General features: G+C 44.2%; 3 protein-coding genes across 3 annotated transcripts in view; 1 reads left to right on the forward strand and 2 right to left on the reverse strand.

Moving 5' to 3' along the window:
- Positions 1–12210: 12210 nt before the first annotated feature.
- On the reverse strand, positions 12211–44845 carry snx18a (sorting nexin 18a). Its single transcript, XM_063195221.1, has 2 exons — positions 42644–44845; positions 12211–15073 (listed from the first exon to the last, which is right to left on the reverse strand). Exons 1-2 carry the CDS (start codon positions 44133–44135, stop codon positions 14820–14822), a joined length of 1746 nt encoding a protein of 581 aa, XP_063051291.1. The 5' UTR covers positions 44136–44845; the 3' UTR covers positions 12211–14819.
- A 162-nt stretch (positions 44846–45007) lies between these two features.
- hspb3 (heat shock protein, alpha-crystallin-related, b3) lies at positions 45008–46202 on the reverse strand. Its single transcript, XM_063194435.1, has one exon. The coding sequence runs from the start codon at positions 46108–46110 to the stop codon at positions 45652–45654; it is 459 nt and encodes a 152-aa protein (XP_063050505.1). The 5' UTR covers positions 46111–46202; the 3' UTR covers positions 45008–45651.
- A 13938-nt stretch (positions 46203–60140) lies between these two features.
- Positions 60141–72089, forward strand: part of arl15a (ADP-ribosylation factor-like 15a) — a 296066-nt gene continuing 284117 nt past the window's right edge. The window contains exon 1 of the mRNA XM_063193820.1: positions 60141–60259. Coding sequence (XP_063049890.1) covers positions 60206–60259 — 54 coding nt within the window. The 5' untranslated portion in view covers positions 60141–60205. The remainder of the gene's footprint in view (positions 60260–72089) is intronic.

The following is a 72089-nucleotide window of genomic DNA, read 5'->3' on the forward strand; positions in this document are numbered from 1 at the left end:
CTACTACTCACTTATCAGCAGATCGTATCTGAAGGACTAACAAATGCATTCATGAACCCTTATTGTATATTAGCCCGTGGTGCTCCCAGAAAGTCTAAGGGTGCAGAGTCAGCATTTCAGGCACTCCAGGAATGCATTTGAATCAAAGCAATGGACCAGGAGTCAGCTAGCTGTTAGCTGATGATGATCAGAGCTATACATTAAGTCTACTTCTGGTGAGGGCAGTGTGTGTGTGTGTGTGTGTGTGTGTGTGTGTGTGTGTGTGTGTGTGTGTGTGTGTGTGTGTGTGTGTGTGTGTGTGCGTGCGTGCGTGCGTGCGTGTGTGTGTGTCTGCGTGTGCGTGCGTGTGTGTGTGTGTGTGTGTGTGTCTGTCTGTGTGTGCGTGCGTGCACATGCGTGGATGTGGCTATAAGGCTCGTGGGAGGAGGAAACAGTCAACGTTTTTTTTTCAGGCGACACGAAGGCTCCAGTGTGAAGAGTATTCAAACAACAACAAAAAACAGGGGGAGTGCCGCACTATAGGCCTACTGTGGGGGGAGTAGAGTAGAGTAGAGTAGATTAGAGTAGAGTAGAGTAGATTAGAGTGGATATATATAGTAGTATGCATATATTAGTTTAAATGCTTTGTCATTTATTCAACATGGACTATATATGGTATTAAAATGAAACCCCTTAAAATCAAGAGGGCTTCGCGACCCACTGTGGATCTTTGGCGACCCATAGGTTGGGTCCCGACCCATAGGTTGGTAACCACTGCAGTAGAGCACAGTAGAGTAGAGTAGGGTAGAGCACAGTAGAGTAGAGTAGGGTAGAGCAGGGTGGCTGGCAGGTCAGGGGGACCAGAGGACAGGAGAGGCTGCTGCTGCTCGACTCGACTCGCGCCCCACATTCCACACGCCTCTGCCAGGTTCGAGTCACAGGACATGCAGGCCAGGCAGGCCACACACACACACACACACACACACACACACACACACACACACACACACACACACACACACACACACACACACACACACACACACACACACACACACACACACACACACACACACACACACACACACACACACACATACACACACACACACACACACACACACACACACACACACACACACACACACACACGGGTCTGGCTGGCCTATATCCAACACCAGACATGCACAATAGGGAGGAATGTGGAATATGCCTGCTATTGAACTGCTCAGATAAAACACATAATAAGTGTTCGTGCGCACGCACACACACACACACGCACGCACGCACACACACGCACACGCGCACGCACACACACACACACACACACACACACACACACACACACACACACACACACACACACACACACACACACACACACACACACACACACACACACGCACACGCGCACGCACACACACACACACACACACACACACACACACACACACACACACACAAATCCTCAATCATACAAACACTACGATGACATCACCCATAAAAAGAGATAATCAACATTGCATCACACTAAAGTGGATGAACGCTAACCCAAAAAACAGATCAGGATTAAACAAATGACAAACAACACAAGATTAAAGTGGCCATCTCCGCAGCATGCTCATGTGAAGAGAGAGAGAGAGAGAGAGAGAGAGAGAGAGAGAGAGAGAGAGAGAGAGAGAGAGCGAGAGCAAACAGTAGAATGCAAGGGGAGGATATAAAACAGTATAGAGACTGGCAGGAGGCAGGAGAGCTGTTTCTTTTTGAGCACCGCACCAATGTACACCAACACTGAAAGATTACACAGGCTTTGTCCAGGATCACGTAAAGCCTTGAAGCCCATGTTTTGCAGGGCTCTATCTTGTTTGACATGCGTGTGTTTTTGTGGAGTGGCCCGGGCATCCTTTTCTGTCCACAGAACCCTCCAAAGTAAATGCATGACGTCATGCGATCGGGGAATATTTGTTTGGTTAGTGGGTTGGGCCTGCCTTAAGGGATAGAGCCCTGGGTTGAAGTCTAGGCCTACTGTAATGAGGTAGCCTACTGCTGTGTGGTTCCCAAACTTTTGTCTACTGGAACCTCGTTTTGGTCCCAATATTATTTCCGTGACCCGCCCCCATTAAAACTCAAATATTTTTAGTCCCTTAATACTGTATTGCTTAATTTGAATGTCAAAATCACAGGAAAAGTAAATACATTACATTATTAATTAATTATTTTTACTAAATGTTACTAACCATTTTACGGAATGGTTATATTAGCCTCCATGAAAACATACATTCAAGATTGTATGCAAACAGTCCCTTCTCTTCTTGTTCCCCCTGCAATTCCTCGGTGACCATTTGGCAACCACTGAGGTACTGAATGAGAACAGGGTATCATACTTCTGATAGGAAGGATCTCCAGGACTTGGAGGCTGGGAAGGAAGTAGGAGGGTTAAAGCTTATGCAGAGTTGGTTTTCTCTGTCATATTAGAACATAATAGAACATGATAAAATAGAATGGATTAGCATGAGATAGAATAGAATAGAATAGAATAGAATAGAATAGAATAGAATAGAATAGAATAGAATAGAATAGAATAGAATAATGGTAAAGGATGATGCACTGCCACGTACTGCCATGACGTTAGGAACACACTTCCTGGTAACACTTTAGAATAGGGTTTACATGTTAGCTAATACATGCTTAATGACAGTCTGTATAAGTGACGTGGTAGCCCCTTACCCCTCCGTCAGCTTCCCTGGAGGCATATGACAAGTCTGACTGCTGATTTGAAATGACGCAATGAACATACATAAGTATCATCAGCAGTTCCCTTTCTCACTCCTCTCTGTTTCCTATGATGACTCTGCAAAGCCACAATGCTATCATTACTGTCTCTCTGAAAGGTCACTCGGAAAGTGTCTTCATGTCTGAGGCACCGGGTCAGATTCAGTCATAAAGACTCATTCACAATGATATCTTGACAAGTGATGTCTACGGATTTGACACTGAAATCCCCAATTCCTTCCTCAGCCTGACCCTCATTTTGAACTTCACAGTGTTATGTTCTCCAGCTCTGCTGATCTATTATGGTACAAATGGCCAGTGAATTAGAAATGACAAAATGTTGCAAAAGGAGCAAGCAAAATCGATTCAAAATATGTCTTTTAAAGGCATGATAATATATCACGTAATCCAACCAATTCAGATTAAGTTACTAACGCTGAGTATAACTTAAAGGAGTACATTACAAGGCATTTTGAGGCATACTCTCACCGGTAGGGGAGTACCCTACGTTTTACTGTAAAAGTAACCTTCCCAACACTGCAACTATGTGGCATTATTTTTCTTTCCTCCACGATCCTTCTCCTCAGTTTACTGTTATTCCTCTCAGCAATCCTCTGAAAACATTCCGCTTGAAGAACTTTTGGGTGTGGGTGGGGATAATTGTCTGAAAGAAAAACAAGTGTCAGGGACAATAGCTGAGTCTGTGTGTTGTTGTTCCAAGCGGGTAATCTGAGCTTTGATCTGACAGGGGAGTGTCTGTCGTTTTCCACTTGAAAGAAAGACAGACAGAAAGAAAGAAAAATGAAAGAATGCAAGAAAGTATGAAAGGAAGTAAGATAGGGAGGGAGCAAGCAAGGAAAAATTACAGACAGAAAAGTGAAAGAATTTGGTGGCATTCCAATGCTGATGCCTAAACTACTGCTGAAAGTACAATATGTGAACTTAGATACAAAAGAAAGCAACAGAGAGAGAGAGAGAGAGAGAGAGAGAGAGAGAGAGAGAGAGAGAGAGAGAGAGAGAGAGAGAGAGAGAGAGAGAGAGAGGGAGAGAGAGAGAGAGAGAGAGAGAGAGAGAGAGAGAGAGACTGTGTCTGTGTGTCTGTGTGTCTGTGTGTATATGCGTGCATGTGTCTAATACTGGCAAAGACAGGGAGGGAGAGAAAGAGAAAGAAAGAGAGAGACAGGCAGACAGACAGAAACCGACAGACAGAGAGATGTACAGACAATAAAGAGATAAAGATAGAGACATACTGTGTAGACATAGAGATGTATGTAGAATTAACTACAGCAGAGCAAAACTCATTTCCAAAGCTGATTTGCAAGAATGACTCATGAGTGGAATAGGACCCTGGGGAGGTGGAGTGGGAGTGGAGCAGAGTGGTACCAGAGATTCTTTAAGTAGGCCTATATAGAGATATGTCATCGTAATAGGTTGCTATGGGCACCTAACATGACCAGGTTCCAGTCTGCCTAAAGGGGCGTGTCATAATACTCCTAGCATTGAATAGAACAGTCCTTAGGTCTGCCTAGGTCTACCTAAAGGAGGATTTCACCCCCCTCCCCCTTGCAATAATAGAACCCGGAAACAATGGGCCAATGGAACCTCTCTCTCTCTACTCTCTCTGGTGGTAGCGTTCTGGCCCCTGGAGGCTGAGCTGTGATCAGGGGGCCATCAGGGAGCCTCTAATTGGAAACAGAGCCCACTCCACTCCCTCAGGTTCCCTTCCCACCCCCCACCCAGACGCAGCAGGGGTGCTCAGGCATGCCGATGCTCAGCTGAGAAGGGCTGTAGCGAAAGAGGAACCATCTCTCTCTCTCTCTCTCTCTCTCTCTCTCTCTCTCTCTCTCTCTCTCTCTCTCTCTCTCTCTCTCTCTCTCTCTCTCTCTCTCAAACCAAGAAGTACAGTGTGTTCTGCTCTGCTGCCCCACACAAAGTCAAAAGAAAGAAACAGAATATCTTGTCAAATTGAGATTTGTACTCAGATTGTGAATTGATGGAAATGTCTACTTTGTCTTATGCCTAGTAGCTTGCCTCTTCCCATAACGCAGCCTATTCATAAGTAAGTCATTACTATTACATTCCATACACATATGTATTCACATACAGCATAATTAAAGGTAATTATTATTACGTCTGCAAGACATGGGGGTGAACTGTAAGGTTTCACTGTTATAATGTTTAGTAGAGCAGCTTTATTATTTTACAATAAATATATTTCTTTTTTTTTTGATCTCAAGTCTTTTTTATTTTTTTTCAATATTAGGTACATAACAAACATACAACAAAATTCAACCCACCCACCCCCATCGCACCCCAATCCAAAAATAAACAGCAATAATAAAGACAACTGAAATACAAAATGTGAAAATACAATAGTACAAATGGCTTTGTATAAAACGAATCTAAGAGTTGCAACAGGTACATTTAGATATATTAGCCAAAACAATAATAATACATTAAAGGGAAAACAAAAGAAGAAACACAATGAGAAAGAAAAAGAAAAAGAAAAAAAGAAAAGAGGAAGGAGGATATAGAAGAATTTACATTATTGCTACATCATTAGAGTCCATTTTTTCCACTAATGTGAGGACAGGTTGCCAAATATAGCAGAATTTAAGACTGTTACCTTGGATATATATATTTCTTTTTTTAATGGTGAACAGCACTTCTCTACAATAAGACCATGGAAGTTCACAATCAGTTCACTCTGCATGCATTGCATTCCTCATTTCCATTCATTTGGCAGCATTGAGTTTAGTCCTATTGTTTCTGCGACTGGTATGCCACTCTGAATTCTCAATTCACAAGGCCATTTGTTTGGCTGCCCGTCTACACACAGAAACGCGGGAACTTCCTGTGTGCCAAAGAACCAGGCTGGTACTTCCCCCGTCATTAAAATCAAACATTGCCAAGGCAGCATCAGGCAGTCTGGCTCTCGAAAATATTTCCTGAGCGTAAGTTGTTTTGGAGGGTTTAATCAACTGCCTTCAATTACAGGAAATGGCAATCAAACGCTGCACCCGAAAAACAGAGGAGTCTGTAGAGCAGGTCAAGTGGGGACTAGGCCCTCCTGCCAAAAGTCAGTGGTTCAGGATTCCCAGCAAAAACACAGAACAACTCATTAACGTTTTACACATAGTGTTAATTCAACACGTTGAGATTGGGACCAAATACAGAAATGACTATTGCTCAGTCAACTGCATTTTTTTTACTGTGTTCACAGCACACTTGCACCTGAACAGCTATTGCATTTAAATGTGAATTGTAAATGATGTTTCGCTTTTAAATCAAATCAAGTCAAACCAAATTAAAATGAACAGAAGGGTGAATTGTGGTGTTGTGACATGTCATCTTGTGAGGCTGAGCAGTCACTGCCATAACTGTAGGACTCTGGGTCATGAGGCTCATGTTGTGAATTGAACATTTCAGACTTGCACAATTGAAAAGTGTGTGTTTCGTTTTACGATACTTTGCCGTGTTTGCTTCTTCTCCAGGTCCAGGAGGACTTTAGGCATTCCAGCAGTCTGGCCAGGGTGGAGCAGGAATTTGACATAATCTAAGCAGGGATCTTGAGACTCCAATTGAGCTGCTATGAAAGAGCAACACAGCTGAGCTGAACTGAAGAGCTCACTCCTCTCTCTCCTCTCTCTCTCCATGCCAGATGTGATTCCCTCAGAGTCACGGTATACAGTATTCTCATCTTCCATTTCTTGTGGCTGTCACGTTTAAACCCATCTATCTTTCCTCAAATCTTCCAAACTCCCCAGAAGAGAGAGAGAGAGAGAGAGAGAGAGAGAGAGAGAGAGAGAGAGAGAGAGAGAGAGAGAGAGAGAGAGAGAGAGACAGAGACAGAGACAGAGAGAGAGAGAGAGAGGAGGGAGGGAGGTTTCACTGTTTTTTCTCATTTCAGTTTCTATATACTGCTAGTGTCCGGAAACGTAGAGTAAAACAGACGTGGGCCAAAAGAAACAACAGCTCTTGTGAGATCCATTTTCATTAAACTAGCGGGACTCACCCAAAATAGATGTATATGATGATAGTGAGTTCATTTTTTTGCTCTGGCATGAGGGTGGAGTAGACTGACCAGATGACCCTGATTTCCAGAGAAGAGTCGAGAATATATAGAACATATCTGAGTGACATTGAATTATTGACTTTTAAAAGGGAATGTCCCTACTTCCCAATGGACAATTGAAACATACCAACCATGGCACTTTCTATGCAATACATGTATTCTGCACCTCCCCATCCCAAAATAATACAGTGTACAGTATGCTATACCTTATTTTATGCCTAATCTATTTTTTAAATCTTATGTATGGATGGGTCTTGCCATTTTTTGGGAAACTACGACCACCACCACCACCACCACCACTACTACTACTACTACTTCAGCCATTAAGACTCAGAGAGAGGAATTCATATTCAACAATTTAATGTTAACATAGTTGACAATGGAATTGGCATAAGTAGACAGTATTTGGCGTAGGTCCAATCATCAGCCCGGGTCTTGCGCTGTCGGATCCAGTAGAGCCTGCCGTAGCCGTGCAGCAGGAACTGGACCTTTAACCCCCCGGACAGGAAGACTGGACCCAATTGGTGGGGGTGGGGATGGAGGAGGAGAAGAAAGGAGAGTTAGACACGTTGCTATAAAGGAAATGGTAGCCGCTGATTGGCTCTGCGAAATGCACAGGTGACCTGAGTCTTCCTGGCAGAACTAACACAGGCTACATTACTGCTACTACTACTACTACTACTACGTCTTCTAAATGTGCCCCTAATTTTCACATACTAAAGTTCTGGTCACCAAAGGGCTTATGAGGTCCACCTGTAGTCCCTTGGGCATGTCTTCCATGGGAAGTCCCCACTTCTCTGGACATCAGCAAGACATCTTGACAGCATTTCCTGTGCCCTTACTTCCAGACTTAAAAAATATCTGCCAAAGCTATAGTTGCTGATTAGCCTCAGGCTCTCATCATTGACCACTCACTGGTAGCGTTTTAAAAATCACATCCGGTCAGTGCCATGTCTTCTTCTTAACCTTGGCTTATGCAATGAAGTCTTCTGCTGTGACCTTCCCAGGCTCTGCCCTTGCAGTGACGTAACACCTTCGGCTCAGCTACACCCACTTTGTCAGGAAGCAATCACCTTTGACTATCACCGTTCTGGGTAGAGGCGTGTTCAAGGCAGTGACGTGGTTTAAGCAGAGACGTTCTATTGGGACTAAGAAATGTTTGGTTTACTGTAAGCTTTGGCTCAGCCTGTTCTGTCCTCGACCAGTAGAAAACCAAGGGAGGTGGGTCAACCATGCCGTTTGAGAATATTAGTTGTTATGCTCTTGGTCAGACCAAGTCTCAAAGAGATTTGAACGTCATGATAATCAGGCTATACTACCACTACATCTCCTACTATTACGTCTTCTGGAGATGCCCCTTATTTTCACATACTAAAGTTCTGATCACCAAAGGTCTTATGAGGTCCACTTGTAGTCCCTTGGGCATGTCTTCAATGGGAAGTCCCCACTTTTCTGGACATCAGCAAGACATCTGAACAGCATTTCCTGTGCCCTTACTTACAGACAAAAAAAAAAGCTGTAGTTGCTGATTTGCTTGAGGCTTTCTTGTCGTCACCCACTCACTGGCAGCGTTTTAAAAATCACATCCTGTCAGTGCCATGTCTTCTTCTTAACCTTGGGTTATGCCATGAAGTCTTCCGCTGTGACCCGCTATTAGTGTGTAAAGACAAAAAATGGCTGCCAACAGACAGGGCTGAGATGGGGGAGAAATAGGGCCCGGGCACTTTTGGCTTAAAGGGGCCCCCCATAATCAGCGGCACAGAACTGACTCACCAGTGGGCCCTGCACCCCCGTGGGCCCCTATTTTCAGAAATGTAAAACAATAATAATAAAATAAAATCTTTTACATTTCTGAAAATAGGGGCACTTCCTCTGCCTTCCTGCTATCTCTGCCTCTCCTCTCTTCCTCTCCTTTTAAATCCATCTCTAACAATTATGTTTTTTTCTCATTTGTTAAGCACTTTGAGTTGCATCCCTTGTATGATACAGTGCTATACAAATACAATTATTATTATTATTATTATTATTATTATTATTACAAGGGTGCAGGGCCCATCGGGGAATGCCCGGTAAGCCAGATGGCCAGTCCAGCTCTGCGAACAGATGTTCACACTGCAGATGTTCTCATCTCCCCTCAATTCTATTTCTACTTCATCACCTAAAAATAAACAGGAAGCTGGCTTAACAAAAACAGTGCAGTTCCGCAGGGAAGCATTTAAGAGTTATTAGTAGTAGCCTCTCAGACTACACATTACACTGGGATTGATGGCACATACCTTCCCATGAAATTCAGAATGATATGTAGCCTATGAATAGGAAGAGTTGGGATTTCCTTCACTGTGATCTTTAGATAAAGATTACGGCCTGAAATTCCGTCATATGCATTATTATATTAAAATACTGTAAATTAGATGGGGGTTCATTTATATTCAAGAAAATAAAGACTAAATAGAGTTTTTCTGAAGGAACTGTTGCTTTTTTTCTGTGAACAGATGCACCCTGATTACAGCAGAAAGTGCTTAGCCCATAGGAGAGCTATCGGGATCACCCATTTCTGCAGGCGTGAACAGGCAGGCATCGGATCGGATCCTTGGCAGACGGCCTGTGGGGTCCATCTTGCTGAGAGCCAAGGATGCTCCTGTTTACAGAGGGCAGGCCAAGGAGAGAAGCGGACATTGTGCCAGTGTGTGTGTGTGTGTGTGTGTGTGTGTGTGTGTGTGTGTGTGTGTCTGTGTGTGTGTGAGACAGAGACAGAGGGGAGGTGGGTACAGGGAGAGAGAGGAAAGTCGAAGGAAGAGTGAGTGAGGTAGAGAGGGATAGAAAGCAAGAGAGCGAGCGAGAGAAGCAGAGAGCAGAGATAATGATGAGCAGAGAACGAGAGAGAGAGAGAGAGAGAGAGAGAGAGAGAGAGAGAGAGAGAGAGAGAGGAGGGAAGAGGGAAGCGAAGGCAGCCAAGTCTGGGCAGCAGGGCCTCATTCCCACGCTGCTGCCACCACCATCGCCACCCACCGCCATGCTGAAAAGCATCTGTCACCACTCCAGGGCTAATGGGCCTCCTGTTAGCAGCGCTAGTTCTCCTTGCTAGGCTACAATGGGCTACTGCACACGACTCGACTCATCCAAGATACTCAGCCAACCATGCTGCTCTGTAGCTAAAGTGCATTATAATGTAATGTAATATAATTTAATATAATATTATAATGTCCTATAATATCACAAAACATACCTTTCGGCATTGCAATGTTGCTGGAATTCATGCAGCCCCTACTCAATCTTTCAGAATGAAAATTGTCCTATGCACATACTTAAATCAACAAAAGAAAAACAGAAAACAGAAAAAAATTGTGGTTTTGGGATGACCCACCCAGAGTTCATACCTGAATCCCATCAAACATTCTGGGGGATGATATGAAGTGCAGTGTGCACTGGGAATGCCCTGCAGTCTGTCAGATTTGGAATGCTTTTGCAAACAGGGAAAAGATTGCTGCCGACATCAACGTGCCACGCTGATAGACTCTTATCTAAAAAGATTGAGTGTTGTAATAAAAGCCAGTGGTGCTGCAACAACATATTAGTTTAAGGGTGTGCATTTGCAACCATGTTAATCTAAGTTTTTTTACATTTAGCTTTGCGTTTGGTTTTCAATTGCATTGTACAGGTTATAATTTATAGCAAATGTGGAAAAAGGTTGTGGAATTATTTGTCTGACATTTTCTACATCACAAAGACCTGGCATGTGAAGAGGGGTGTGTATACTTTTTATAGCCACTGGGTGTACATACAGTATATAAAATATACTGTATAATATAATATAATATAATATAATATAATATAATATAATATAATATAATATAATATAATATATGTACAAAAATAAGCTACTCTCTCAATTTCAAATCAAATATCAGTACAATTGGCAAGTTAAGCTTTGGAGTTTCAGAATTAAGTTTTGAGCATGAGTGAGCGTGTGGCAGACAGGTCTTTCTCAAATGCTAGGCCAGTGTCCTTCCAAGTGTATCAGCCTAATTAGTTACGCCCAGTGATTGGATACCCTTTATTAGTCATACCCAGTGATTGGATATTCTGTAGAGTTCACCAAAAAGTATCCAATCACTGGGCGTGACTAATTAGGCTGATACACTTGGAAGGACACTGGCCTTGCATTTGAGAAAGACCCACAGACAGTTCATTGAAAGCAGCACTGTAGTCTACTTTTTTGAAGTGGGTATACTGTAATATGTGTATATGTGAGCATTTTTTGAAGTGGGTATACTGTATATATTTACTCTATTCTAAACAATGGATCAATCAATATTAAGTGGGTATACTGAAATGAAATCCCTGAAATGTAGAAGTGGGTATACTCCGTATACCTGCGTTCTACGTAGACTACACCACTGATTGAAAGGATTTCTCTCGCCTATCAAGTCTGGATATATGGGCCATCTGATAGCTACAGTGCTCTGATATGACAAACCCAACACTGAGGAGGTCTGATGGCTGGGAAGACTGCCAAGTAGCACTAAGGGGAGTGGAGCGACGACAGTTAGAGACACTTGATAAGAGCTGGCGGGAACTTACCATGACTGACAATTGCTACGTTTACATGAGGCATTTAATTCGGAATTAACTGACTTCAACTCTGAATAAAGTTGAATTCCTCTTTTAAAACGTCATGTAAACACCTCTTAATTCGTAATTAAAGGAAAGATCAAAGTAAACTGGACGGAACTATTTAAATCTGAATTATTAATTCGGAATTAAAAACATCATGTAAACGTACAAATTGTGACCAGGAGAGTCGACAGAGGGTGACAAACGGTTCTCTTGTCCCAGGTCCAGGGAGAGAGGGGGAGCAGAATTGGGTTCTCTTTACATTGTGTGCAATGGGTTTGGAGCCCTTTCAGACGAATTTGTCCTAGGCCTGGCCAAAGCAGTCAGTGGCCCCGAGTGTGACACAAGGAGGGAAAGCAGCTCAGATGAGACCACTGCAGTGGCGTGATTGCAATATAACCTAGATTAGCACATCCCCACTCCCACAGTTCCTTGCACTTCCAATACTATGTACTCAGGGCCATAAATCCAAACTGAAATTTCATCAGCATTTGGCTGGATGGCTGGTGTTAATTTTGAGCCCTGTATGTACTACAACTTTGAGAGACAATGCCCCTCTGTCCTTGTCCATATAGCCATAAAAATAGTGTAAGTGAGCTGAACGTTGAAATGTGACCAAGTGTAAAGGACTTTGAAGGGATGCCTGAGACCAATCAACCTGTCATACAGTAAGTGTGAGGATTGTATGCACATATTTTGTACAGGAATAAATTCTGTACAGATTGTATCTGGATCGTCTCTTAAATCAGCACAAACATATCACTTATATCTTTCTGTAAAAAGCCTTTATTAACATTGACCTTTAAAATATCTCTAAATCAAATACACCAGAATGAAACAACACAACGTGAGTGAGGAGACCCACCACACAGGCCTCTGGTGAAATAACGCTCAGACATTCTGGCACAGAGTGGCACTAACAAACGCTTTAGCGGTCTCTGTGATATGTGTAGTACTGCATCCAACTATGAAGATGTGATGTAGCAAGGCAACCAGACTCTTCTCATGAACCTATTGGACACATCTCGAACAAAAAATACTTAACCCTCTTGTTGACCAACGCTCATGAAACCATTGGACCTTTTAAACAAAAATATATAACCCTCTTGTGGGCCAGCCGGTCTCAGTAAAGTGAGGTCGGACTAAATAAAAGGCCGTCATTACCCTACATTAGATTTGGCAGACGCTAAATACTAAGTATAATGTAATGTAATGAGGGTCTTTTATTAAGTCCGATACAAATGAAAAATCAAATACACAAGGATGAAACAAAACAAAAAGTGAGTGAGAGAGACCCACCACACAGGCCTCTGTGAAATAACGCTCAGACTGTAGCGCCTTCAGTATGGCAGCACTGGCGTGGCACTAGCAAACTCTTTTGACGGTCTCTGTGATTTATTTAAAAAGTGAAAGCCCAACAACGCTCCAGAAACCAATTGAACCTTTCAAACAAATATTATTTAACCCTTTTGTGGACCAGCCGGTCTCAGTTAATTGAGGCTGGACTAAATAAAAGACCCCTGGGAGATGTTGGCACAATAAGGAGAGGACATTCTCTCCTTTTTCTCTGCAACCATGTGCTTCCCTCCCTCTCTCTCGCCCTCTCCTTCTAAAATGGTGTGCTCTAAACTGGAATGACGTATCCTGGGAAATGTCCCAAGCACCACAAAAGGACTCTGCCAGTCAGCTCAGTTCATCTCTCCCGCCTCTCTCTCCTGACCTTCCCCACGACAACAACATCCCCCTCCATTTATTTTGATTTTTAAAAAGACACCGTAAAATTAAGCTTTGTAAAAACAAATATGTGACTAGATATATATATATTTATATATTCATATAATATTTACATATATACTTAAATTAGAAAAATACTAAAAATACTAAAAAAAAGGGAGGACACAGTGATGGCAGCTGCTCTGCAACCGTGTAAACATTGGTTCTGGTTTTGCTTGACTTGAAGGAGGATTTCCCTCTCCTTAAACGGCAGGACATATTTATATTTCACGTTTACGTTTCAGAGTGATAAGGCCAAAGTTTGTTTTCTTGAGAAGTGCAAGCCATCTTTTGTGTACTTTTGTCTGTAGTATTTGTTTGTTTTTTAGTTGGCGTCACCGAGCGCCAACTGCCTCTCCCAAATGCAGAACTGTTAGTAGTGTCCCACCATCATATATGTTCTGCCCTCTGCGAAGTTTCAAAAGCAGCCTTTTGTTTCTTCATTTTACACACATACCCATACACTCACATCCCATACACACAGACAAACACAAGCGTGCACACACACGCAGTCCAGCCAGTTGCTGCTTTTGGCCAAAGATCCACAATCCTCCTCTTCCTCAACACAGGAAATGATGCAATCCGCCCCCCCCCACACACACACTCTCTGGAGGTTAAAGGTCACTGTGCTAGGCAATGTCTTACCCTTTCAAACACACACAAGAGCCCCAGCTGGCTCATGCGTTTACTTTTTGTACTTCATGCTAGTGGCAAAATACATCCAGAACCTTTGTTTTGGAACGTGTTCTGCAATTAAAGTAAGGAAGTATTCCCCTCTCTTTTTTTTTTTTGCTTCTGGTTCCGTCCTTTGTATTGCAGAGGAATTTGAGGAGTTGGCTGGCTAAGACACTCGCTCACCCCTACTCCCCTTTTCCTAGCTGGCTGGGCCAGGGTTTAGCGAACAGGGAAAATCAGTTGTGGTTGACATTCAGCGCTAGATGCACAATCACGGTGCAGATTAGAGAGGACTGATTATGGAAAGGACTGTGGTGAGTTTGTGCGTGGACTGTGGCGCGTTTGTGTGTGTGTGAGAGAGTGAGTGTTGGATCAGTGGAGGTGTTGTTGAGATCATGTAGGTGTGTTGCTGACTTCAGTGTGGGGGGGTGGGGGGGATAAAGGCAGTCGTGCCAGTCATTGGCCATCCACCATGCCTGGTCATACATGTCTTCGTTTAAACAAGTCGTACAAAAAGCCTGGATACATGTCCACTAGCTGCACACAGAGCCTGATCATACGGCATTGTTAGGGCACAAAGCCTGGTCATACAGAACATGTCTAGTAGTCACCCACAAAAGCCTGATCGTACATTTGCATTGACCGCTCACTAAGTTAAGCCTGCTCAGGCCCATTGGCTGTCCGCCTGGCCGGGTTGTACGTGTCCACCTACTGTCCATGAAGCCTGACCATACATGTGTATTGTCCATCCAATAACCCTGATCATACATGTCCAGTGGTCATCCACTTAAGCTTCGCCGTACATGTGCACTGGTTGTCTATTAAGCCTGGTTGTACTTGTACATGCCCACTGATCCTGGTTGCTCAGGTCCAGTGGTCGTCCATGAAGCTAAAGCTTGACGGTACATGTCCAGCAGCTAGCTGTGCACGACTAGGCCTGGTCGTACATGCGCAGGGCGTCCTCCAGCTTGCCGGTGACCTTCTGGAAGAAGCTGATCTGCTCGCTCAGGTAGTGCTGCATCTGGGCCTTAAAGTCGCGCACGCGCGTGCGGTGGAAGTGCTGGATCTCGGCCATGGTGGCGAAGGAGATGATGTTGCAGCGCTCCCGCACGCCGTCGGCCTGCTCCAGCTCCATCTTGCCCTCCTCCACGTGCTTCTGGCTGTCCTTCACCTTGGTCAGGGCACCTGGAGAGAAGAGGCAAGAGGGAAAGACGAGAGGGACTTTAATGGTTGAAAGAAAGTTTTTCATTGGCACATTTACATTTAATGAGACATTTAAATTCAGAATTAACTCAACGTAATTCTGAATAAAACTGATTTCCACTTTGAAAACATGTAAATACTCCACATTGAATGGAAGTGCAATGTCAACTCGACGGAACTATTAATTCAGAATTAAAAACATCATGTAAACGTGGCCATTGACACAAAAAACAACAACACTACAACAATAAAATGAAAGATAAACTTATTTCTGTCCGATTTCTGTTTTGTCCGTGTAATTGAAGTCATTCTGCACCAGTCTGACCCCTGGGGTTCGAACCTGAAACCTCAAGAGTAAACTCTGGCAATGGGAGGTAGACGCACTTACAAGCGCTCACTGCTCAGCCAACAATGTATCTGCATAAGGTATTTGGGAGGGAGAAAAGGTCTGTTATAAAGCTTTGGATTTGCTTCTGTGTAGTTTGTAGCACTAATGAGGTGAATGGGGACTACCCTTAAGACTGAGCGGGATCTGATATTTTTTATTTTCATGCAACCATTTCCCTGACTCCTTGTTTACCTGAAAGAGACAAGATGTTCTGGAAAGCAAAGGTTTGTAGTAGCCTTTCTTGCTGGCTACTACTGTAAACAGAGGAAAGTCTTGTCTATCATCAAGTGCGGCCAGAAGTAGACCAGAAGATTAGTAAGGCTGCTCAAGCAAAAACACCACCTCAATGTACACAACTATCACATGAGATCCATCATTAGGCATGGAGGAAAAATACCACAACTTCCACGAGGTGTATACAATTTTTTTAAAACTTCCACTCAACACACACAGCTGCACTGGTACGTTCAAAACAGGTTAATTTGCCAAGTTATAACATCCCTAACACAGCAGCAAGTTGTCATAGGCTGTTCCAAATCCACACAGCAGACCTTTATTTTTTCAGTCCACTGAGGTTTGTTGGAAGTACGCCTATAAGAGTTTGATGCGAGTGAGTCATATGGGGCTTCAAGGCGTTTGTAGATGGAAAGTTTTTTGCCACCTGGTGTCCAAATGGCTTTTCAGATGGCGATGTTGGCACTTCAAGCAACTACCGGTAAGTAGTTTCTACTTTCAGCCTTAAGCGAAAATGTTTGCAAAAATATTTGCAGTCAGTGATTCATCAACTAGCAACAAGGTGAAATGCACCCCCTCCATCTTCTTTTCCGCTCTCAATAGTGGATAAGCTTGCGCAACGTGCAGTTACTACTCCCACATGAGAAAAGAGAAAAAGGCCTTCAAAGTATTGGTATTAGGTTGGATATTGCAGTTACTGCAAATTTGACAGCAATATCTCTAAAACAGAACACCTTTGGACCATCAGTCTTAACTCAATTTAGATTTTTTTTTAAACTAAGCAGTGTGTCTTTGTAGAGCAGTAGGCTAATGTATACAAAGGTACTGGTAAATACAAGGTGTAAATTAAACTTCCACCTAAAGATTTTGGCTCTGTACATAGTCTGGCAAACAATCCCTTGTGCTCGGTTCGCTCTCGGTTCTGCCAATCAGAAAACGGTTGAGAGTGGTGATGCAGAACTCCACGGAGTCCGTTACTGATTGGTTAAGGTAACACAATTGACACTTTTGTCTTATTATTTGTATGCTTTGGCAACACTATATCGTAGCAATCATGCAAAGGTGAAATTCAGGTGAAATTTGGCTATTAAGACAGGACTAACAATTGCTACGTGTACATGATGTTTTTGAATCGGATCTAATAGATCGGATTTAAGTAGATCGGATTAAGAGTTATTTTGCGACGTGTATACTCATGAACGGCGTGACGTTTTCCATGTGCGTTACGCCCATTTGTGGGGGAAAACAACACATGCAAGTCAATTGGTGATGTTGGGGATTAATAAACGAAAGATACGGACCTGTAGACTAGCGTTGTTCACGCGCAACATGCCGAAAACGTGTTGCGTTGCCGGTTGTTCAAATAATATAGCCAAACAGCCGTGGCTGAAGCATGGAATGTATTCATTTAGGCTAGCCAATGTAGCATGTAAGTCAATGAGACATTCGGTTTGTTTTCACCCATAAAGGGGCGTAACGCAAATTTAAGAGCAAAGTACCCGGATGGCCGTTCATGAGTATATGCGATTAAACGGCTGGGGAAAATAAAGCATTGCGATTGGACTGAGGACGCACGTGCTGAGTGAGCCAAATAAGGCGTGGGGGCGTGGTCGCCAAACCTCCGGGGAACTACTGGGACACAAGCTAATGTTCAGCCCGAAAATGAATTCCCTCAGTGGACTCAAGGCTGGTAAAATCCCCTTTGGGTCTGGTTCTTTCAAATGCTAGTTAGCACCCTCCTAGCTTAGAAAAACGAACTGGTGAAAGGGTGATGTGGAGTAACTTTGTTGTGCTTAATTACTTCGTGGGGCACTTTTACATCAATATATGGAAGCCACAACATTTATAGTCGCATAGGGACTTTAAATTAAGCAAAACTTTCATGTGAAAATCAATAGGAAGTGCCGCCATTTTTTTCTCACTAGTAGGCCTAAAGAGCACGGGCTCTTGGCGCCATCGTGTGGTCAACGAGCATGCGTGGAACGACCGGATTTATTCTAATTCTGATTAAAAGGTTACATGACAGAGGAACGTGTTTAATCGGATTTAAAAGAGGAATAAACCACCCACTTTAATCGGACTTAAGTTTAAATCGGAATAAACTTAAATCCTGTTCGGTAAGTGTTTACATGATGTTTTTAAAGTGGAATTAAGTTTTAATGAGATTTAATTTAAAGTGAGTTAAATCGGATTTAAATGCCTCATGTAAACGTACCAATGTCAACTTTTCATGGCCATAAAACGTTTATGACATTGGTATTATGTTTATGACTCGTTCATGACACTGTCATGTCATACGTATGACGCCGGCGTCAAGTAAAGTGTAACCAGACCATCTCCCACAGTCCATGGAGACGGATTCCTCTTAGCTTTTGCCAAACTGTCAACAGTCTGCTTTCATCCAGGCTAAAACTAAGGTGTAGGCTCATTAAAACTCAAACTAGTCAGACTAAGGTTAATCATTCAAGAGTACATGTGCCATATTCAATCTTTAAAAAGGTACACTGTGCAGGAAATGGTCAAAAAAGGTACTGCAACTATGCTGTCCATTGAAACTGGGTTGCCCATTGCCAAATTTGATCTTTTCGTGAAAGTTTATTAAGTAAGTTAATAAACTTATTTTTTCTAGTATCATTTTTGCAGTCATTTTTGCAGCTAAAAATGCCCATTTCTGGAAATTCAAAATGGCAGACCATGGAGAAGATCCCCCTTTTCATGTATGAAAAGTGCTGTCTTCCCAGTCATAATGAATAAGTTACTTAAAATTTGATGGTGATGGTAAGTGTTAATGAAAAAGGTAACATTAGTGAATGGGTAGCATGAATTCTGGAAAAAAACAACTAAAAATCTCACACAGTGTACCTTTAAAGATGATTGAGGGCAAAAAGTGCTGTGTAGTGCTCTCCATCTTGTCAAACTATTCTCACTAAAGCAATAAAAAGGTTACAAGCTGTGGAGATTTCATGATGACACCCTTCGTGACCTTGGACAGGAGGAGGATGTAAATAACTCCTCTTCGCCTCATTCCATCTCTCCATCATGCATGACTGCTCTCACAGTGTCTGTTAAATGAACCCAATTTAAGTGCATTCCCAGGCAAGGCCTTGGCTGGCTGGAGTACTGTTAAGAAGTCAGTCCAAAAACTAAAATCAGGAACAAATGTTCAAACCCTTCACATTTTACGCTGACCTTGCATTTGAACAGGATGGACATGTCTGCTTTGGTTGCTCATACCCCCCCTCCCCATCACCAACGAGTAGCTCAGACATAATGAACCACACACAGAGCACACACAGAGCACACACAGAGCACACACACGCGCACACGTGCACACGCGCACACGCGCTCACGCACACACACACACGCACACACGCACACACGCACACACGCACACACGCACACACGCACACACGCACACACGCACACACGCACACACACACACACACGCACACGCACACAATGATGCTTATGGTTGCTGGATCAGAACAGGATTGTGTGTGGTGTGTGTTTACATATTTGCATGCATGACTTTGCATTTCTGCCTGGAGTACAGAAATCTCTCTGGACCTTTTTATCCTCTTGTCTAGACTGAGGCTACATGTTGTGGCACTTCCTGAGTCATGATCTCACACCTCTCCTCTGCTCTGGTCTCCTCTTCTCAGTCTCCTCTCCCATCTTTTCTCTCCTCTTCTGCCCTCCCCACTCCTTGCCATCTTTTCCTCTCCTCTCTCTCTCTCTCTCTCTCTCTCTCTCTCTCTTAGGGGGCTTTACTATTACAGGTAAATATGAGAGTAGACAGGAAACGATTGGGAGAGAGAGATGGGGCAGGGCCGGGAAATTACCCCGGCCGGACTCGAACCGAGGTCCCCTTGGGCATGCCAGCCCAAATGTGGGGGGCTTAGCGCTTAGCGCTTCCTCTCCTCTCCATTCCTCCTCTCCCCAGGATGCAACAGGAACTGTATGAACACTTTTTTCGTTTTTTTTTTTGCCTTTGTCTGTCACTCGAAGTAGGTACTGAAAAATTACTCAAAAAATTCCTGTTTCCAGCAAGTGATACAGATTGGTTCCCACATCTAATCCATTCTAAATGAGAAGGATTTAGACTCAGCCAGAACACGTCATCAGAAAAAAACGTTATAACCATAGACTGTAGACTAGAATAACTGGAATCCAAACGTTCCGCCGGACTTGAAGCCGTTCATTTGGCCTCGATCTATGTACTCTCTATGGTTATAACCTTTTGTAATCCTGTTGACCAACAAATGGACAAAACAACAAGAGCACGAGTAGAGAGCGAAGGAGGCCAAGCCAGCTCATATTATGAGAACTCAAAGTGACACAAGCATAGAGCTACAGTGGTGCATATCAACATACTCGCCAAATTTTACAATATTTCCACACTGGTCAGTCATGGTGCGCACCAACCACCAACCAACAAGGCACCAAATCCTTGCAACATAATCACATACACACCATCTTTGTTGGAGGAAACTGACAAAGGCATGCTGACAAAAAACCCTAAGCTCATTGGGTGCAGGTAAAGAACTGAAGCCTTTTTACTGTACGTCTCCCAGTGCATTTCAAACCCATGTTATGCAGCTCACAGGCATCTTAACCAGAAGGGAAACTCCCCCATGTCTGATGAGGACTGAGGACTGACTAGACCCTTTGAATGCATAAACAACATCCAGGCAGCCACAACCCTCCACTTCCTAGCAAGACTGCAGACCAGACAGCAGCAGATACAGCAGAGCAGAGGCTCATGGGTAATGTGGTGGATAAGCGTATCGTACTAATATGCAGGGCTGGCTGGCTGAATTGGCCATGGGGGCTTAACCTATGGGAGGGGAGAGAGAGAGAGAGAGAGAGAGAGAGAGAGAGAGAGAGAGAGAGAGAGAGAGAGAGAGAGAGAGAGAGAGAGAGAGAGAGAGAGAGAGAGAGAGAGAGAGAGAGAATACAATACAAGACAATACAAATGGGGCAAGGCTATCTGTGCGCTGGGCTATTATGAATTCAGGGCAGTGGACAGAACACAGTCAGAAAATGTGATCATCTGTGGACAACATCAAGGCATAGCAGCCGCTCCCTCGCTGGCACTTAAAACCAGAGGATACAGAGGATCAGACCCTCCCACCACACACACACACACTTTAAACGGCACACATGCCCTGTCTGCACCACAGCAAATAAGGCATTTCCTCCGGGCATGCCACAGCAGGCTCACACACATGCCACACACACACACACACACACACACACAACACTACACTACACTACACTATACACACACTAGACAAAGACACAGCACACAAACACTACACACACACTACACTATGCACAGACAGGCATAACACACAAACACTACACACACACACACACAACACACACTATACACACAGCATGAGGGACAATCCCATTAATTGTAGTGCAGCAGTGGAAGAGAGATGAGATGAGAGGAGATGAGAGGAGCAGTCTGGAGGTAGAGTAGGGAGGGGAGGGCAAGCGGGAGGAGAAGCAGAGGAAGAGGAAGATGAAGAGGAAGATGAAGAGGAAGGGACGTTTGTGGAGAGGGACAAGAGATGCCAGGCACACTGCTGCTGCTGCTTAAGAGCATCATTTTGGATCCTAACATTCAGTACCAAAGACCCTTTAAGTGCGTACAAATGATGCTTTCAGTTTTGTTTTTTTGTGGATTGGTGTCGACATGGCCATGGGCGTAGAATCAATTTTCTTTTGTTTTTTTTATTGTTCTTGGCTATTTTTTGACGTTTATTTAGACAAAGAGTGGGACAGGAAATGTTGATGGGTGTATGGGAAATGACCCAGGCCAGATCCGAACCTGGGTCGCCATGGGCACGCAAGCCCATATGTTGGGTGGGGTGGAGGGAGTTGAAAAAGCAACCAAAATGTTGAAAATGCTCTGGAACTGTTGGGTTGTGTGATTCGAAATTGGCTGGCATCCATTAAGTTATGAGTCATTGGCATCAAGTGAGTTAAGGAAGGGGTGGGGACGGGGGGTACACTGCTGCTGCAGCCTGCTACTGAGGGAGAGGAAATGGGAGCAACACCTCCAGCTCTACTGCAGCTGGATAATGGCAAGCGGTCAGGGAAGGACAGTGTTTGTGTGTGTGCGTGTGCGTTCATTTGTGTCTGCATGTGTGCGTTTTGTGTGGCTTTTGCACATATACGTTGTGGTTGAAGTGTGAGAATGTGCCCGTATGTGTTTTCCGTGTGTGTGTGTGTGTGTGTGTGTGTGTGTGTGTGTGTGTGTGTGCACGCACCTGCATGTGTGTGTGTGTTTATAGTGGTGGAGGGGGCAGTGTAGACAGGATGTGTTCCTGCTGGGTAAATATCTTTGGCTGCAGCATGTCTTGGATGCCTGTGCTCCTCTCTAAACCCAATGCTGACACGCGGCTTCAAAGAGCTTTACGCTTTATGTTTTATATCAAAAACAAGCTTACTGTTGTTACTTCAGAAAAGTGTTATCGGCATGATTTTTTACAATACAACAGCAAAAGATTTTCTAACACAGTAATATCAATGATGTTTTCTTCGCTAATTAACACTATTTAAAAGAAGGTGATTGCATTTAAAATGGATTTCACCACTCTCACAATTAGAAGGTGCAAAACATTAATGAAAACTGAAATGAGAAAGAACTAGAAATGCACCCCGAGAGAGCAGACCTCCGCCACGGAAACTGTTTGATAGAATATTTGACTATGTTACACCCTATTTTATTATAATTTTTAAAAGTTTTTCTGCCTTCTTTGGACTAAGAAACTGGAATGTCAAAATACGCCCTGTCCTGCAATTCAACTTGCAATCACTAGGGGCACAGATTTCTAGGCTAACAATAACGAAGAATCTTTTTTTAAAAATCCTGGTTCCGGATCGTGATCGGGATCACCACCAAAATGTAATCACTTGTTCCTTTGATCATATCCAAAAGCTTCACAAAGTCTGATCCCAATCTGTTACATTTTTTAGTTATCCTGCTAACAAACAGACTGACCGACCTGCCCTGAGGAAGGTCCGTAGACCGAAAGCTTGACCATTAAATGAACAAAAAGATGGTGATTTGCAAAATACTAAGTGATGAGAAAAGAACCCCAAACCCCCCAAACCCATATCCGTCAATCATAAATATAATCTTAATTCAAAAACTACTCTACAGTGAGAGAAGGGGGATGGTGGTGGAGGAATAGATCCAACCCCAGTCTGACAGTCAATCAGCTCTGAGTCTATGGCATTCCAGCACTGCTCTTTTACGGGGTAGACATTCAGAGTGGAGTTTACACTCGCATCATCTACATTAAACAAAACATTTTTGTTCCCCCACAGATCACAGCAAGAATCGTAGGGCCGGGTCTGTGATGGTTCAACTATGAGTGCACTGAAGCGCTGAAATAGATTTGATTAGTTTCAACTGCAAAGGAGACATGTGTTTGGCTGGATTTGTGAAGCTTGTTTACAAATGGGGTCTAATAAATGGCTTCATAGAGAAGCCAAGCATGTTCAATGTTGTGATGAGTGAGTAGATCATCCTACACTGCACTACGTCATGTAAACACACACACACACACACACACGCAGACACACACACGCAGACACACACACGCAGACACACACACACAGGCAGACACACACACACACACACAGGCAGACACACACACACACACACACACACACACACACACACACACACACACACACACACACACACACACACACACACACACACACACACACACACACACACACATGCAGGGGCGCAACTACTCTTTTCTGGGGGGGTATGCAAGAACGATTTTGGTGCGCCCCCTCCCCAAAAAAAACGCGTAATAATTATTTGGCGGACTCCAACGCCCTCTCTTTGGCGCCCCCCTGCAACGCATATGTCGCATATACTGTAGTTGCGCCCCTGTGTCTCTCTCTACTGTAACTTGGGACCTGAGTAGACCTGAGCAGCAAGAGGGGTGCCCTGCACTAATGCACCGGGTACACGAGAGCTCAGGAGGTGGCCTCCTCATACTGTGGCTCTCCGCTCGCCTCACTACTGTACCACAGACGATTGATAAGATGAAGACATTTTCAAATACCGAGGTCAAATGCTGCGTGCTGTACTGCATACTGTACATTTAGATGGCTTCAAACACTTCAGTCAAACTCTCAAGTTTGTTTTCATTAATCACTGCCTTGAGGATAAATGTGAGTGGCGTACAGACTGAATTTATCCTTGTTGATCATATATCGATTTTCATCATAGGTAAATTTTACATTCCGGAAAAAAATACAGAGGACATGACCTCTGTGTCTTCAATGGTAGTTACAGCCATGGATGTAAGGCTCAAAACAGCAATCTTATGGCAGCCATGCCCCTTTAGGAGACATGGAGAATGAATCGAGCTCAATGGCAAAGTAACGCACATTTAGGAGACCTGTTTCCACTTTGTTGCATTGGTGACGCGTCCAACGACTTCAAAAATCTTTGACTGTACTACCTAAGATCCATCCCATCCCCTCCCCATGTCGGCCAGCAGTTCTGGGTCAACTCACTTCCCCCGGGCCTGACACATCTATTACAGGCAGTCATGGGTAAGCGGTTAGGGTGTCAGACTTGTAGCCTAAAGGTTGCCGGTTCAACTCCCCACCTGCCAGGTTGGTGTGGGGAGTAATTAACCAGTGCTCTGCCCCATCCTCCTCCATGACTGAGGGACTCAGGTACATGACAGAGACATAAATGCAATTTTGATTGTGTGCACTTGTGTGCTGTGTCACAATGACAATGGGAGTTGGAATTGCCCAGGTGGGCTTTCACCCTTCACATCTGTCCCTGTGCATGACTTCAGCCACTTCACCCCACATCTACACACAGCATTGCCATCACAAGTATTCTGTTTGTGTGTGCGTGTGGTGGACTGCTAATGAGGGTGCGTGTGTGTGCATATCTTTGTCCATCTCCGCAAGCAATTGGGTGATTAGGTGATGTGTAACTGTGATCACACAGTCTGCCACACTTCCTCCACTGCACTGTTGTGGGCGAAAGCATGACACACCGCCACCGCCTTGAGCAAACACACACATACGCTCCACTGTATGCAATGAGTCCGAGTCATAATACGAGTCATAACCCCTCACTCACATTCTCATCAACACATACAACATGCACGCACTCTCTCCCTCAACAAAACACACACACGCACACACATTTCTTTCCCTTGTTCTGTCTCTCCTGCACAAAATGAGTCATTCACCAACACAGTCACATGTTCACTCTCATACACACACACAACATGCATGCCGTGCACTCACTGTTACTGACCGACACGTATGCATCCAGATTCAGATTTTTGAGAGGAAGTGTGCTTAACTGCAGAGGAGTGAATGAGGGGCTGCTTTTCAGTAGTGAAAGCCACAGATAAGATGATGGTCCCCAAGAAGCATGACAGACAAATGTTTCGGCCTTTACGATCTTCTCTTTTTTTGTGTTTCTGTTCCTCGGTTAACCAATGCGTCCGCATTCGCTTCAATATTCTCTTCATAAATGATACATGACCAGCGGACCAGCAGCCTTTTCCTGCCATTCTCTGCTCTTTAGCACTTACCGGTAGTATAGAATTGTGTGTGTGTGTGTGTGTGCGTGTGTGTGTGTGTGTGTGTGTGTGTGTTTGCGTGCGTGCACATGTGTGTGACAGTAGTGAGCTGACCATCTTCTCTACAAATAGAGAGCTTCTACCAAACGGATGTGGCCAGGTCCATATCTGAGCTCCATCTGATTGTGGCGAGTGACGCTGCCAAGGTTATGATCTTGCTGTCTTTGGTTAGCGGCATGGCAGGCGAGCCAAGATAGCACCCACATGTGTACATTCCTGGCTGCCTGCCGCAGACATTTCCGGAAACCCAGACATTCTAGAGATGATCCACCCAACCTCCATCCTTCCCCATTCCCATCCCTTCTCTTACATCTTTAAAGATGTTTAATATTTTTAGTAGTTTATGTGCTCAGGGGGGAGGAGGGAGATGTAATCCAGACCTGCCCCCTCCCCTGCACACTGCAGTTGAACTTGATCACATAACCTCCTGGCAGAGGTAATAAGCAGCATAGTTGCAATACCTACTCTGGCCACCATCTTACACAGTGGACATTTAAGTGTTAATTCCTGAATGGATCCATCCATTCTTCCATCCACCCAGCCTGCATCCTCTCCACACGGGAGGGGAATGAGTAGGCCCAACTACTGTTAAAGTTGACTTCACGGGTTGAATTAACACAGAAGATTTCACTGTCCATACCATCTCATTTCCCTGTTTTCGTCGATCTCTTTCGCTGAATGGGTAACCCAGATCACTGAGATTTAGAAGCATACACACACACACGCACATACTTCACTGTGACAGCACCTTGCTCTCTGCCTGAATGTCCAGAAACTGGTGGGGGGAAGAGAGAGAGAGAGAGAGAGAGAGAGAGAGAGAGAGAGAGAGAGAGAGAGATAGCGAGAGAGAGAGAGAGAGAGAGAGAGAGAGAGAGAGAGAGAGAGAGAGAGAGAGACAGAGAGAGAGAGAGAGACAGACAGACAGACAGACAGACAGACAGACAGAGAGACAGAGATAAGATGAGACAATTAGACAATGTGTCTACAGACAGGAGTGCTCAGAGGCTGAGTATCAGCCTTCATCATCCTTTCTGCCTCATGTGGGTTGTTTGGATGTCTGATGAAGTATTGCATGGCAACAGGCTTGTGAACCATGAAATAAACACTTCTCTAGGCTTCAATTCAAACAATCGTCTGCATGCCTCTGAATATCCCTTACCCAAAAGTCTAGCCTAGTAAACTAGATGAAGCCGCCTACCGCCTATATTTATATTCCAGTTAGTGTAGTACTGCTACATAGGAGATAACCCAAAAGGCTAATTTCACCTGTTCTAACTTGAGTTCTAACTTGCCACTAAAAAGGCACACTAACTTATTAAAATCTGTATTGGGTGATCCCCAAAGTGTCTGATTTCAGGTGAAATGACCCAAAAGGACACAAAATCAGTCATTCAATCACAATGGTCTATTAGACTCCATCAAAGTGAATGTGCTGAGCAGTCATTTTTGTCAGCAGTGTGCATGGTTTACAACCTCATCGACACAGACTACAGTAATTTGCACAAAGAGAGAATGCAAACCAGGACAGAATGGAATGACAAACTTTTGAATACTGTAACCGGACTCCGGAGAGGTTGTGTTGTGCTCCACCAGAGCTGTATCTGAACGACAGAAGAAGACACAGGGAGAAACAGAAAGTATTAAGCAGAGAAAGAAAAAATGTGAGACAGAAAAGGGAAGACGAGAAGGAGAACTACCGAATGTTTTACTGTGGCTATGCAATTTCTGTTGCGGCAGTAAGGTTTACTGAACTGAACTGAACCTTACAGGAGAGAAAAATGGGGAGAGATGGGTCGAGGGAAAGAGCGAGATAAAACAGGGCAACAGAGCACGGGGAGGGGAGAGAGAGAGGAAGAGAGAGAGAAAGGGAGAGAGAGAGGGGGGTGTTCATGAGAGACATTGCGCCTGACTGATTCGCTACACAGCTAGAACTTCTACTCTGTCCATTGCATAACTCTTATTACACAATGCTTGTGACCTAGCTCTACTAAACTCGGTGACTCCTCCCCCCGCTGCACTCCCACCCTTACAGAGCACCCAGGGGGACCACGAAGAGGCCTACTAGCCCTGAAACTGCCATGACTCGACAGCCTCTGACCAAACTTCCCTTAAGTTTTCTGCCAGTGAAATGAGCACCAAAAAACTCGTTTTAATGATATGAAGGGTCTCCTCTGCTTTTTGCCATTAAGGTATTTGAGGGAAAAGTCATTAGAATTTCATGTAAAAGAGACAAAAACCCAATCAAATGACTCTGGGAAACATCTGGGAAGCATCAAACCATATACCAGAAAAAGCCTTTACTTTAGAATTTCTCACCATTTTCATAAGAATTTCCCATCTCTTTACATGATGTTTAATTAAAATGATAATAATGAAAAACACGGAATAAAGGCCTGAGAATCTAAGCGTACCAGCATAATGTAATGTGATTATAATAGTTTGAGCCAGACATTTTTTTTTTTTAGAGCAATATTCGTGTGTGGAGCACTATTCGGGTCGGGAGCATGGTTTCAGTCATAGTATATAGGCCTAACTTGCACAGACCTAGTTGAAAGAAAACATAGCTGACTCCGCTGATTTTAACCCTCTTTAGTTAGGACAACAGGACTTCACCTGCCATTACTGCTCATAACAATATTTCAAGAGAAAACAGAACCTCTTGAGTTTTGCTCACTTCCCCAAATTCATGCTCTGTGGAACTCAAATCATTTTTATTATCAGATTTCTGTGAAATGATGACAATTGACAGTTTTATAGCCACAGAGTAGTTTTGTAATAGGCTCCTACGTGTGTAACTCTTCCTCTTCCCATCTAATTGGCTATAACTGCACTGCCTAAGCTCCAGTACGGGCACTCCCATTAGAGCAGCAGAAGCTTCTCAGGCAAAGGACGGGATGCACAATACTCAAACGCTTGCTGATACCAGGCACCCACACTGCTAAATTACATGAAAAGACACAGCATCTCCTCACGTTCTGTTGACTTGAAAGCAGCACGGGGGAAAAAAAATGCAGCCTCACATATTAACTAACATTTAAATCCATATGGAAATTGACAAATACAGCTGGAAAAAACAAGGCAATGCATTTCTTTTCATTGAATGTTGGGAGTAAAGTATCAGTATTGGTACTATGTATCGGCAAGTACTCGTACCGATTTCTTTAAAAGGTGGTATCGTGCATCCCTTGCTGTCCAGGCAAAAAGAAAAAGAAAAAACCAGAGGGACCACCCAGTCCTCATCCCTATCTGAGGATAACAGGGCCATGCACATGTGGTGATGGCGGCGCACCACCTAAATAGGGAATGGCATGAAGATGATACACATCATTGAAACACACTGAACATACTGTAACATTAGTTTAAACATGAAAAAAGTGTTTAAACATAAACTTACTGTATCTTGTGGCCCAATTGGAATTCTTGGACTACCTTGAGAAACACGCCCAAAGTGGGAGACTCTGTGCTAGTAGGGTAGGTTTGGGTAAGTATTCGATTGCAAATCTTGACATTTCTACAACCAGTCATTTTTCAAATATTTTGACATTACCCAGCCCTATTTGTAAGCTGATATGTAAAGTTAGATGGCTTCTACAAGGTGCTCAAAAGCTGGGTGTCTCAACTCAGGGTCTACACATACAGTGCTGCAAAGGATTAGTTCATACTAAACTAGAACTACGCAGGGCATGCTACTCTGTAACTAGCAACACACTCCAAAGTACGTATACCTTAAATTGAGATACAGCCCGAGGCATGTCCATGATACTGTAAGGGAAAACTAGCCAGGCCATACCCTCCTAGTGATGCAACACCTTCAGGGTTGCTTCTAGTCAGGCCAAGAGCAATACAATATCGTTTCTGAGTTCCCGAAAAATCGGGAACTCCTCCCACTTTGAAGGGACGCATACAACCATTAGCAAACCAAGGGAGGCAGGTTGAATTGCGAATGCCGTTTGGGAAATGTTAATTGTTATGGTCTTGGTCAGACCAAGTCTCAAAGAGACTTGAAAGTCGATGATAATCAGGCTAAGGGAAAACTGCATTCCCATAAAGAGCTCCTCCAGGGCATAAGGGAGAAAGTGAATGAAAAGATCTAGATGAGCATGGTGCTCAAAAAACAGTAAATTTCTTCAAAGATTTCCCCAAGGTCACCACCAGCAAAAAGGGTGTGCCAACACCAATAAGCTGCCTGAAACACTTTCCCTCCTTTCACACGCACACTCTCCATCGCACTACCCCCTTCTATCTCTCTCTCTCACACCCCTTCTCTTTTCTATATATCCTGTGTTTCCACAAGTCTGTCACGTCAACCATCTGGAAAGACAAACATTATTGCAGTCAGCCAAGAACCCTATGTAATTATGTTCCCTAACGGCCCCCTTGCCTACGTGCTAATGGTTAATGGAGGTCTGAGCCCAGCCAATCAATAGCTAGCATGAGGTGAGGGCTGCCTGTGTGAGTGCACTTGTACGTACAGAGCGTATCGTAAGGTAGGCTTGGGGCCTCAGCATCAAGCATCCTTGGCAGCAGGGGAAAGAAAGAGTTCACCACGTGACTTCACCTTGGTGGGTCGCTCGCTACGCTACCCTACCTAGACTGGCATATCAAGTGGTTGCCACTGGGAACTGTTAGCTCATGCGACAACATTGTTGCTGGTGGAATGTAGCATGAGATGCAATGGCTTGAGAATAGCTGCACAGAGTATAAGGAGTGGAGTGAGGTTACTGCATGAAGGTCAATATGGTACATAACCACCAAGGGGAGAAACGTTGTTTATACATTTAAAAAAAAAGCTGACAGGTGCCATGCTGCTAGAGGTGTTCCTTCCTATTTCAATGCGAAAACATTTAATAGAATCAGTTGTGTAGAGTAGAACACAGATAACAAAATGGATGTTGTCCGTGACAAAATCAGCAATGCAGAACATTGCCTTATGTGTTGGGTAACTCATTGCTTACATTTTCCACTTCAAGCCCACACAACAACCGTTGCAACACCTTAGCAGGCAGAAGTCAAGCTTTTTCAAACAGTGTTTTGTCACCTCAATCATCAATTGGAAATTGATGCATGCAGAATAGTTCAGTGATCATAAGCTTAGATCTTTGTGCTGGATAAGTTAACAGTTAAGCCCACACAACAACCTTTGCAACACCTTAGCAGGCAGAAGTCGAGCTTTTTTCAAACAGCATTTTGTCACTTTGACCATTAATTGGGCTTGATGCATGCAGAGTATTTCACTGAACATAAGCTTACCTCTTTGTGCTGGGTAACCGTTAAGCCTACACAACAACCTTTGCAACACCCCAGGAGGCAGAAGTCACGCTTTTTCAAACAGGGTTTTGTCACCTCAACCATAAAATGGCCTTGCAGAGCAGTGCAATGCAGTGAACGTGGCTACAGTGTGCTCTGTAAGGTGACAATACTGCTTCTATGGAAAACAAAGACCCTCATGGCACACAGGAAGTGGGCAAATTACAGTAAGTCAACAAAAGGTTACTTCTAGCTGACATGACATAAGGCACAGTAACAAGATGGGTATGAACCGCGAAGTGGTTAGGCTGCATCAACTACTCTGGTTTGGTTATAGACGATTATGGTAGGAAGGCATGTGTGTGCATTTGTCTGAGAGATACATAACCTTAAGCCAATGTTTGCTGGACTGAAACTATGATCGCCAGAAAAGATACCAGAGAATATGGTACAACTAGCACCTGACATACACTTGAAAGAAATACAGGACTTCAAACGAGAAAAACAAAGTTAGAAAAAAGGAAATCTAGGGAAAAAAAACCCAATCCTAGCAGACAAAGGCTCTAATATATTCACACGCTGTTTTGTAACCCCTCATTGATTTTTCATTTTTTTGACGATTGAATTAATGTTTCATGTCCAACATCTCTCTCATCCAGCCTGCAGCGATCCTTTGCTGCAGCCTTGATGTTGTGTCGCCTGCGACAGCCCAGCTTTTACCACCCGGTGTGTGAGCTGATGATCACATCATTGTGAAACTGCTTTTGAGGTTTGTTGAACACATCCTCCCCTCTCTCAAACCAGCTGCTTCCACTCCACATACAGTACACAAGCTGCTCTCTGTGTTCTCTGTGCTGGGAAGGCCTTCATCTCGTCAGGCCCCTGTTGAGGTTACTCTGAAGTCTAGTGACTTGCTTATGGGGGTGATCCTGGACCCCAGACAGGGTAAAAACAAGAAAAGAAAAGCACCCCTGTTTTATCACCTCCTCCTTCTCCTCATACGCCTATTCATCAAGGCATGCGCTGAGAAATGTTCTATTGGCTGCTTCAACAAAAGTGTGAACAGAAGTCTGAACCACAAGTGCATGCAGCAAACCACACTGCTGCTAAGATTATGTGAAGAACATACTGTGCTATGTGCCTGATGCACATTCACCAGACATGCAAACAGACAACAGGCTACACGCCATGAAGACGGACAACGCCATACAGACTACAATGTGAAAGCAGAGCTCTAGGCCACTCATAACCCTGCTCTGCATACAGTAGATACGGTACAAAACAGGCCGAGGAGCAGACAGGCAGACAGGCAGACAGACAGACAGACAGGCAGACAGACAGACAGACAGACAGACAGACGAAAGACAGACGAAAGACAAAGAGAACATCCTGACAGTCACTGAAGTGGGAAATGTCAGAGCTGAGTCAATGGGGCAAGTGGGTGCTGCTGCTGACACCAGCGAGATAACATTTCATTGCGTGTGTGTGCACTGCAGGGTTTCTCCCAGCACTGTATTGCTAAGGCGGCCACCTTGACAAGAAACACCTACCACCTTGACTAGGTCCCCTGAAAAGATAAAGATTTCATGTTGTGGATGTAATTTCTTAAGTTTCTTAAAAGCCTCTTAAAGTTCGGGGTGGTCGGTACCGGGTTCAATGACTTTGAACTTGAACTTGATCTTCATTCCGCAATTGTTTAAAATCCAGGTGGTGTAATAAACCCAGGAACATTATATATCATTGGAAAGCTTAGAACCTCAGGAACACACCTAGCACTACTATACAGGGATTTGAACATATTGTATATGCATTATTATCAATTTATTACACAATGTCACCTTTCAAATTTGACCCCCTCAAGCACCCCTCGCCTGATGTCTCCCTACCTTCCTAGGATGAGTGGACATCCAAACATGAACATATCCTTATCAGCATGGTCTCAAAATGTCTGTTACAATCCAAGGTTTATGAGAGTGTAGTCTTTTTTTACTTTATTTCAACCAAAAGTTGTACAACTCCAGTCAAACAAAACCACTTTATTGTGAAAAAAATGATCATGTTTTTTCCCCTCAGGAATTGTGCTGTTTTTGTCCACACTTCCATATTTTTCACATGATCAATGATATTCCACATGATCCCCAGACTCTGCTGATTACATGGGCAGCACTGGGGTGGCTCTGTGACATTCCTACCCTGAAAGACAAGCCTTAGAAGAGAAGTAGGCAGGTCCTGTTTTACACAGCTTCGTATTGGCTCATTTGCTTTGAATGACTGCAGCTCCCTCAAAGCAAGAGCTAGAAACTCCATTCAAAGACAGAGTGATAGCCCAGAGTCCAGGTTTTCAAATGAGTCATATAGCTCTTCTGTATTACACCCAGGGACAAAGGAATCTCAAATCTGCTCAACAATACCCCTTTCTTACCATGTTTTTACTGTACATAGTGTACAGTACCGTACAGTACTGTACAGCAACATCTCTGTAATACTACCCAAAAGGCATATCCAACCATGGCTGATTACTGTATAACACCTCCAGGAGTATGCTTTCATATGTGACTATGATAAGGCTTCTAGCTCAAAAGGTTCTTGTACAGTAAGACCTTATATGGGGGGTGCATTTTGACTAACTTGAAAATTACAAAAAGACACTTAGCAAAACGCATGTGTATATCCACACATAATTGTCTTGGTAAAGGTCATATATAGATGTAGCAAGTTCTCCTTTGACAAACAGCTTCAGTAGACCTGTGATGAAGTCTTAAATATGTTTCCAATGCCAAATGTATCAGCTATACTGCTGAAATGTAGTAATTTCTAGGGGGTCTTCATGAACGCATTTCAGAAAAAAGATGTTCTAACCCCTGTAAGTCCTTGGCAGTACATCACAAAATCTTCCTGTCACTTCCTGAAGATTCTACAGAGTCTCTACTTTCAAATGGTACCAGCCACTTCATGATGGGTCAAAGTATGCAGACACAGGAAGCATCTAAGTAGACGTTGTGCAAAACTTTAAAAACACTCAAAAATAGCCCCGAAGCTTAAGAGGTTAACCAAAAAATAAATACTTTTAACGCCCCACCACCTTGACTAACAAAAATTCTGTGGGAAACACTGGTGTGTATGCGTAAACTGTGTTCGAGAAAAACGAAAGGGAGAAAAAGAATCTTATTGTGTGAGTAATTTAACGTGTGAAATGAAGTGTTCTAAAGAGAGGAAGAAAATGTTCATTTGTGTGTGCTTTTGTGTTTGTGTGTGTGTGTGTGTATATACACATACTACAAAGTATATATGGTCTGTCTTCATGTGTGCACGTTTGTCTGCGGCAAAAATGTCCTCCCTCCACACAATGAAATCCGGGGTTGCCTCAGATCCTTTACTGCTGCTGCCTTTTATGAGACCTTCCCACTTCTCTCTCACTGCCTGTCTCTTTTTCTCCTCTCCTCCCTCTCCCTTTTTATGGCCACTGTGAGTCTGTGTGGCTGCGTTATGGTTCAGAGGGGACCCGAGAGCTCAGAGAGAGAGGAACAATGTTGTCTTTCTACTGCCACCACCACCACAGAATGCATTGTTGGGGTCTGTAAAAGACCTTTCACACACACACACACACACACACACACACACACACACACACACACACACACACACACACACACACAGAGAGCTGAAATCCAGACAGCCACCATTCTGTCGCACTTCATGTTGAACAGGGGGCGAGAGTTGTCTTGTGCAGCTGAAAATCTGTGATAGTATTGAAGAGACACAATAACTGCGTGTACACGCAAACAACAACAGGAGAAGTGTCTTGGGCCATGCTGCTACTCAAGGACATAGATCTAAAAAGCAACATAACATTTCAATGTTCAATGCAATATATTTGAAAGCAGCACAACATAACATTTCGATATTCCTGCTGCATTTCAGTCAATTCATATTAACAGCCATTTTATTAAAAAATGCTCTTTTATCTGTCATTATTAAAGCATTACCAGGAAGCAAAAACTTGCCCTTGAGGAATTAAAAAGTGCCTTAATGAAATTTCCTGGCGACACAAAGAGACGCACCACAGCACACCATCAGAATTCATTAAGGGAGTCGATTCGTTTGATATTAGTCTCATTTATTAGCAGGACCATCATCCCTGGGCTCTTTATCACGACATGAGGCCCTTAATGAATTTTCCTCATATCCCACGCAGTCTCCTCCCGCGAAAACCGCAGACTCAGGATAAAGGCCTGGCCGGCCGGCGCACCACACCAATGGCCTTGGTCAGCATAAAAAAAACCCTGCTTCGACAAAGAAGCGGTTAGGAGCCGCGACAAAAACAAAATCGAATTAATTCCCAACCAAGCATATGGGGCTTCTCACATGCAGGTGTATTCCCTCACAATGTGTAAAAGATGGAATGCTCTGACCGCTGCATCTTTAATTTGTCATCCTTTGGTGCCAAACCACAACTTTATTAAAGTGGGGTGCTGACCATACGTACTAATAGTGTATGGGTCATTTCCCAACCCGTGTTCCTCTTTCTCAATGCTTTAGTGTCTACTTTTGTGCGGTCGTATCCTCCTAAAGGCAAAAAAAAAGCAAAACCTAAGAGCTGCCTTGTTGAAATGAGAAACCAGTAGGTCTAACCAAATCCCTTAGAAAATTTAATTAGAAAAGGTGACTGGGTCATTTCACGTGAAATCAGACACTTTGGGACCCGACCGACCCGGATTTCAATCATACTTGGTGTGCCTTTTCAGTAGCAAGGTAGCACCCCAGAACTGCATTGGTTTGAATCTGACACTAATATTAAGGGAGAAACAGACTAGGAAAGGTTCACATGTGAGGGTAGGACACTATACATTCAGCCTTGAATATATCAGTCAGTGTTAGTCACAAAAAGATGCCTGTGGTGTTGTTTGAAAGCTCTTTTCTGGCTCTACATATTACACAATCAGCTTGGAATACAACAACTCTCAGAATATGAATTATGATAAATTGAAAAATTAAAAATTGAATATCTAAAAAAACTCATATTTTAAAATGGCCAGTTCCTTGTCCAAACGTAGCCGGCAATGTCATGAGCAGCACCTAAAATGCTGGTGTTCGGTTTGTTATTCATTTCAGAGAGAAGTTGACTCACAAATATGGCATCATACAGACCACTTACTAATAATATGGTAATACCATAGTAGCATCACATGACAAAACAAAAACAAAACAAAAATGGTCAGTGTCCATGGTCCCAGGTTTCAGAAACTAAGGCAGATGTCCATTTATACACACCAAATGATGATATGTGAATGTTTGAACATTCCTTCTCTGTGTACCTGTGCCATCTTCCCTTTACCGTACTGTACTTTAAAGAGATAATCAATGGCTACACTCTCATTTTGTACTCTACCAGTGCATTTGAAGCAGCAGCTGTGTCTTTTGTAGATAATGTATAAGTATGTCCCGTTGCAGTTACAGGTTCCACTACCAGAAGCACATCCTGATGATCCATGACAAGTCTATCTGGTCTGAAGGGAAAAGTGAAGGATGGAGATGGCCCATGAGGATGCAGGAAGTTCAGTTTCACCTCTCCAGTGCTCGGCATACATTCCTCAGCACATGCTAGCCACCAGTTGCCATCATATACAGCTACAACATACCCTTTTACTGAGCTCACTCTTTCAACTCTGCCTTCTCTGAATGCTCAAAATGGCCTAACTTCCACTGTGTCCATTGACAATGGGCAGAAGCTGTGTAGTTTTTGAGTACCTGGAATAGTTCTTGCAGATTCAAACCTTTTCAACAGGTTCTCAGCTTCACGATGGTACATCTCTGTTGTGGCAAACTGGCAATGGATGTTCTTGACATTATCCTTGACTGACTCCCTTGAACCAGGAACGTTTTTAAAACTATAGTTTTGTAATTCAAGATGCTATTCAATCATTTCACTGGAACAACCAGTGCAGGCCACAATCCATCCATTTGTATGCTACTACCAAGATCAGTTTAAACTGGGAAACAAATCTGTTTTGTTGTTATTTCAGACTGCAACATTCATGATACAATTGCTGTACATCTGTTTCAGAAGCTCCTAATTCAGTTCCTCAGTGACACTTCATCAATGACAGAACGTCCAAAGAAGATCCTATATTTTTTCTGATGGCTGTGCTGCACAATATAAGAACCTTAAAAACACAACAAATTTGTGCCACCACGAGGCAGATTTTCACATACCTGCAGAGTGGCACTTTTTTGCCACATCACATGGCAAAGGTCCATGTGATGGCGTTGGAGGGACAGTTCAACGGCTTGCTGCATAAGCAAGTCTGCAACGTCCTATTGACAATTAAATTGTAACGCCATACCAACTGTTTGAATTTGTCAAGGATAATGTCAAGAACATCCATTGCCAGTTTGCCACAACAGAGATGTACCATCATGAAGCTGAGAACCTGTTGAAAAGGTTTGAATCTGCAAGAACTATTCCAGGTACTCAAAAACTACACAGCTTCTGCCCATTGTCAATGGACACAGTGGAAGTTAGGCCATTTTAAGCATTCAGAGAAGGCAGAGTTGAAAGAGTGAGCTCAGTAAAGGAATGTGTTACATTTTCAAGCATCAAAGGGTATGTTGTAGCTGTATATGATGGCAACTGGTGGCTAGCATGTGCTGAGGAATGTATGCCGAGCACTGGAGAGGTGAAACTGAACTTCCTGCATCCTCATGGGCCATCTCCATCCTTCACTTTTCCCTTCAGACCAGATAGACTTGCCATGGATCATCAGGATGTGCTTCTGGTAGTGGAACCTGTAACTGCAACGGGACATACTTATACATTATCTACAAAAGACACAGCTGCTGCTTCAAATGCACTGGTAGAGTACAAAATGAGAGTGTAGCCATTGATTATCTCTTTAAAGTACGGTAAAGGGAAGATGGCACAGGTACACAGAGAAGGAATGTTCAAACATTCACATATCATCATTTGGTGTGTATAAATGGACATCTGCCTTAGTTTCTGAAACCTGGGACCATGGACACTGACCATTTTTGTTTTGTTTTTGTTTTGTCATGTGATGCTACTATGGTATTACCATATTATTAGTAAGTGGTCTGTATGATGCCATATTTGTGAGTCAACTTCTCTCTGAAATGAATAACAAACCGAACACCAGCATTTTAGGTGCTGCTCATGACATTGCCGGCTACGTTTGGACAAGGAACTGGCCATTTTAAAATATGAGTTTTTTAGATATTCAATTTTTAATTTTTCAATTTATCATAATTCATATTCTGAGAGTAGTTGTATTCCAAGGTGATTGTGTAATATGTAGAGCCAGAAAAGAGCTTTCAAACAACACCACAGGCATCTTTTTGTGACTAACACTGACTGATATATTCAAGGCTGAATGTATAGTGTCCTACCCTCACATGTGAACCTTTCCTAGTCTGTTTCTCCCTTAATATTAGTGTCAGATTCAAACCAATGCAGTTCTGGGGTGCTACCTTGCTACTGAAAAGGCACACCAAGTATGATTGAAATCCGGGTCGGTCGGGTCCCAAAGTGTCTGATTTCACGTGAAATGACCCGACTGTCAAACTTAAAAAAATGATGATCATGGGTATGTGAGTGTGTCAGTATATTTGTGTGCACATGGGTGGGAGACGTGACGCCTTGTTTTTTCGTAACATTGGTTAAAAGCCTACAAAACTGTTATTTTCCTTTAAAAAACAAATGTCAATGAAAGAAGATGTGGTACATTATGTTTCATATTAGTCTTAGATGAGTTGAAACATTTTTGTTAAGATTTATGTAAAGGTTTATATGTCAAATTTCCTGCGGTGTGACTGTAACATTAATGAAACAATATATAATAATATATATAAATTAACCAACAACATTTTGAATAATGTATGAAGCATTTGGCATGATTGCATAAATCTTAACTTTAGATTAAGATATGTGAATGTGGAAAAAACTCAAGACAGTAATATTAACTACAAGTTCAATTTCGTAACACAAATTGCGTCCTGTGGGGTGACATGTATGTCAATGTTTGTGAATGGGCAGCTGCAAGGCCAACCACAAGGGTCTTAAAGACTGGCTCCTAACCAGTCAGTACCTCAGTTATTGGAGAGTGCTGTGGAAGTTTAAGGTGACTCTTAACCTCTTAATATGTCTTCATATTGCAATCTTTCTGTCACGCAATGCTTAGGTTCATTTTATAGTGTCCTGTGGTGTGACTGCTCTTATAGGAGGAAAAAAAAGTTTTTTTTATTAATGAAAACACATATTAAGATTAAACACAATATCATTATCAAGTTAGCATGAGCTCAGATGTCAGTCATGTATACAAAAGGATTAAAATGGCCATAATGCAGTGAATTCCCTGTGGTGTGACTCCATTTTCCTGCGGTGTGACATGCCTATGCTATGTATTGATGCAGGACTCATTTTGGCAAAATGGCAAAAATAAGGTGAAATTCCACATACCACTAAGTGCTTTATTTTTTTCTATTTTTTTCCAATTTTTATCCATCATTTTTTTCAGGAATTTGAAAAACTTTTTTTTTTTTTTGCGTTAGGCCCTTAAACGTCAACCACCCACATATATTTGTGCTGGTGCACCTAAAACATGCTTTAGGCACACCAGTGCAACCATTGCAAAACGTTAGTTCGGTGCCCTGCCTAACAGTTTGAGCAACCAGTACGTCTAACCTAGGAGTGGTCAGTTCCCCAGCTAACAGGTACAGTAGGTCATGATGACGGGGTTTAAGCTTAGGCATTCAGAAAGGGGCACGGGTTGCTTTAGGCTTCACACCAAAATTGCTTATAAAAATGGTGATGTTAATAAACCGCTCCTTCAATGACAGCATATTGAACTGTAAAGGTAACATCTGCGCCACGCAAAAGCAGAGCAAACTTACACGAGACAACTGAAGTTTTTATAGAGGATGAAATGTTTTCGTTTTCTCCTGGCTCATTGCACACACAGGGCAATTCTGCAATGGCCAGTTGGCAGATTTAAAGCTTCAGACCCACAGCACGCACTCACCCTCGCACGCACACACACACGCGCACACTCCAAACCAACTGCTGTGCCCTTGGCCACCATCCAATTCTCTGGAGCACAGAAATGATTACAACAGCCTAACACTATTAAAGAAAAAAAAAAAAGAAAAGAAAAAAAGTCCTGTGCCGTCAGTCACCTGCCTCGCTTTCCCACTGGGCTCAATTCCAGCTTGGACTTTAATACCCGCAAATTCCAACCGGTGTGCCTGGCTGCAGTGATGCTAATTACAAAGATGAATGGAAAAGGAAGACACCTAAAGGTCTGAACAAAGCTAACCTACACCTACTATAAGCCATCTATAATCCTTAATGCAGTTCTCTTCCAGAGATCAGAGACCCTACACTGCCGGACGCTTGTGACCTGCCGAATGAACGGAAACCCAAGGGCAACGAGAATCAATCTGCTACGCCAGTGACTTGCCTGCCTCTCAACACGACCACAGTTTCAGGGAGAAGGACTTAAGCAACGTATTACTTGCTTATCCTGTGTCATTTAACCTCCATCCGCCTCCTACCCGGATGCAAGCAGCAAAGACAAGAAACTATGTGTTGTTCTCTGGGTCATTCTGTGTGGAGTAAACAGTGCCGATTGGGCCTGTGGATATCATAAACACAGAGAGGATACATTGTTTCAGAGGGAAAAAAGATAAACAGCTTGAGCTGCCTGGTCCACCAACCGTGTGGTGAAGCAGTCCCATTTTTGCCGGCACAGATAACAGCTACCTTGGGAACAGAGACGCTTCATAACAGGAGTCAACAGAGTCCGTGACCCCTATCTCTCTCGCTCTCGCTCTCGCTCTCTCTCTCACACACACACACACACACACACACACACACACACACACACACACACACACACACACACACACACACACACACACACACACACACACACACACACACACACACACACACACACACACACACACACACACACACGATACTGTGAACTGAGCAACATCACGTAACCATGCAAAACAAAACATTTTTGTACGAGACAAAGTTGCTGTTGTGTTGTGAGTTGCTATATGAATACATGTATCATATCCAATCAGCGTTGACTAAATTTCAGCCATTCTCCTGATGTTGTTTACTGATATGAAGTAATTGCAGGTTTCAGTCTGTTGAGAAAAAGTACACTCCATTCAAAACTTTTCTGGCAGAGCTAAACCCACACGTGAGGGCAAACAAACCCCATTGGAGTTGAGTTTTAGGCAGATTAGATTTAATATGAAGCAGCCTGGTGGTGAGGTATCCGGTGTACCATTACGGCTTTATTGCTGGCACCATCCAGTGGGCAATGTGTGCTGATTTACTCATGAAAAGCATATTCAAATAGGGAAATTTCTGGGAACCTTCTCCGTGTAGGCCAGGTCTCTCTCGCACTCACTTACTCACTCACTCACACTCACCACAGCCACCTGTGAGTCTTGTGTGTTTAAAGTCACAGTGAGTGGATCTATTTTTAGATGTTTGGCATTTTAAATAGGGAAACCAGCTTTAGTATCATCCACAGGTTTACTCTTTTTATAGTGTGTATGGTCATTTGGAGACTAAACACAGCTGAGGCTCTGCAGGTGTAAGCTTACTCTTCTGAGTGTCCGTTTAAGATTGCACCTTTCTTTTAAAAAAAAATGCCCGTCATCTTGTTAGTGTAAGTTGCGCATGTAAGTTACTAATGCTGGATCTCAAATGGTACACTTGTGCACTTCAGTATTTATGTTTTAGTGTGTATGGCGTGTTAGTTACGCACTGAAACATAGTGCCCAAAGTGCAATGCACAAGTGCACCATTTGAGATTCAGCTCAAGACTTTAGTGGTCAGCAGCAGGGCGTCTTTGCTCTTTGGATATCATGACCTGGATGAATGAGGTTCTCTTCAAACACTTTATTGCTGTTAGTTCATTATACTGTTATAAAGGGGTGAAAATGTCAATGTCAGGAAGCACTGTATACAGCCCAGGTTGTCTACGTAGTCTCATCAAATAAAACAATTAAACCAATAAACCAGCTGATTGTGATAAGCACAGTTCTTCCGTCCGGTAGATGACATAAGCTTAATTCTTCAGAAGTGTTAAGTGCACAGGATATGATATGACAATCTATTATTTGATATCCAGGCCCTACGTGTTTGAAAACATTGAGTACAGTTATAATAGACCTCATTCCTGGCCCAGCAGGAAGCCTTAAACCGTTACTTACAACCCATTGAACACTGCCAATTTTTTTTAAGGTGTGCTCATTCCCACAGATTGACAGAAAAGCAAGGCGAACCACGCCTTTGACAGCATACAGGTCTAGTTTTAGGCCACAGTTCCTCACTGTGGTTAAATGCCACTGATGTCACAGGCGGAATACAGTGGAGAGATGTGGTGGGCTGGCTTTCGAGGCCCACCCTAGTCTGGTCTGAAGGGCCTTGTTCCTTGTTTTGCTTCTCCTGGAGGAGTGAGCCAATAGGGCCCACTGCTGTGTTGATAACTGGCCACCAGTCATGGAAAAACACACATGGCGTCAGTGGCAGTGTGACACACACACACACACACACACACACAAACACTCACACACACACACACACACACACACACACACACACACACGACACTTTCCGCTCAGGTGCACCTGAAAGATTGTGTGTATGTATGTGTGACTCAATGCAAAGTCACGCTTATCAGTCAAAGTGCCCTTGCTTGATTCCCGAGACTGAGGTGTGCATTGAGTCAAGCTTTCCAGTAAGGAACAGAAAAGCACCTCGCTCTTACTAAAAATAAACCCAACATCACATACTATCCATCTGTGGTACCAACTCACTCCAGTAAGACTTGTAGTGTATCTACATGAAAAAAACTCAAATAGGCCTACCCTTCTTTAGGCATGAAGTCATCATAACTTACTTGGTAGCTGAACCTTGGATGATGCTCAGGTTATTTAAAAAAAAATGTGTGTACAAGGGTGTGTCAAGACAGAGAAAACTATTACCTTTCTGGACGTGGATGATGTCAGGGTAGTTGGCAAGGTGCCCCTGGTAGAGCTGTAGCAAATCCATCACTGGGTCCACATCTTGCCTCGGCTGCTCTGCAAAGTAGTCCCCAATGGCCTCGTAGGCCTCCCCAGTGTAGGAGATGGCTTGGTTCAACCCTACGGAGTATGGCTGCTGGTCCAGCTCAAATGCCTGGCTAAGTGACTTGAAAGACTGTCCCACTTTCTGGTACTCCTTCTTGAAACCCGCTATCTGTTTTCGGGCAAACTCGTTGAGTGTTGCGTTGACGTGCAGCACGCTGTCGTCCATCTTTTTGGTAAAGGCCTTGAAGCCGTCCGTCTTGCTCTCCACCTCTTGCAGGTCAAGCGGAGCGGGTGGGGTGCTGATGGTGAGGAAGAAGTTGGCTCCCACCATCTCATCCTTCTCGGCTTTCCTCTTGCCTTGCTTCCATGCCTTCTCGTCGGTGCAGGAGAGGAAGTGCTGGAAGACGTCGCAGCGGGCCAGCACCGGGTGGGTGGTCATGTGGTTCATCCACCAGATGAGTCCTTTCCGACGCTTGGAGATGAAGTCTTCCTCGAAGCGGCCCGTGGCCTGCTTCTCGGGGATGTGGGGCACCGAGATGACGGGGAACTTCTCCACCAACCGGGCGTACAGCCAGTCGAAATGTTTGTATCTCCTGCTTACCTGGTTCTGCGTGTGAGTTGGTGTCAGTTTGTAAGCAATGTAGCTCTTCATGCCCTTGAATTTGGTTTGCTTGGTGGGGTCATCAATGGTGCAGGCGAAGGGGTAGGGGTTCTCTTGCCACTCCGGGCCATACTGTCCCATGACCACACAAATCTTATCTCCGTCTTTGACAAACCCAGCCGCTTCACCCAGCACAAACGCCTCCCCTCCCGATTTTACAAACGTCGAGAACCTGTTCAGGTTTCTGCTAACGGTTGCACTCTTTGCATGTTGTGCATTTCCACCCCGTTGCATGGATGAGGTGGATATACGGTAGGTGGAGGGCCCGTTGCCCTCAAAGTCTTGATACCGTCCAGTACCAGCACCTGGCTCGTCAGCCACAGTCGAGCTATCATCCCAGTCATCGTCCCAGTCGTCATCGCTACCTGGACTCGTCGGATAGCTCTGCTGATGCTGCTGTTGAGCTGGAGGAGAGAAAGTTGATAAAGCTGGAGCAGGCGCTTTAGTGAAGTTTTCGACTTGATTGTTGGGTTTGTAGGACGCGTCAAACCCACCTGAGGGAACGTTGGCATAGCGCGAGCCTTGGTATGCATCTCCAGATGTGTTGTTGTTGTGTGACGTGTCGTTTCTCACAATTTCGACATAGGACGCTGGGACGAGTCCCCTGTCTCCCTTGCTGTTTGATCCCTCTAACCATCCCTCAATGTCTTGCTCGCTGTACAGAGTTATTATTTCATTTTCCTGGACTGATATTTCTCCAGGATTTTCCGAATTAAAGTCATACAGAGCTCTTGCTTTCAGCGCCATGCTTGTGGGAAAGCAGGGAAAAGGAGAGCGTGCGCTCCAAACACGAACCACCTAGCTAGCCAGCTAACTCTCCCTTGGCAGGCTAGCCAGTCCACCCGTGAACACTCAGCCCGCCGAACTGCTATGTAGCGGTGCAACTGTGCAACTATTTGACTTGTAGCGCCAGAAAAAAAACACAGCACGGAATTAACAGTGCCAATTTTGCTACTTTCCACAAGAGGATCAGCTTACCTCCTGACACCGACCATCTCCTAATTTTCTCAAGCAATGAAATCACAAATGCGTCCTTGTTTACATCAGCAGAGTTTCTTCCACGACTAGCTTGCACAGCACACCACCTGTCCCAGTTCAGCACGAAACTCCCTCTCAAGCTACAGCGCCGCACGTATTCAGGCTCAATAATCGAGGGAGGAGCAAAGGCAAGAGGCTGCACACCAGAATACACGAATCAAAATGTTCATACGCAACGCTTTGGTGAGTGGGTGTGTTGTTTTGATTGTTGCATCCAGTTTTTGTAGCCTATGTATGTCATTCTGCCATAGCCTACTCTATTTTTACGTTATGTATCCCATTCATTAAAAAGCCACTCAGCTTCAGTCTATTTTTCATTTCTCTTTTCCACAAAGCATATGCTGCAATATTGCCACCTCTATCTCTGTAGTCATATTTTACATGTTTTCATGACCCTTTACCTAAAAAAAATCATGCTCACAATAGGCGAGGGTAGCAGACTATGTTTGGCAACAGGCAGGAAATGGTAGGCCAGGAGAGTTGACAAGAACCTGCACCTGCAAAGATAAAATATTTGTTTATAACGCCATTGACTTGTAGCCTATTTGGCAAAATGACAATAAACAGATTGAAAATGGTTGTAATATACATGTATTTCTTTATTTAATATTCACCTCAGACATCCATGTCAACAAACATAACAAAATCAATGAGAAACCAACAGTCATGATATAAAAGCAATACAAAAGCAGCAGCACAGAAAATGCAACCAATCAATTTTCACATAGACACCTGCACAGCAATCCACACAGGACTATTCCGCTTCCATTGCCATGTAGCTGCAGTCCAATATTCCCTCTCAATTTCTTGTAAAAAAGTCTTCTTCCTTTTTAAACCTTCACATCCATCCATGAACTTTTTTGCTCTTCGGTCAAAAAATGCAACCAATAAAGTTTCCTTTTGTGTGTTGTCAGGGGCGCTGACAGCTTTGGCTGGGTCCAGGACAAAGTCCTCTGAAAGGGCCCCCCAACCAATACATTCAATGTAATGAGCCAATTATGGGCCCCCAATCTCCCTGGGCCCGGGACAACTGACCCCTTTGTCCCCTCTTGTCGGCTTCCCGGTGTGTTGTTCATGTTCATATATAGACACCAGCACAGCAATCCACAGTGTAATCATTCCACATTTCCATTGTCATGTAGATGCAGTCCAATATTTCCCCTCTTTTCCCCCTTATTTCTTCTCTTTCTTTCTTGTTTTCTTTCTTTCTTTCTTTTTTAAACTATCAAGCTTTCTGCTCCTTGGCCTCCACCACCAGGATCCCATCGTGGCACAGCAGTGCCCGGAGCCCGGCCGCCGTGAGCCCCTCTGGCAGGGGGAACTGCCGCGTGAAGCAGCGGGCGATGAAGCCGTGCTCGTCCATCCTGTTCTCATGCTTTCCCTTGATCAGCAGCCAGCCCTCGAACACCTGGATCATGATGTCCTCGGGTTTGAACTGAGTCACGTCCAGCAGGACTTGGAAGGCTGGCTCTGTGGTGTAACTTTCTCCCTTGTCCAGTGCCGCTGACGCCCCCTCTGCTGCTGCTACTGATATGTTGATGGGCTTGGAAACGGCTCTGAAAAGGGGCCCTGGCAGGGCGAACAGCTGGTGCACCTCAGTGAGCTCGTCTGGGTCTCTGCCTTCGAAGTGGGACGCGTGGCGAGCGGGGCAAGTTGCCCAGTGGTTGATAGTGAGTCCTTCCATTGTGCTCGGTTGCTGCTCTGTACGCTGTGTGTGTCGAGTGTCGCGTCGCTCACTTGCAGGGGCTGAGTTGGCTAAGATCAACAAGGGGGGGCTAAAAAAAGGTCAGCCTGCTGTGATAATGTTTCTGTTTCTGCTGGGGAGGGCTGTCAGTGTAGGTGGTAAAGGGCTCAGGGGGGTTTTGGGACACGGGGAGGGAGGGAGGAGGGTAGGATAGGTGGGGTTGGAGTTTTTTTTAGAGCTGACCATGATGACCCAGGTGATAAGATTGCTGGTGTCCTGTAGGGTGGCTGTTGGATACTCATCAGCTTTCCAAAATCATTTTCTTGTAGGCTACATGGGAGTCAATGGACATTACATAATACACATACTACAATGCATACACAATATAACACAATGTCCTGTTTCCATTCCTCAGATGAGGAACTTCCAGTAGGCTACTGGTTTCCTAAAGCTTGCCTTATAGTTTATTTTAAAAAAACAGTCAAAACAGAACAATAATAAAAATGCTAGGCCTATATTTTTATTTCCTAAATCACCACTCGATAACTTGCCAATTGTCAGATGTTTTGATAGGCTACCATGTTAATGTATGAAGTGAAAGCCCAACTGGGAAACTCAAACTCCCATTGCCATTGTGACACAGCACTCCACAGCACACAAGTGATCACTGCACACAACAAAATTGCATTTATGCCTCACCCGTTCAAGGGGGCAGCCCCCCAATGGCGCCCCAAGGGAGCAGTGTGGCCGGACGGTACCATGCTCAGGGTACCTCAGTCATGGAGGAGGATGGGGGAGAGCACTGGTTAATTACTCCCCCCACCAGAGGTGGAAAGAGTACAGAAAATGTGTACTCAAGTAAAAGTATCTTTACTTTGCCTAAATTCTACTCAAGTACAAGTAAAAGTACTTAACTTAAAATGTAATTTGAGTAAAAAGTACTTAGTTACTTTTAATTAGCTTTCCTCTTGAGAATGTCATGTTTATTCTTCTTGAGTATCGTCCACCATAACCTCTATCTCTTGCTTGGCACCAGCCATCATCCAAGATAGTAAAATAGTGGAAATGCTGTGTGCCATCCTGCACAATCTTTCATTTCTGGCGGATTGTGGCATTATTGTGCATGGCATTTTGTCTCTCAGTCATTTTTTTTACTCAGTACTCAGGCCAGGTTCCAGTGTAATTGAGTAAAGTACTTGGGTCAAAATGTACTCAAGTACAAGTAAAAGTATTCATTTAAAAATGTACTTAAAAAGTACAAAGTATTTATAAAAGCTACTCAAGTACAATATTGAGTAAAAGTAATAAGTTACTTTTCCACCCCTGCCCCCCACCAACAGGCAACCTTTGGTTGACACCCTAAGACATTTATTTTGCATTAGGCCTATTATTCACAAAGGGGAGCTGTTATGAAAAAGTATGACCCTTTAAACCAAAACCACTTTTAAAGCAAGTAGGCCTATTGTATCTTTTCAATCAAGCTTCTTATTAATTTAGCTACAGGTGTCTTCTCTGACTTGAAGCCTGAGAGGATGGGATGGAGTGAGACACCAGTCCCTTCCTTGCAACAGAAAACTAGTGCCATCTAGCGGTTAATTTGGGTTAAGACATTTTTATTAGTGTCCCCATGGATGATCACATAAGGCCATCGCTCTCTCTCTCTCTCTGTCTAGAAGATAACATTGTCATTCGCATACCTTGAACCTTGCTCGTATCCATAAATACAAACCAAGGACAATACTTCAAGGTATTAAAAAAACAACAGCAGCAGTAGCATCCACATTTCCCGTTTAAGATTAATGTATGTCTGTAATAATCAGGGAATTGGTTTTAAGCCACCATTCCATTAGGCCTGTCGTGCCGAAAAGTGAGTGCCTGCCAGAACACGAGTGCCCTCATTGAAACCAATGACATTTTTTGAGAGAAAATTATACACATTTTTGCAGAATGAATTACATAATTTATGAACTAAAATATGCTTATGAAACATTACTCGTCCTCCACTTAATATGAGCTATTTGAATGAAACTGTAACATTTGTTATGACAATTCTTTGATTATTTTATGGAAATAATACTGAAATTGTAACCAGTTCTTTGTAATACTTCCAGAAGGAATGTAGATTCTTTATTGATAGGCTTTCCATCTTAAATTGTGTCGGATTTATCTGCAAAAATGGGTAACAAATGTCTGAAAAATTGGTCATTGGTTTCCATTGGTTTCAATGAGGGCACTCGTATTCTGGCAGGCACTCACTTTTCGGCACGACAGGCCCATTAGACGTAAGCATTAGCTATAGGCACTTTTTCTGTCATACAGCTGGCAGAATGATGGATGTGATGGCATTTCCCGCGCGTAAATGCGCGTGACTTCTCAGCCCACTTGAACACCTGGCACGCTTTGTTTTCTACGGCAGTGGGCACCGTTGAAGAAACCAAACAAGTGTATCAGAGACAGTCTGTACAGACTTTGATTGTATGGTCAGCTGAAAGGCGGGGAATATGAAGAGTTGGGCTCTCCTCTTTTTCCTGTCGGCGTTCATTATTGGACTACTGCGAGCTGGAATTTGGATTTCTTTCTCAGACAGTCGTGCCAGGTTGGGATAAGGTTCCTCAAGGACTCCATTTGACCATGGCTTCTCTGGTAAGAAAGTGATTTAACAGTCTTGCGCCAACAATGGCTGTTGCTGTTGAAATAGTTTAATTGGAATACGTTCATATTTGAGGAGGCTCTCCTTCATATAATAATCCAATGAAATAACTCATAGGTTAATGTTATTGATGGGCATGTCGACAGGTGCAACGAAGATAGCAAGTGTATGGCAGGTGTAGGCTAACAAAGGTTCAATAAATACTGTGTTACTATTTCAGTTGTAGCGTATTGTGAACTTTAGGCTAGGCCTACAATTCAACAAGTGTTCACTAGCACTCGATCTGTATTGCCCGAATAATAGAGGCAAACTTAGCTGTATATTCAATATGCCATTTTGAAAGTAGGCCTACATTGTAAATGTCGAGTGCAGCAGTCCTTTTGTATGCTTGATTTTCAAGGAAAAAGCAGTCAGTTAATATTTACACAAGTTGATGCATGTCAAGCTGTTTTATTTATAACACATTAGTGCCAGGAGTACTACTCCCTTACAACAATGTTACAGTTAATGAGTGTGCGGTCAGCCTTTGTTTGTACTTTGTGGCAATGCATAACAGTGTAGCAATTGAAATATTTTAACAAGTTGGACACAATAATGTATCAAATGCTTTTCTATATTTCTTATTTTCTTATCTTACTTCCTGTTGGAGCCATTATTCAATAACATGTTGTCATTGAGCTTTGGTTTTGTTGTTATGGTGTTTTTACAAATAATCTTATGCATGAATTGAGATACTCCCATGCATTTTAATATTTGTCGCATGCTGTATACTGTTCAAGTCAAGTCAGCTTTTTTTTGTCAGTTTCTTCTTAAGCAAAGGTCATACAAGGAAATTGAAATGAGGTTTCTCTCATGAAAGGACAGACATACACAGGACTGACATAGACTGACATCAAAGTGCAAGACAGGACAAGTAACAGTGATGGACCAATAACACTTAAATGATGAAGTAATAAATAATAACTGAGCATTTAACAGAGTGACAGTGATGGACCAGTGATAAACCAGTAACAATAAGTGAAGTGATTGAGTAATAATATAACATTTAACATTGAACATTTAACATGTAGGGGAAAGGAATAGGAGACATAATAATAGAAATAATAAAATTATATTAAAAAATGCAGAATAAGTCAGGTCAGGCAAGACAGGACAAGTAACAGTGATGGACCAATAACACTTAAATGATGAAGTAATAAATAATAACTGAGCATTTAACAGAGTGACAGTGATGGACCAGTGATAAACCAGTAACAATAAGTGAAGTGATTGAGTAATAATATAACATTTAACATTGAACATTTAACATGTTGGGGAAAGGAATAGGAGACATAATAATAGAAATAATAAAATTATATTAAAAAATACAGAATAAGTCAGGTCTATGACCTGTGTTTGAGGGGATTAAAGTGAGGTGGTTCTTGGATATTTCAGAACGCCGTGGAGAGTCGGTCAGAACTCTTATGAATGCACATGAGTCCGTTATTTCCTTAAGTGAATGTTCTTTTATTCTTGAGGAAGGGGTTACAACTTAGATAGCCATTGGGCTTGATGAAAGGACTGTATAGTTGCTTTGGGTGTGACTGTGTGTGTGGTTGTTTTCAGGACGCACACTTCTTGACTTAAACAGCAAACTAAATGGCTAAAACATGTCAAGTTAACTTCACACTTAAAACTTAGCGGACGGCTCCGAGCTGCGCTGGCATCTTCTTCCTTCCACTGCAAGCTCGCGCAGCCAACGTTCTCAATCAGAATGCGCTCTCGCGCTCAGTCCAAAGCTGCCTTAAAGAGCCAGACGCCCTTTTTAACAGCCGCCCCCGAATTCACGGAGGGAATTCGCACCCCAAAAAAGGGCTGCAGTCACTTTTCCTCAGGGAGAACAGGAAGACAGATCAGCCTTGCCACAGGCCGGACGTACTTCTTGTCCTTCACTGCTACCTCCGCCGATCTGATCCTCTTGTCTGCTCCCGGGAAGACCTGGACGACCTTCCCCACAGGCCAGAGAGCGCGGGGTAGTTGATTGTCGACGATCATGACAACTTCACCAACTTGTAGCTCTGCTGCCTCGGTCCGCCACTTCTGGCGGGCCTGGAGACCTGGAAGGTAGTGGGTCAGGAAGTGCTTCCAGAAGTGGTCTGCTAATACTTGGCTATGTCTCCATCTTCTTCGTCCCAAAGTCTCTGGGCCCTCGTAGACGACCTGAGGCAGGGAAGTGTCCCGCCGGCCCATCAAGAGACAGTTGGGGGTGACTGGGTCAGGGTCAGCTATATCCGAGGAGGTGTACCCCAGGGGTTTGGAATTCAGGATCCCCTCAATTTCTACAAGGACAGTGCGTAGCACCTCTTCAGATACAGCCCCAATGGTGACACGAAGTGCAGATTTGAGAGAACGGATCTCCCTCTCCCAGCAACCTCCAAAATGAGGAGCTGCTGGTGGGTTGAAGACGAATCTGATCTGCTGGCTGGCTAACTGAGCTTGAAGCTCAGGGTGGAGAGCGTTGAAGGCTTGCCGTAGCTCCCTCTCTCCTCCTTTGAAGTTTGTGCCCTGGTCGCACAGGAGCTCATAGGGTTTCCCTCTTCGCGCTACAAAGCGCCTCAGTGCCATTAGGAAGGTGTCGCTATCCATGTTGCTGAGTAGATCGAGATGGACAGCCCGGGTGGTCATGCACTTAAAGATGACTCCCCACCTCTTCTCGTTCCTACGGCCAATCTTGACAACGAGGGGGCCGAAACAATCTACTCCAGCCGAGTAGAAAGGGGGCTTGAAGATGCGTTGCCTCGACGGTGGAAGGTCAGCCATCTTGGGTGGGTCTGGACGCGCTCTCCACTGTTGGCACTTGCCACACTTCTTCTGGTATCGACGCACTGCCTCACGCCCTTGAAACACCCAGTATCGCCTCCTGATCTCTGTGAATACCCTCTCAGGCCCAGGATGACACAGCTTCTCATCATAGTCTTGGATGACCAACTTGGTGAGCGGGTGCTTAGAGTCAAGGACGATAGGGTCAGCTTCTTCTGAGGCCAGGTCAGTGCAGCGGCGAAGGCGTCCACCCACCCGTACCAGACCGGTAGACTCATCAAGCTCTGGGGCGAGTGACAGGAGACGACTTGACTTTGACACTGGCTTACCGGCTTTGAGTTGAGCAACCTCGTCAGGGAACGAGTCCCTCTGGGCCTGTTGCAGAGCTGCTACCTCAGCAGACTTGAAGGCATCTGCGGTGAGGGGGATGTCGGCGTCAGCCGCCCCGTGAAGCTGACGGGCAGCGGCTTGCAGGTAGCTGCTGAGGGTCTCATGTTGCTCCGGATCTGGTAACGGTGAGGTCGTGGATGCCAGGACGCTGGTCGTAGTCATTATCGTAGCCTTCTTTAACTCACACTCAGGTTCCTGGACTACGAAGGATGGTTGGTCAGGCCACTGAGCGGAGGGTGACTTCAGGAATTTGGGGCCATATGCCCATCGACTGTCGTCACGCATGACTTGAAGAGACAGTCCTCTTGTGATATCGTCGGCCGGATTATCCCCGGTAGGGACATATCGCCAGGAGGCGGATTCTGTCAACTCTTGAATCTCTGCTACGCGCGTGCCCACAAAGACCTTGTAGCGACAGGAATCCGACAGCAGCCAGGTAAGTACAGTCAGTGAGTCAGACCAGAGTGTGCTGGAGTTGATCTTGAGGGTCAGCTCTGAGGATATGACTTTGAGGAGCTGTGCTCCTGTCAGAGCTGCACACAGCTCTAGTCTGGGAATCGACTGCTGCTTACGGGGTGCTACCCGGGACCGTGCAGCAAGGAAGGAGACCTCCACTTCACCATCTGGATCCTCAGTCCTGAGATACGCAACAGAACCGTAGGCTTGTTCTGAGGCATCGCAGAACACATGGACGTCGCGAATGCTGCTTGGATGGTCCATTCTGGGAGTGGAGTAGCACCTGGGCAGTGTTATCTCAGGTAGGTGTTCCAACTCTGCTTCCCAGGAATGCCAGGAATCCAGCAGGTCTTCGGGCAGTTGCGGATCGTCCCAGTCGCGCTTCTTATCCCATAAACGCTGCACCAGGACTTTCGCTCTCGTCGTGTATGGGACTAAGTATCCGAGGGGATCGTATTGGCTTGCGAGGACCTTGTAGATGTTCCTCATCGTGACGGCAGAATACTCCACCTTGCGGACCTTGTACGAGAGGGTGTCTGACTTGCAGTTCCAGTGTAGGCCAAGGGCAGACTCCTGGACATCCGACTGGCCTTGGCTGAGCCACAGCTCACAGCTGGTGGACTTCAAGTCGGAGGGAAGGTGGCTGATGATGGACGGGTCATTACTGGCCCACTGCCTCAACTCGAATCCTCCCTCGACTAGGAGATGCTGGAGTCTGTCTATGAGGGCTTTGGCCGCTTCCGGAGAGGTAAGGCTATGTAGACAGTTGTCCACGTAGAACGCTTGGTCGATGACAGCTCGAACTTCCTCCTCTGGCTGGGTGTTGTCGTGGACGTGCCTCTGTAATGCATATGTAGCACAACAGGGACTACAGGTCGTGCCAAAGGGGAGAACCTGCCACTCGTACACATCTGGTGCTCTGTCCCGATCCATGTCTCTCCAGAGAAACCGCAGCAGTGGCCGGTCAGAGGGGAGCAGTCGTACCTGGTGGAACATGGCACGTACATCACTGCTGAAGGCAATTGCGTGTTGTCGGAAACGTAGCAGCACGGCCAAGAGAGAGGAGCCTAGGGCAGGGCCAGGGAGGAGGAAGTCATTCAGGTTAAGGCCTCCGTACTGGAAGGAGCAGTTATAGACCACCCGGTTCTTTCCATTGTGCTGGACTATGTGGTGTGGTATATACCATGCCTCCTCTGTGCCTTCAATCTGATGTGGCTCCAATTTGACGGCGTATCCTGCTTCCTTGAGCTTGTCTATCTCAGCTTGGTATGCTGCGGCCTGCTCCGGCAACTTTGTCAATCGTCGCTCGATACCCCTCAGGTGCGGTAGCACTGCTTCTGGTGAGGCATGTAGGCGGGGCATGTTCTTAACTCTGAGGAGGGGTGTGGCGTAACGTTTGACACCACCGATGTCTACCCTCACTGTCTGCTCTTGGAGCAGGGTCATGGCTTCCTGGTCTTGGCGTGACCTGACGACCACCTTCTCATTGCGATACGGGATCACGTCAAGCTGCCACAGTTTCTCAACACATGACATCAGGTCAGAAGTGGGAGCTGTTGATGTGAAGAGGCACTGTGGTGAGCTATGGCAGAGGCTGAGGTCTTGGGCTGGCCCTTGTAGTGTCCATCCCAAGCGTGTCTTCACGGCCGCAGGTGCACCCACAGGACCCAGTCGAACTGGTTCTATCAGCGGGATAAGGTGGGTGTAGTCAGAGCCGATCAGTAGCATGGGGTGGACTCGGTTCAAGGACTGGAGAGGTAGCCCAGCCAGATGCTTGTATCTTTCCTGGAGCGTACTCACAGGATGGGTGTGTTCAGCTAGCCCCAGCTGTTCAGCAGAGAATGCATTCTGTTCATAGCTCTTCTTGGGCTCTGAAGTAGGGGATATCGTGAATGAGATGGCCGCCCCATGAAGGACCTGCAACTCCTGTCTGACTGTGCGGAGGGCGAGCTTCTCAGGTTTGCCTATGAGGCCTAGGTCTTGCACTGCAGAATGGAGGAGAATCGTCCGCTCCGAACCGTCATCAAGGACAGCGTAGGCCTCCATGGATCGGTTCCCGTTCCTGATGATGACTTTGCTGATCTTCAGGAGCACTTTACAGTTGTAAGTGGGACGATCGGCATACAGAACCTGGCTGACTGTGTTTGTGAAGCAGCTCTCTGCTTTAGCTTCTGCTGGGGGTTGCGCCCCATCCTCTCTCTCGTTGACCTCATGCAGGACAAGCAAATGTCTCCTGTTGCACGTCTTGCAGGGTGCCTTTAGTGTGCATTTAGCAGCTTGGTGACCACGGCCGCAGCGCCAACACCGGTTATTGCCCTTTATCCATGCCACCTTCTGCTCCTTGCTAAGTTCCTTGAAGTTAGCACAGCTGTTCAGAAAGTGCTTGTCGTTCTCGCAATATGGACAGTAGGCCTTTCCCTTCTGCTCGTTCGTGTTCTTATTGGCTGAAGGTTCAGCTGCAGAGGGCGCTGTAGAGGTGCTGGGCTTGGCAGTGGCATCTGTACCCAGGAGGACAGTTGTGGTCTTAATGCCCTGCTTTGGCTCTCGCTTGTGGTCTTTCTTCCTGTTTTGTGGCTCATCACTCTTGACACTTCGGGGTTTCCCATTGTCATCTTGCATTTCGAGTTCATACTCGAGCCACTCAGAGAAGTCGACGAGGGTAGGAATCTGCACTTTCCTCGGGTAGATGTACCTCTTGAAGCTGTAGGTGAGGTCGTAAGGTAGCTTACTTAGTAGCCTCGAGACGTGAGAACCACATAGCAGTTCCAGATTGCCTCCTCTCCCTAGCTGCTGTAACATGCCCACAAGGGAGCGCACTTGAAGAGCGAACATGTTAAAGGCTTTCACATCGCCAGTACGGACACTTGGGCCATCCATCACTTCCGATATACGCTGTAAGGCCAGTTTGTGTGGTTGCCCATACATCTTGGTGAGGGCCAGCATCGTATCGGTGTATGGGTGCCAGGAGTTCACATATGAATCAGCCACGAGAAGGGCTTCCTCACACTTGAGATGGTCAGTGAGGATTTGATACTTGTATCTCTCTGTGGCGTCTTCCGGCAGAATGTTCTCAAGTGCCGTCTTCATCCTGGAGAACTGTCTGGGGTCAGGTGAAGTCATACACGGGATGGTTGCCTTGGGACCTCTGTATACAGTTTCACGTGTAGGGGACACATGCCTATGACGGGAACGATAGGGGGTGTAACCGGGGTCTGCATTGTGCATGCTATCGTATCTTGAGTCATAGGGGGTATGTGAGGACTGAGCTTGCAATCTCTGGCCATACTGGTCTACACCAATGAAGCTGGGATGGGGAGAAGCGTAAGCGTAGTTTGCTCTCTGCTGCTGCGGGGGCTGGAGAGGGGCGTGGTCACCTGCTACCCCGTAATGGTGGCTAGGAAGATGAGCGTGGGGGTCACCATCCTGTGGAGCAGGTGTCTGTGTCAGGCGGGATGAGGGGTGTCTGTACACTGTTGTATTTGGTGGCAGTAAGTGTTGTGACGACACTGGAGCAGCATGTTGGGGTGGAGCTCTGATCTCAGCCATTAGGCTCTGAAACTGATGCTGGAGAGTGACATTCTGTTGCCTCACTTCTTGAACGACAGCTACTAATTCAGACATGTTGATACTCTGATTGCGCAGAGGGATGTCGGTTTGGTGGGTTTGCTGACGTGGTGTCGGTGCATGAGGCAACGGATGGTTCTGGCTTGTGTCACTTGGGTCTTCCTGCAACAGTTGTATGGTTTCAGGGCCAGTGGGCTGTGTTGCTGGATCAGTTTGGCTTACTGGTGATTCAGATCTGTTGCTGGCCACCTCCTCCCTTTCATACTGTTGTTCGACCACTTGCTGCGACGCCGGTGCATGGCCCCTCATTGCTGATCCTGGTCCACTCAGGTCATAATCCAGAAGGTATGGTGGAACATTTCCCTCTCTTCTTCTGGTGACCATGTGCTGTGTCTCATTGGCATCCATCTTCACACAGCTATCTGCTCTATCCAGGCTCGTAGGACCAAATTGTTTGAGGGGATTAAAGTGAGGTGGTTCTTGGATATTTCAGAACGCCGTGGAGAGTCGGTCAGAACTCTTATGAATGCACATGAGTCCGTTATTTCCTTAAGTGAATGTTCTTTATTCTTGAAGAAGGGGTTACAACTTAGATAGCCATTGGGCTTGATGAAAGGACTGTATAGTTGCTTTGGGTGTGACTGTGTGTGTGTGGTTGTTTTCAGGACGCATACTTCTTGACTTAAACAGCAAACTAAATGGCTAAAACATGTCAAGTAAACTTCACACTTAAAACTTAGCTGACTGCTCCGAGCTGCGCTGGCATCTTCTTCCTGGCACTGCAAGCTCGCGCAGCCAACGTTCTCAATCAGAATGCAATCTCGCGCTCAGTCCAAAGCTTCCTTAAAGAGCTAGACGCCCTTTGAAAAAATGTTTGTGCTAGGTTTGAGCCAGACTTTTGAGTAATTTAAAAATACATTTTTAAATTACTACACACAGTGCAGTCCAGCATAGTCCATTGTAGTCCAGTGGTAGGCCTACTGTATGAAATGCAGTGAAATGACAATGACCCCATTAAAGACAGACCTAGCTCCTTTCCAAAAAAAAAATAATATAATGGAAAAGCTTATTTCCATAATTCCATTAAAACAGCTAAACTTTCATAGATTATAGATTAATGACCCACATGGTTTACACAATACTATGGTGATTCTTCCAACATCATGGTGGCTCTCTCAAATCCGCCTGTGAGCAGCACTGTGAGTTCTAGGCCTATTTGATTGTCATGGTCTGTCTTGGTGCGTTATTTGTAATATAAGTCTTGTGGATTTGGACACCTATCTGGCAAATAAACAGAATTTAAATCGAATTGAAGTTGTGAACCACACTTCAGGAGATCCACCTGAATATATACAGTACGCTGCACAAATAGAGCATTAAACATCCTTAAAGATCACACACACCCTGGTCACAGGCTCTTCACCATGCTACCATCTGGCAGGCGCTTTAGGACTCTACGTGCCCACACTACGAGAATGAAGGACAGTTTCTATCCAACTGCCATCAGACTTTTGATCTCAATGCATCACTTGATTGCATATTTTATAGCTTAATTATTTATTTATGCCATAGAATCTGGTGCAATTGGTGTGTGCATGTGGACATGTGAATACTTTACGGTACAGTACTTTACTTTACGGTACAGTTACCCTATGTAATTACTGTGTACTTTCTGGGTAACAACAGGGTAACAGAGAGAAGTTACATGGATATCTAATGGGTAAAAAGGGGGTAATTACAAAGTAAATACCATTAATTGGGTAACAAAATGGTACCAGAGAAAAGTTTGATGATTAAATGGTTAGAAAATACACAGTAGTTTCATAGTAATTCTTGAGATATGGGTATTACATAGTATTTACTTTGTAATTACCCCCTTTTTAATCCGTTATGTAACTTCTGTCTGTTACCCTGTTGTTACGCAGAAAGTACACAATAAATACTGTACCGTAAAGTAAAGCGTTAGCCTCTACTCTACTCTACTCTACTCTACTCTACTCTACCATTCCAATATTCTTACATATTTTAGGCTTTCAGCTAAAAAACATGAATAAAGAATTAGAATATTGTAATGAAATCACCATTTTCTTCCGGAACTAATGTTCAATGCTTTTAGGAATCTCTTTGCCTTAATCACTGCCATGATGCACCTTAGCAATGAAATCAATGATAGTGGCGTTGCATGGGAGGTATGGAAGCCCATATCCTTGATGCTTTTGTTGTCAGCTGTTTTTTTGTTTTTGGATCTGGTACCTCTCATTTTCCTCTTGATTATATCCCATATATTACCATAGAAATACAGGCAATCAGCATTTAAATGTGCACTGTGAAGGATGGTAGCCAGAGTATGAGCATCTATGTTGCTCATTGGAACTGTCCTGCCTTTTGCCAAATTTGATCTTTTCATGAATATTTATGAGGTAATAAACTAATATTTACAAGTACAACCAAAGCACAGTAAGTTTTGCAGCTAAAAATGTCTATTTCTAAATGGTGGACATGGAGAAGATCCACATTTTTACCTTTTCCATGAAAAGTGCAATTTTCTCAGTCTTAATGAATACTTACAATTTGATGGTGNTGGTAAGTGTTTGTGAAAAAGTTAACATTTGTGAACAGGCAGCATGAATTCTGGAAAGAAACTGCAACAAGTATTACACAGTGTACCTTTAAACCAGGTTTGGTATTAGAAGTTAATGACCATTGACTTCTATACAGTCTGTAGGCTATTCTATTTTTTAAATGCTGTTTCATGGTTTGAACTGAAAGCCTAATATGAACAAAACAAATAAACAAACAGATACTTGAAATAGCTTTGAGCAATACATCTAAAATGTATGAAAGATCTTTTTGATGGAATTATGGAGATGATTTCTATTTTTTTTTTGTAAAGGATTTGTATATACTTTGTTCTCAGGGAAGGGAAAAGGAGAGAGAAGAGTGGTTTGTAACTGGTTACAGGGATACAGTACATACACAGTGCCAGTGGGCCAATTTGGTAGTTTAGAGTCAGATGAGCTGTGCTTGTTTTTTAAGTGTGCTCAAAAGGCACTCCCTTTCAGAAAAAGATTGCCGTTTGTTATTGACATGTATTAGGATGATTGAACAGCAGCCTACAAGGAGAGCTGTATAATGTATACTTGTATTGTGTTAATATAACTTTACTGTATGGCATGGAGTGGGTTTTAGGCAGGAAGAACCCTTCAGTCACAAGTTGCAAGCAGGGAATCAAAACTAATGTTGGCGTAGTAGATCAGTCTGACTCTGACTAATTATTCAGTGGTTGTCATGGTTTTGAAGTGTGGATGGCTTGTTGGCATGTTTAGGTCCACTTAAGACCAGCTACTGGATGATTGGATAGGATTGCCTATTGTCAACACTGATGCACACCCAGCCTCTCAGCCTCTAATAGACAAATTGTTTTATTAATGGACAGAAAGAGGGATGAGTTCCCTTGTTTTTCTGCTAAAGAACAGAAATATCTCAGTGCTTCCAGGCATGCATGCTGATCCATCCCCAGCCACAACCTACTATATGCCTTGTTGTGGCTTCCTTCGAGAGCAGCTCGCAACACACTTCACCCCACCTCTCTCTCTCTCTCTCTCTCTCTCTCTCTCCCCCCTCCCCGTTCACTCTCTGTTTCTCCCTTTCTCTCTCTCTATCCGTCTGTGTCTATCCAAGGAGGCTGCTATTCTTATTCATTCACACACAGACGTGGGGTAGGTGTGTAATAGTCACTAATCCAATTTGTTGTGTAATTTTAGGAACGAGGGCTGTCACTGATCCGATAATCCTAAACAGTGAGAGATCTCGTAGGCAAGCTAAGCTGCCCCTGTCGCTTGATTCTGTCTGTCTCACTGATTGCCTTTCATGAATGGATGTATATATACGAGTAGCCACGTCTCCTCCTCCTCCTCCTCCTCCTCCTCCTTCTATTCTTCCTCTTCTTCCCCCTCCTCCCCCTCGTTTGCCTTGAAAACAGGCTACTGTTGATTCCTGCTGCTGCTGGAGATCTCGTTCAGCCTCAGTCAGGAGCGACGGTTGTAGTGCGCGTGTTGTTGTTCCTCCTGCTCCTCCTCTTCTGGCTCCTCTCGTCATCCTCCTCCTCCTCCACCTCCTCCACCTCCACCTCCTCCTCCTTCTCCTCCTGGCTCCTGCCTTCAGCCGCTGACTGACTCTGACTCCGACTCCGGCTCGGTGTGTTTGTTGCCGGGGGTTACACGGTTGCCGGGGACGATGTCTGAGCACATTCAGCTTTCTCTGGCTCTGTGTAGGATTGGCTTTTACACGGTAAGACACAAAACAACTGTTGCGCCTCATGCCTGCTGACCACACACACACACTGACTGGATGAGCGTGTGCTGCACGTGCTTGTGTTTGTGTGGTTGTTGTGGGTGTTTGGATTGTGTGTTTGTTTTTGTAATTGGCTATCTGACTGCTTGTCAGCTGGGTTTGTTGTGTTTTTGTGGTTCTTGTGAAGCCCTGGGTCAGGTGGTGTGTGTGTGTGTGAGGGGGCGGGGGTGTCAGTGAAGGTTCTCTACATCCCTGACATGTTTGCCCAGTGCAAGGTGTATGTGGAGTTTGTACAGTATCTGACCTCACACTCATTCTGGCGGCATTTTGTGGACTTGTAGAAGCCATGTGCAAAATAATGTCGAGTGCCAAGCTCACCTTTAGGTAGAGAGGGCAGTGAAAACCCAAATGAGATCTGATCTCCAGTCAGCCAAACAGTCCTGCCCTTACAGATGAAACAGTTAACAAGCTTTTCACAAGTCAACCACCCCCTCATACACCCCCCTCCCCACACACACACACACACACACACACAGACACACACACACACACACACACACACACACACACACACACACACACACACACACACACACACACTCTCACACACACACCACCCGATGTGCGATAAAAACGGAGTGTGGTTACCTCATTGACGGAAAAAAAAGAAAAAGAAAAGAAAAGAAAAGCAGCATCAGTTTTCTCTTCAGATGGAAGGGAGTTGTGTTACACGTCGCGTACCGTACGTACGCCAGCAGGTGTGTATGACAGCTTCCTCCGGGAATGTGCCGTGCAGCAGCAGTCGATCCGCAGGCAAAAGCAACAGGGGGCCCAGTGATGATCACACAACAAACAAGCCCAGCTATCAGCTCCTATTATTCATCCCCATGTCTCCCTCCCGGTGTAGCCTTCTCTGATAGTAGCATTGCCATTATTATGACATTGACAATGGTCATGGGTTTATCATACAGACAGTGTAGATTTCTCACCAGGGGTGCTACAGCTGGGAATCCCTAGTATAGGGGGGCGTTGGGATACAGCTGAGTGGGAGCAGGGTTTAGTTCCCATTGGGGGGCATTAGTCTATTTTATTTTTTAATACTAAGGGGGCTGTTGGCAGGCTTATAATGAGGTCAAGGAAGGGGCGCTGGGAGGGTTATGATGCGGGCAAGGGTGCTTTTGTTCAAAAAAAGGTTGAGAACCACAGGTGTAGATATTTGTGTGGTCTCTCTAAAATATTGTGTGTTATGACTAGGAGTGCCAAGACAAGACATAGTATGGCGTGTCATGATATAGAACTCCTGTGGCTACTTGCCTTGTGTTTTTGCTGTCTGAAGCCGGAGCACATTGTTCTGTATACATATTTGTACATACACTATTACACAAATGTGAACACACACACACACACACACACACACACACACACACATACACACACACACACACACACACACACACACACACACACACACACACACACACACACACACACACACACACACGCACACACACACATATACGCTATGCTTATAGTGCTGCATACTGTATGCAGTGGGCCTATGTAGACTAAAGAATGTCATTCTTGTTCAAATATATTTAGATTCAATGGTATGCATTGCATCTATTTTCTCATCACCCCACGGGCATTGTTGAGGCTGAGTCTGTTAACGGCTTGTTAGAACAAGTGGGTGTTGTTCTGGCCCTTGTGTGCTGTCTTGTGAGCGAGCGAGCGGGCAAGCGGGTAGGCGAGAGTGAGAGCAGGTCAGCACAGCGAGTGTTGCAATGATGGACAGCCTCGTCTTCTATGGTGCCCGGGAGGGAAAGCAGGGAGCCGGGTTCACTGCCCACCACACCAGCACACTGGCAGGCCCTGGCACAGACACAGACACAGACACAGTGTGTGTGTGTGTGTGTGTGTGTGTGTGTGTGTGTGTGTGTGTGTGTGTGTGTGTGTGTGTGTGTGTGTGTGTGTTAAGAAAGAGAGAGAGAGAGAGAGAGAGAGAGAGAGAGAGAGAGAGAGAGAGAGAGAGAGAAAGTCTGTGAGGATGGTAGTGGAATTGCCAGGCAGGTCACATAATTCAGCCTGTCGGAGTGGCCACCACACTGCGCTGGCTGGTTGCTGCCACCTGCCATACTCCTGAGGCCTGGTGGAGGAGAGGAGAGAGGGCAGGTGTGGACATCGGGTAGAGGTAGAGGTAGAGGACCGTTTGCAGCGCTGCTGATGTTGACTTGTGAAACTGTATTGTAATAGAAGACGTAGTAGGTGTCTGTTGAAGAGATATGTTTTTGTCTTTTTGACTTTATTCATGACAGGACAGTGAAGGTGGTGACAGGAAGCGAGTGGGGAGAGAGAGATGGGGAAAGGACTGGGGAATCTAACTCGGGTCAGCCTCATGGTAGACGAGTGCCCTACCGGTTGGCCACGGCAGGGCCAGAAGACAGTGTCTGTTGAATACCTTTACTGGTTAGAATAGAACCTGGGGGTGCTGTGGGGTAGTGCGCTAACTAACCCACCTGACCCCATACAAAATTGGCTACATACCCTTGCGGAAGAGAGAGTAGAGAGAGAGAGGTTCCATTGGCCCATTGTTTCCGGGTTCTATTATTGCAAGGGGGAGGGGTGTGAAATCCCCCTTTAGGCAGACCTAAGGACTGTTCTATTCAATGCTAGGAGTATTATGACACGTCCCTTTAGGCAGACTGGAACCTGGTCACGTTAGGTGCCCATAGCAACCTATTACAATGGCATATCTCTATATACTTAAAGAATCTCTGCTTGCGGACCCAGGTTCTACTCCGGTTTGGGTCATTTCCCCAACCCTACCCCATCTCTCTCCAACTCGCTGCCTGTCCTACCATAATAAAGGCCTAAAAAGTCCCCCAAATATTTATATAAAGAAAAAGGACAGAGAACCATGGTTATGGTTACCCATCCCCACACTGCTACCATGTGACCTCCCTTGCATGGGTGAATGCAATTTTGCTGTTGTCAAGATGACGGTGGAACTATCTCTCTTTCAAAATCACACATACAGTATGATGCTGTATGGAATGCATTTCACTCAATATTTGAATTAGTTCCCCTTTTATGTGTACTGCCAAAATGGCGATAGTTCTCAAAGTGTGAAATCTACATGTGTTATTAATACAATTGGTTGATGACAGAAAGAGTATTCAAGTTATGCTTTTATCAGAAGACAAAAGGTGTTTTGAATTTTTAGGTCTGGGTGGGTGAAGTAGAAATTTGGTCTAATGCAGGAAATGAAAAATCTTGGGCTGTAGCTGTATATGAACGCGTTCAGAGGAGAAATGCTGCCGGCCAGCAGTGTGATTTGGCAGCAGCTGCAAACAGGATTTTGTAAAGAGCCGTTCTAAAGAGTGAAGTGTTTGTGTCCAGTGTTGCCAGATGTGTCTGATCAAATCCCGCCCAAAAGGTTAGCAAAAACCGCCAAATTGCGCTAAATTCATCCCAATTTCAACAAATTGCATTGACTTCTATGGGCCCAAAACGGCAGGAAAAAACGCCAAATGGCAATTTTTCCCCGTTTTTACCCGCAGGCGGCAATCCCAAGTAGCACCAATTGGGCGGGTAACCGCCCAATCTGGCAACACTGTTTGTGTCATGGATATATGCAGGTGGAGAGAAAAGAAAAACGGGCCTTGAGCAAGCTTTGATCCCTCGTGTCGTATGCAGTTGGTGTGCAGGAGAGAAACAAGAGGCCTGGTTGTTGTGTTGTACAGAGCCCATTTCCCCAGCTAGAGTGTGACAGATGGCCTGATCGAGGTTATGTCCTGTGTGTGTGTATTGTTCCCACATCTCTGTGTGGGAAATTTGTTGCTGTAAAAGTAAGACAGAATGATGACAGAAAAGGTGACAATGCAATCATTGGAACATGACATAATGCAGTGGTTCCCAAACTGGGGGTCGGGACCCCTGAGCCGGTGGTCACACAGGTACTGCAGGGGGGTCCAGGACAGAAAGGAGCAGTCTTTGCATGAAGACTAGAAATGTAAGTTACAGGTTAACATTTACAGGTTAACATGGCTACGTACTTCCAGAAATGGGTTAGTAACAGTATTCACTTGTACGATTAATAGCTAGCAATATTAAGGGACAAAAAAAATGCCAAAGAAAATTATTCTTATTTCCAAAAAGGGTCCTCGCAGCTTAGCAACTACTGTCCTAATGTAATCATGACAAGGTGTAAAAGATCAAAGGGACATTTGACTAACCACAACTAATGTTTACCTGCCTTCATTTTTGTACAGTGCCAAATTCAGGACTGGAGACAGTACAGTAGAAGCTTAACTTCTGCTTTGCGTTCATTTGTGTAAACCTGCATTGGTGTGTGTTTTCACCAACTTGTCCCAGCTTAGGTTCCCACCGGAAAATGTTAAAAAAGGAAAGGGAAGGGAATAAATAATAATAAATAATAGTCTTCTTATCTAGATAAATATTGTGCTTTTCCCTCCCACATTCGTGTATACAGGAAATCGGCGTGACAGGACACTTGAGTGGTCAAATATCCATGGAAACTGCGAGTTCAAGTAAGGGCAGTGGCACAACGCCAGTGAAGGGAGGGTGAAGTGAAAGGCAGTGATGACAGGGGTGACATGGAAGACACTTCTTCTTGACATGTTGTCTTGTTCTTGATAAGTGAAAGTCAATGGATCCGTGTAGCATGCTACACAGATCCATTGACTTTCACTAGCTTAGCGTCATAGTCCCTCTTTTAACTTGTCTTAAAGCAAGACAACGCTTAACATGAAAAATAAGACGCTTTACCACCTTTATAAACCCTGGCCAACGATTTTAACTGTATTAAGCCCCAAAATAGTGGCATACCCCTTTAAGGGTTTGGGGTACATTAAAATGATTTTGCTTGGCAAATATTTGAATGTGCTTTTGAATGTCCTGCTTGGTGAATACTGTACTGTAGCTAATTTTATGAAATTATGACAAGAGAGACTAGATAATGTTATTAGGGATAGGGATATGGATAAATGTTTCATTCCAGACCTGTTTGTGAGGTCTTGGCTAAGAAATGTATCGAAGAATGCAGTGTTTGCCACCGTCAGTACTGTAATAATGATAGTAGACATTGTCCCTTAAAATCCCTCCCAACTAATATAATTACAGAACCATATCAACAAAGCAATAACGCATCATTACAGATAATTGGCGAGGCAAAAAGATGATTGAAGAGGCATGCAGAGCCCTGGTAGCAACAGCCAAGCAGAAAAAGAAGCGTGTAAAATTACGAGTCCTGATGGTACCGCTGCTACTGACTGAGAGAGACGACTAGACAGACAGGGCCAAGTCATTACAACTCTGGATGTTTTTACGGCCCGGCTCATTACGCTGTCTTTAAGGCCTAGGGGCCGCAATAAACCCATCAGCAATGCCGTTACGACCATTTATGCAGCAGCCGCATACTAGAGAGGGGTCATAAAGCCGTCTGCGTAGGGCTGTATAGTAGCACAGATACACTCTACTCTTATACTATATATTACACGAATACTGCCATGTCTGTAACGCCCTCTTCCCATTTGTTTGTTTGTTATTACCTCCACCAAGGAGATTACATTTTTGGTCATGTTGGTTTGTCTGTCTGTCTGTCTGTCTGTCTGTCTGTCTGTCTGTCTGTCTGTCTGTCTGTCTGTCTGTCTGTCTGTCTGTCTGTCTGTCTGTCTGTCTGTCTGTCTGTCTGTCTGTCTGTCTGTCTGTCTGTGTATTGGTCTTTTACCAATGTTCCATGGTAACTGATTGGGAGTAATAGTTCTTGACTGACATGCCCTTGCCCAAGAAGTTTAAAAGTTGAAAGGATGGAATGTCCACAAAAAGAAAATAGATTTAACCTCAAAAATGGTGAGGATTTATTTTTACTGTACAAATGGTTTAGACAAAGAAATTAAAGAGTTCTGGGTTTCAGCTTCTCATGGCAGGAGACAGACGTAAGAAAGCTGTTGCCTCCAATCAGCCACACCTGGTCTGGTCATCAGCAGGTATTTGAAGCCTCAGGTTTGGAGACACAGCCCTCCAGGCCTATAGAGGGTGCACAAGAAATGCTTCCGACAAAAAGGTTAATTACACTTCAAGACTGTAGGTGGTGCAAAAGAAGTGTTTTCCTAGAAAGGGTTAAATTGGCTCTTACACTCCGGCCCCTAATTGTATGGAGTGTGACTATAATACAATTACATAAACAAAAAGAGAGCCTTTAACCATACCAAAAATAAAGTTCTTTACCAAATAAATTATTATTTTAAGATTAAACAAGATTGTTACATACTTTAACAGTTGCCAGGGGAGCAGTTATCTACCAGGCAGACTTTTGTGATGAGCCATTCAAATACTGTCTTTGTTTTGTTCTTCAATGAATGTACCAGCCCACTTCCATCTTCAAAACGTCCAGGACTGCCGGGGGACTGCTCCATCCAAATCAAGCTGATGTCTTCTGTTTTCCTTTGGATCCATCCATTGTTGCTGTTCTTTTAACAGCGGGAAGTATTCTTGGGTCCACATCAAACGGGCAGCTTGCTCTTTGGACACCAGGTGGCGCTATTTCCAATTTGTCACAATTCTTTAGAGAATGTCTGACTACTTTCTCTTCCATTTCCAGGTCTTCAACGTTCCGTTTCAGGCCACCAAGTGTTGCTTTGTGGGCTTGCATGATCAGAGCAGCTTCTCTGCTCTGAGAGTGTGTTTTGCTGATATGATTTATGTTCCTTTTTCTTATAAGGATCTAACACATGTTTTTCAATTCCAAAAGCCAAGCTACTGACTTCTTAAATTTCAGCCAATCTGAAAATGTGAAATAATTTACAGTTGGGCTTTCTTTACCTTAAACACTAGTACTCAGAAAGTGATTTTGTTTTTAGTCTCTTGGTCAGCCATTGGGTTGAGCAGGGAGTCAACAGGATGGGCTGGTTAGTCATCTTCTTTGCAGAGAAACATTGGACCTTCTATCCATTGTCTGCATTGCGTTATTCTCCACTGAGACAAGCTGGTGTTTTCCTGAATGACTGATGCGTGATTGGCGACAAAAGGTGTGGAGACATGAATGTTCATTGGCAATGCATTTCAGAACTGTCTGGCTATCATTGCAAAACACTGCCCTTTGAGGTTCAAGTTCAAGCATTTTTCCACTTTGTCTGCAAGCATCGCAGCGGAGAGCTCCATTTTTGGGGCCCCTCAACTGTTTCAAGGGAGCCAATCTTCCTTTTCCAGTCATGGAGAAGCAGACGTCACTCTGGCTATTCTCCATCCGCAGGTAAGTTGCAGTGCTGTAGTCATATTCACCGGCATGAGTGTAGAATGTGTGTTGGATTTCCAAAGTGTTTCGGTTTGATGCAGCAAGGTAAACAGGAGTCACTCAGCTTTTCCATGGATGTCTGCTTTATCCACTTCTTGGATGTCGTGTCAGGAACAGGTTCATCCCAGCCACACTTGTCCTTGCATAACTGCTGGATCATGTGTACAAGCACAAGTAACAAGACTGGAACTAAAAAGCTGAGTGAGTCGTACACTGATCTTGCAGGTGTGCCCCTTCGAGTAAGTGCTCTTTGTTTCAGTGCTTTTTTCTTCAGGCCAAGGAGGCGCTGTTCTGCTGCAGGGCTTTTGTTTCGCAGGACCTGGTTTTCTCTTCTGAAAGGTAAGTCCAGTTTATGATGTTTATCGTTTAACACTACACTGTTCATCATTTCCACAGATTTCTTGCCTTTCACTGACATTTCAGGTTTGTCTTCTGGTGCTCTTTCACTGAACTCTTGGTTGAAATTATTAATCAAAGGCTCCTCTGCTCTGGCTAGTGAGATCCTGTTGCACTTGACTGCTGGACAGTTGGTTGTGTCTGGATCACGGCCTCTAAGAGGACCACAAACCCACCAGCCTAGGTGTGATCTAATGGCAAATGCTCCACCTTGCTCACTATTAATCACTTCACAGGGCTCCATGACGTTGTGAGCATTTGATCCAATTAGCATTTCAACCTTGGCATCGATGTCAGGTAGTATCACCTTTTGCAGGTATGGCCATTTTGACAGATCTTGTTGTCTCATCATGTTGTCCTTCGTCACAGGCATTTCCTGTTGGGTGTAGGTGTCTGGTAAAACAACAAAGTCAGAACTGTTTAATGCAGCAACTTCAAGTCCTGTGACAAGGTGTGAGGGGATGCATTTCACTTCACTCATCGTATGCAGCATAATGTTGGTCTTCCTTCCATTGATTTGCAGTCTTGACATTAGTTGTTGTGTGCAAAAAGTAGCAGAACTGCCTGAATCAAGAAAAGCATATGTCTTAATAATTTGGTCACTTTTGCTGCTTTTTACCTGGACTGGGACAATGGGCAGTGCACATTCTGTCTTACCGGCCCCGATATGGCCACAGGATGTCAAGGCGACAGGTTGGTCAACATTGTGGTCGTCAGGAGGTCTCTGTGTTTCTCCATCTTGTTTTGTCTTTTGTCGACTTTCTAAGTGTAGAAGTCCAGGATGTGGTTTCTTGCATATGTCACATGTCAGGCGCCTTGTGCAGTCCTTGCTGATGTGTCCCTTTGCAAGACATCCAAAGCAGATTCCGTTTTTTCTTAGAAAGTCTACTTTCTCCTTATTTGACTTTTTTCTTAAACGTAAGCACTGTGCAAGTATGTGAGTACCTTTGCAGAATCGACAATGTGCTAGTTGGTCAACTGTTGTGGCAAAGCTTGCAGTGGATTTTGGTTTGGGCTGAGGTTTTGATTGGCTTGTTGTCTGAGGGCTATCAGTGATGTTGCCAAATACTGGGTCGGAGTAGATGTGGACTTGTTTTTCAAGGAATTCAACGAGATGGATGAATGTCACTCTTTTGTTTTCTGTTTGCATGTCTGAAGCTACTGTTCTCCATCTGTCACGTAGTGTATGGGGAAGTTTAAAGACTATGGCTTTGAGGTTAGATGCCAGATTCAATTCATCCATGTACATCATGCTGTTCATTGAATTGCAGCAACTTCTGAGGAATAGTGTGTATGCCTGCAATGCTGTGGGGTCCTCTGCTTTAATTGGTAACCAGGTAAGGGCTCTCTCTATGTATGCATTTGCAATTCTATATTCATTGCCGTAATTATCTTTCAACAGACGTTTGGCTGTCACAAAGCTTGTGTCTGAGGGCAGATGCTGACAGCTCTTAACTAATTCTTGAGCTGCTCCCTTAGTGTACTGCTCAAGAAAAGACAATTTGTCTTCACTGGTCTCAAGTTTGGACTCTACAATTTGCTCAAAAGACCGAATAAATGATTGGTACTTCATTATATCACCTTCAAAGGGCACTATGTCACGTTTTGGCAGAGCAGCAATTTGTTGTTGTCTTACCAGAGACTTTGTGATGTTGCTGTGGCTTTCCAGGATTGTGTGGAGTTGATCAGGCTCCCCTGTTCCCTGTGAAGCTTGAGTTTGCTGTGCCGTTGCAGTAGATGGAGATGGGATTACTGGGGTGTCACTAGTCTGTGCTGTTTGTTGACTTGGTCTGGTGGGGGGTGCAGTAGTCTGTTGAGCCATTGTTGTATGCTTAGTCGTCTGATGAGTCGTTGTTTGATGGGGTGATTGTGGCATGTTGACTTTGGCATGTTGCGGTTGAGGTGCATTGACTTCCGCTTGTACAGGGACGTGGACAGTAGGATGGTGCCAAATGGTTCCAGTTGACTTTGGTTTTACGCAAGGCGTCATGGCAATGTTTTTAAAGTCCAATGTATCTTCTTTCTCTATGTGTAAACTTTCAAAGTATTCATTCATGCCATCCATGTTCGGTGAATCCATGTATCCCTCAGCAGATTTCAGTACCGCTATTTTGGCTGATGCAGCATCCAACTGTGTTTGTATGTCTAACAGCTCCTTCTTCCTTCTTAGTAGTTCCTCTTGTTCCTCAATAGCATGTTTCTCAGGCAGTGCTTTGGCTTTGACTTCGAGTGATTTTCTTTCAGCCTCTGCCTGAATGCGTGAAGACACTGTGCTTTTTACAGATAGGACAGAACGGCCTTTACTTGACGTCTGAGATCCAGGTTTTCCTGCTGCTGATGCACTGTCTTCAGGCCTGATGTCATCAGTAACTTCAGCAGGCTGGTCATGGATCTCCTCTTCAGGTGTTTCTCCGATTGGTGTCAAGTTGGCCCACCATTGTGAAAGAGAGGAAAGGAATTCAGTTATCACTGTCCATTTTGGTTCAAACCATGTGTTTGTATCATTCTCACATTCTTTTTCACTCAATAAGCACTGAAACTTTGAGTGTGCTTCTTTAAACTCATTCAGTGTTGTGTTGTAAATTCTCTCATTTGCTTTGAGTTCATCACTACAAGCGGTGTCTTTCATTAATTCTTTAATTATATTCATGCGCCTAGTCAGCTGGCGAAGCTTGACTTTTCTGGTTGTGCGCACTTCTTCCAAGGTTTGTTTGCTAATTTCAACACCATCTGAGACTTCAACATCTTTAACTAAAATTTCTTTTATATTTTCTTCATTCATTTTAACAAACTAGGTCAGCCAATTGGGCCCTCAATACGTGAACAAAAAATGATTTTCTTTCAATCTTCTTAATGCTTTCGTTAATGTTCTTAATTCAACAGAAAAAGTTCCATATCCATTCCAGGTAAGTAACAGAAATCCTCTTCATTCACAGGCAAGTAACACAAATCTTCTTTTGTAAGTAAAACAAATCTTCTTCATTTGCAGGTAACGGAAATCCTCTTCATTTAAAAGGTAAGTAACAGAAATCCTCTTCATTTGCAAGTAACAGAAATCTTCTTTTCAGGTAAGTAACACAAATCTTTGTTTTTCAGGTAAGTAATGTAAATCTTCTTTTCCAGGTAAGTAATGTAAATCTTCTTTTGTAGATAATGAGGCTTTTTTTGTACTTGCCTTTGTTTGTTCAAGGTTTCCAAGATGGCCGTCCTTTGTTTGCTTCCATGTGCTTTTCCAAACAATTCACTTCTGAGTTCCAATGTTCTTATAGTCCATGATTCCAAAGTAATTCGAAAGCAAAGTCCATTTTAGTCCAAATGTTCCAAGTCTTGAAGTCCAGTGCTCCAAAGGCAAGCTTTCTTACTTAAATGTATTGGTCTTTTACCAATGTTCCATGGTAACTGATTGGGAGTAATAGTTCTTGACTGACATGCCCTTGCCCAAGAAGTTTAAAAGTTGAAAGGATGGAATGTCCACAAAAAGAAAATAGATTTAACCTCAAAAATGGTGAGGATTTATTTTTACTGTACAAATGGTTTAGACAAAGAAATTAAAGAGTTCTGGGTTTCAGCTTCTCATGGCAGGAGACAGACGTAAGAAAGCTGTTGCCTCCAATCAGCCACACCTGGTCTGGTCATCAGCAGGTATTTGAAGCCTCAGGTTTGGAGACACAGCCCTCCAGGCCTATAGAGGGTGCACAAGAAATGCTTCCGACAAAAAGGTTAATTACACTTCAAGACTGTAGGTGGTGCAAAAGAAGTGTTTTCCTAGAAAGGGTTAAATTGGCTCTTACAGTCTGTTTGTCTGTCTGTCTGTCTGTCTGTTTCTTTGTCTGTCTGTCTGGCAGCAGGATAACTCAAAAAGTCTTGAACGGATTTTAAATGAAATGTTGTCGAGTTCTTGGAAATGACAAAAGGAACAAGACAAGTAATTACATTTTGGGATTAAAATTTGGGATGAAAATTCAGTATTAAAAAAAAAGATTCTTCACCATTGCGGGATATGATAGGGTGAATTTTGGCATTCCAGTTTCTAACTCCACAAAAACAAGGCAGAAAGACGAGTGTCAGAGTGAGAATCGGTTTTGAAAAAAGCTACAGGAAGGAAGAATGTGCTGGATG

The sequence above is a fragment of the Engraulis encrasicolus genome, chromosome 3, assembly GCF_034702125.1.
Source record: "Engraulis encrasicolus isolate BLACKSEA-1 chromosome 3, IST_EnEncr_1.0, whole genome shotgun sequence".
NCBI lineage: Eukaryota > Metazoa > Chordata > Actinopteri > Clupeiformes > Engraulidae > Engraulis > Engraulis encrasicolus.

Excerpts from the sequence above, each read along its gene's own strand:
- snx18a (XM_063195221.1), bottom strand. The coding sequence starts at position 44,135 with ATGGCGCTGAAAGCAAGAGCTCTGTATGACTTTAATTCGGAAAATCCT. Across the intron at positions 15,074-42,643 it reads CATCATCCACGTCCAGAAAG|GTGCCCTGACCAAGGTGAAG; the intron begins GTAATAGTTTTC and ends TCTTCTCTCCAG.
- hspb3 (XM_063194435.1), bottom strand. The coding sequence starts at position 46,110 with ATGGAAGGACTCACTATCAACCACTGGGCAACTTGCCCCGCTCGCCAC.